Genomic DNA, 69,882 nt, shown 5'->3' on the forward strand with positions numbered 1-69,882 from the left:
TGGGCGGTTGCTGCCATGTCCCGGGCTGCCAGCGGTGACAGCAGGAGGCCCTGGAGCACGCTGCTCGTTCCCGAGCAATCTGGTAGTTAGAAACCTTAATTAATGAGCGGACATGCGGCAAACGACGGCTGTGATTCCTCACCTCAAGTATCAAACTGGGGCTGCGATAGCACTTTCTATCAAAAACCTCCCCGGGCAGCCTCAGTGCCGGGGTCACCTGAGGTGTGATGAATGTGTTCCCCTTCCTGCAGAAACAGAAAGGGCGATGCACTCTTGTACAAATATTTATTCATACACACAGCTTCCTGCTCCTCCCTCAGTGCCACACCTCCATGGTTCTGGAACACCTCCAGGGACGGTGACCCCACTTCCTCCCTGGGCAGCTGTGCCAGTGCAGCATCACTCTTTCAGAGAAGAACTTTTTCCTAATATCCAACCTGACCCTCCGCTGGCACAACCTGAGGCCATCACCTCTCGTCCTATCACTGTTACCTGGGAGCAGAGGCCGACCCCCACCTCCCCACCACCTCCTGTCAGGGAGCTGTAGAGAGCAATGAGGTCTCCCCTCAGCCTCTTCTCCAGACTGACCCATCCCAGTTCCCCCAGTGGCTCCTCATAAGACGTGTGCTCCGGAGCCTTCACAGCTTCGTTGCCCTTCTCTGGACACACTCCAGGCCCTCAATGTCCTCCCCGTAGTATGCAATTGACCCATCATAGTGCCAGGAATAATACTCGGGACGCCTAACACTAAGCCCTGGTTACATCCCATTAGAAGGCATTGCTTTACACTCTAAATTGTGCAGTGGGGAAAAAAAAAAAAAAAAAAAGTTGGGATGAAATTGCAAATTCAGAGCTTGCATGCAATTCTTAGGGAAGACAATGGAAACTGTGTGTAAAAAAATTGGCTCTGAATTGAAAGAAGCATTATTTTCCATTACTCCATTTTGAGATCAGTGGTGGTATTATTTAGATCATTCAGAAAGGGAGTTTCATGCCACAGTGTGAAAGCAGCTCTTCATTGCAGCTCCGCATTGTAGGGCCTGTGCTGTTGCCTCTGCATCTCAAGCCTGGGCCACTTTGTTTTTTTCTTTGGCATCATATAAATATTTGGGCTGGAAAGCACCTGTGATGTAACCTCCTGTTCAAAACAGGGCTAGCTCCGAACCTTGCCCTCTTGGGTTTTGAGTATCTCCAAAGACAGAGATTACGCAACACCTCTGGATATTCAGTCCTGTCCTTAAACACCGCCGCTCTGAATGCCACCATTATGCCTTGTGACTAGTCAGACTTTCCCTTGCTGTGGCTTGAGATTGGTTGTTGCTTGTCCTTTTGCCACGTGGCAAGCATCTGGCTGCTCTGTAACCCCCCCCGTGCATCGTGCCCCCCCCAGCCATAGGGGTGAGCTGCCTCCTCGGGGAGTCAAGATTGTCTTTCATGATTGTCTTTCAAAGGCCAAGCTGTCTGCCTGAGAGCAACAGACCACACTTAAAGGAGGTTTCTAATTCTGTACTACAGGCAATACCATATCATTCCGTACCTTCTGCTTTTACAGCAGCCAGGCAGAAGGTGGAAATCCAACACGTAGCGGAGGCATCCCTTCTTTATCTAACTACATAATGAAAGGATCCATTCTGTTTGTTTGTTTGTTTGTTTGTTTGTTTTATAAATACGAGATTAAAATGATGGACCGTGACATCAGTTTTAGCGAAGAAAATGCCCGCCTTTGATGATGGGCTGGAACAGTGAGACCCACGATAGGAAGCTTCAGCCGCAGCGTCGGCTCTCGCTGGGTTATGTCACTCAGCTTTTATATTCATGCTTCACTGTGCCCTGCGAACACGATGCACTCTGAAGAATTAGCTGAGCCACCCTGAAGCGAGATTTTAAAGGCTACCAGATGGTATGTTCAACGCACGTGGTAAGCTTTTATACGCCTTCCCCTATGGCCGATCACCAACTGATAATTTATTTCAAAGCCATCATAAAATAAATCACTTTGAAAACGACGCTGTCTCTGGTTAATAAGTGCTCTCTCTCAAGGCAGGAGCTTGTTGCCGCGAAGATAAAATCATAAAACTGGTTCAGAGTGCACGGGGATGGCAAATGCACCCTATTGAGAAGATGAGATAAACTGGATTGAACTGGAAATGAAGCACTGCTGCCTGCTTGTTGTGAAATTACGAGCAGGTGAGCTGTCATTAAAAGTGCTTTGGCAGCCACTTAGGTTCTAGTGCAGGCGTTCTGTGACCAGGAGTGAATTTTTGGGGGGTACATTTTCTTTGCGTAGAGCCTCGATCGTACATCAAGCCACTGCATGAGCTTGCTTTCAGATTTCAGAGCTACTGATTATAGCTGGCGGCAGTCGAGAGAGTTCTCTTTGCTTGGTCTTGTTCTTCAGTGAATAGGAATTAGAAAATTCCTCTCTGTGTGCCATCAATGAAACCCACCTGACTGCCTGTCCTGTCGGAGCAGCCCAAACCCTTTCCCTTCCCCATGGCTCCAGGCCTTTATCAATCCTCTTTCTGTCCTCCCTTCCTCCCCCTGCCCAACTGCTGACGTTGTTTTCTGGTCTGCTGTTGCAATCCTCGGTCCCTCCATGAGTTTTGTGACATTTGCTGCTTGGCTTACAGCCGCAGCTCCCAGTGACAGACGATCATATGAAATGATGGCCCTCCATTCTCTGAAGGGTCACAGTTTCAAGTGCTTGCTGCAGCGGAGACAAGCTGGAAAACTTTTTCTGGGGGGGCCAGCACTAAGCTGAAGGTGTTGCTCCTGCTATGGGATGTCTGCTGATCATCTCTGCAACCAGGTGAGCAGCTCCAAGCAGGAAGAGCGTGCCTGGATTGCTAAAGCTCCATCGCTCAGTTTTTCACCACCTCCCTGCCGTGCCATTTGTGGCCATATATTCATGCCTCGTTTTATCTTTCTGTGCAAAGCACTTGGGGCCTGCGTGTTCATCCAGAGATACTTCTGTGCTCAGGCACTTTTTCTGTCTGGCACTCTGCACTTCCTCTGCAAACCCTCTGGGGGCCTTTGAGATCTCCAGTTTTGCACAGCCACTTACCTACGCATTTCCATACGTGAAATTAATTGTTCGAGACCAAGTCGCTCGTGTCTCTACTTCAGATGTATATTGATGGCATGGCCATACTGCTAAGGTCAATCATCCACTGATTGGTGCCAAAGAACCCATTTACAATCCAATGGCTTGTAGTAATTCAGGGAATGATGCACGTAAGGATCATGTGGGCTTGTGAGGGATCAGTAAGTTACTGATATGACTAAGGTGCTGCTGAAGGGCATGTGATGAATCATTAGCACGAGTATTCAGTGTAAAATATCATGGAGGAAGGGCTCTATGCAAATCTGATCCAGGGATGCGTGGCAGTGGGGGCTAAGCTTCCTTTTTACACAGGGTTTGAAGGGGCTGGCTCCTGGGGCTCCTGCTCTGCTCGTGCACCTGGGAGTTCCTTTCTATTTCCTAGCAGCTCAGCAGAAGTCAACCACCTGAGCCAAACCCCTCCAAATGAAGACCAAGTTGATGTCCGCCTGCCAACTTCTCTAATCTCTCGGAGTGGGGGAATTTCCCCCAGTATTGCTATGATGTACCAAGATGGACATTTACCAGACACGTGGTGCAGCTGAGAGCGTGCAGTGCCTCCCCCCTCTCCATTAGAACTTCTTAGAGCACTGATACAGTGGGACCTGTGGCAGAGAATTGTCGTATTATGTATCATTTCCTCCATCATTGTATCACGGCTATCCAATAAGTTGCTCTGCTGAGAGTAGTTTTGCTCTGGTGTGGTGTTTTAGCTTTTTCCAACAGCAACATGAGTGTTTCATTAGCCGGATGTCCCACACAGTGACCTACTAGGGAAACCGAAATAAGAGATTGATCAAGAAAAATAGATCAGGTAGAGTTAGGAGGAAAAAAAAAAAAGCAGTGTCAAAGAGGACTGAGGTTCTGAATCTTGCCTTCCCCCTCCCTTGCTGAAGACAGGGATTTGATGGCTGAGCTTGCCTTGTCAGTTTTGGGCTACCCCATCAAAAGAGCACAAATCTCATCCACTGCAACTGCAGTAGGGTAAATTCTTGTCGCATCAGCTAATGGTCATTTAATGCTCTGAGAAAATCTGTGGGAATAACACCCATGCCATTCCTCCTCCTCCTCCTCTTGAGCTTTCAGCCCGATTCAGCAAATAGCTTAAGCGCTGTGCTGAACTGGTGCCTTTCAGTTGCTAATGCCACGCAAAAATGCCACGAGAATGAAACAGTTTGCATGACCACTGCTAAGAATCCACTTCCTTCTTTGGCTCTTGTTTTTTTTCCAGCAGTCTGCTGGAAGAGGGCAGTTGGAAAACAGCTCGGCCTGGGAAAGGCTTCTCAACTAATAAACACACCACCACCACATTTCTTTGGTGATATTTTAGGTCAAATGGATTTGTCAAGCCAATAGTCACCAAAGTATGAAGGATTCCTATAAATAAAAGGGACTTCAAATATCTTTAACGCTCCTTTAAGGTGCAAATGTGGCTGGAATTAATTGAAGCCGGGATCATTTCGAGCAAGAGTCACGAAAAAGAAAAGAAAGACAAACTTCTGAACTTTGTGACCTCGGAGTTCTTTCCAGTCACATCCTTAGCTGATCATAAATGCAGAAAATTCAGTGAAGAATCTCTATTCTTTGGGCTCTTGAGGCATTTAGCATAATTTCACAGTTCCTCTTTTCTCTTCTGAAAACAGGAAGAAATTATGCAGGGTCGTAGCTGATTAAATACTAGAAAGTCTCCCCGGGGAGAATTACAGACATCTGAGTGATAAATGGGAAGTGAGATAACGGAAGGTTTGGAATGAGCCCGATCCAAAGTTCATCTAAGTCAAAGTTTCCTCATTGATTTCAGGGCTTTTTATCTGAGTCTTGTTACGGGCAACGTGCCGGGCGATGCTTTTGTCATGGCGAAGGTTTCCCCGTGCAGTTCCCACCGAAGCAGGGCAAAGTGAGGAGAGGAAAAAAAAGGGGGGGGATGAGGGGGAGGAAAAAAGCCAGTTCATCCAGCACTGGATTTTGTCCATGGAAGTCACGCACCCAAAGTGCAGCGAGTCTTCCCCGCAGCCAGGCTGCTGCTCTCCCTGCCAGCCCTCTCCTTGTAGCTCCAGGCACTATGAGCCTTTGTGTTATCCCAGAATCTCCCTTTCCCAGCGGGCTGTACTTATCCCAGTTAATCGGCAGAAATGCATTTTGAAGGAAAGGCGCAGGCTGCTGGGATAAAGCTCATGGCAAAACACGCTGGGCTGCTTGAGCAGTGTCACGGCAGGCGGGGAGGAGGACGCGATGGCCGTGCTATTTCCTGCTCCCCAGGGCAGCGCTGGAGGCAGCTGAGCAGAACGGGTGCTTGCAGGCCGCCTCCAGCACAGCCTGCTGCCACAGCTGCCTTGCTGCCTTCCCAGCTCGGCTTGCCTTCGCCCAGCTTGGCAGACTTTCCTTCTCCTCCTCCTCCTCTGGGAAATTCCTGTCCTTTAATTCCACACCCCGTGACCGCTGCCCCACACTTGGTTCATGCCAGTACTGCAGAACCCCACCCCCCCTCCAGCTCTGCTATATTCGCGGGGTTTCCTATTTTAGGCTCGGACTTGACGTTCTTTGGGACGCGGAGCATCTCCTTGCTTTAGCTTTCAGCATCCCGAACGACGAGGCAACAGCATCGAGCCACTGTCGTGACGCAAATAATGAAGGCAAGCGACTCTTTCTCGGTAGTAGTTCAGCTCAGAGACCCAAGGGTCCAGGTTGGTTGGCAACCTGAGAAAACCAGTCTCATCCCGGACTGCTTCGCACCCCTCCCTCAGCCCTACTGCAGCTAAACACATTCGGAGAAAACAACAAAACGTGCTGCCAAAATAGCAGAAAGCAGCAACTCCCCAAACAGGAGTTCCCCCGGCCCCGCCGTGCGAACCGCAGGCTTCAGGAAGGGATGGGCAGCAAAAACAAGGAGCACGCTGCTGTTAAAACCTGTGAACACAAAACTGATCACACAAAGCGCTCCTAAGGGACAAGCAGGCAGCGAGCACTGCAGGGTCAGGCTCCAAAACGACTGCGCTGAAGCGCAGGAAAAATGAATGGGCTCTCCCTCTGCGCAAAGAACTTAACAGCCAGCGTTGCAGTTAGGTCTGGGACTGCTCAAAATCGCTCCTCTTGTAGATGAAATACATATGGCATGCCTGCTAGAATGTGTTTTCGTGATTAAAAATAAACTGCAATTGGCAAATGAATTAAGTAGACATTTGCGGCGGTGCGCTCTCATTCATTCACTGGGTTGCAGTCAGTTCTTTGCAATGAATGTCCCCGCTGCTGGACATTCAGAACTCCTGTCACATTGAGGTAGTAAAACCACCAGCATTTAGTGCCTCTTTCAAAATAGTTTAAGAACACTGTTACTGCTAATGCTGATGTTAATATAGAGACAAGTACGTTCTGCTGGCCATTATCTGTGCGACCGTCCCTCAGGCATCTACCAGTGGCCACTGGTACTTGGCTGGATGGATGCTTGGCCCATGTTCTGCTTTTATATCGAAATAGAGAAGACATTATTAAGGCACTGTATCAGAATATGGATAGGATGAAGCTGAAGGATCAGTTTTCCGGCATCTACCGGGCGATGAAATGGAAGAGCTCTGGTTGTGTGTGGCGGTACTGTAGCCAACGTGAAGTGGAAAGAGGCATGGACCTTTTTGCTTGACTTCTTAGTGCTGTGCTTCTCAGGGTAAGGGGGTTAGACTACACCCAGCTGTGATTTCAGCTGCTACAACACTGTTTTATTTGCTAGTGCCATGTGTTATCTGTGTGAGAACGAACGTTCCTTTCCCTTCCCCGCCTGGAATCACAATAAAGGAATGTATCCACTAAAGTGAGGAATGAATTACTTGGGCTTTTGCTACGAAACAAAGAGCAATACCCACCTTCGAGTCTGTCTTCTCCAATACAATATTCTCCTATTTTCCCTTCACATTTGCCCTCCATTTGGGCACGGGACCAAGATGACTTGTGTACAAGGGCACCCGAGCCAGCACTATTACACCAAGATGCAATTTGGCTCTGAGCATGTAAAAATGACAGGATGAAAATGACAGGATGTCCCACGCGCCAACCTGATGCTACCCTGGCGGCAGCCAGATCTCAGGCATCTCCTGGTCGAGTGCCAGCATCTTTTTACTGTAAAGATACAGTGAAGAAAACCCTCCAGCTTGTCCTCAGCCTGCAGCTTGCCAGGTCAAAGGCGTCCTGGGGAGCGAGGAATTTCGGGGTAAGCTGAAGTTCAGGCAGTGATGCTCCTCGCCAAAAACACAAGGGTGGTGGTGTCCCATTTTTGCTGATGAGAGGTCGTGCCCATGCACACAGAGGGGTGTTTCTGCTGTACTCTGGCACGGGTTCCATCCCCCTGTTCAGCTCACACCCCAAATTCCCCTTCCTTGCTGCAGTTTCCCACTCAAGTTACCCTTTGTGCTCCCCAGGCTGGAGGTACCCTTTGCTCACTTGAATTATTAGATGCCTCACGAATAACAATAGGGTATAAGAAATTAAGTTCTGGGGGCTGTCCTATTATAACCAGACCAACATCCACAAACCTGAAATCCTCTCTTTAATTTTGGAGCTCTGCTGGTGGAGACAAACTCCACGTCAAACGTAGCAGGGCTATTCCCTTTCCCCAACCGTCATCGACCCTCCGATATTTTCAAGAGACCTTTCCTCCTTCCCTAAGGGAGAGGAGATGAAGCTTTGGGTGGCTCTGGCCGAGTTGTATAGCCACACAGCCCAGGCTGCTTTATCTTGACTGAATTGGCTTGATTCAAGCTTTGGATATCAATTAAAAGAGCACTACTCTTTTGTCTCGTGTGTTGCCCCCCTAAAAAATAATGAACTGTTTAATACACTAGAGGCAATTTCAAATTATCTCGCTTAACGAGGAAGGTTGTGACAGAAGATTTATTACCCTTTCTGATCCGCTAATGTATTTCCCTAACCGTTCCAGCAGAACCACTGGCTGTATTTTTATGATACGCTCTATTTTCGGGGGTTCATTAGTAGTAGGCTAAAAATAACACCAAAGGTCTCGGTCTGAGAGCTAATCCAATTCTTTTAATTGGAAATCAAATTTGATAAGACAACATTCTAATCACAACAGCAGCAAACATCAAGACCCTCACTGGGCGTTCTGTCCAAATTGAAACTTCATGCGGCTGCATAGAAAGACCTGACCTAGAAACACAATTGCATTGCTGCTACGCAGGACAAAACCCAGCCTCTTCATTAAAAAAAAAACCCAGCAAAACAACACACTTGAGCACAAGCAGCGAACGGTAGACTACTCCAATCGATGTACTTAGAAAAAAGGGGTTGGCAAGGAACCTGTTCAACTGAAACAAACTCAGGGATGCTCTCAGCTAGCGGCTGATAATGAGAGCGGGGAAATGACTAGGGTTTCTTTTTCCCCAGAAACAAAGAGAAAAGAAGGGAAGTAAGATGGAATGGCTGTCAGTGAGCCAGCAGGGCGTCCTACCTCTGTGCTGGATTCAAACCTTGCTGAAGCCGGTGCAGCCCAGCGATGGCGTTGTGCCGGGGCATGACGGCGCACAACACGAGCCCAGGGCTATTCCTGCTGCATCATTCCGACAGCCACGAGCCTAACAGGGAGACAAATGCTTTGGGTGCTACAGGGCGTGCTCCCGGCAGAAAGGGAGAGAAATCCTCGCTTCACAGCTCCCAGGGAAATCATGGGAATTCGTGTTCCTAAACCTGCAGGGATCCCTGCGGGACAGAGACGTCACAGGTAGCCAGGGGGTTGGTAAAACGGATGCAGGGAACAGGGAAGTCGTTGCGACGCGCTTCAGCCTCGCCCTATCGATTTTATAGGCATCAATTCTATATTTACATCTCCAACTCTATTATTCATAGAGTTGAGTAAACAGGCATTGATTTTTACGCTGCGGCACAGACGCGTGCATTTCTGGGGGTGGTGTTCTCGGTAACCCTGACCTCATCCGCGCTTCCCGAGAGCGGGATTTCACGTGGCTGATCAAGCTGAAAAAAAAAAAAAGATCCGCAAGCCGTCACAGCGCGAATGGAAATCAATGGGCTTTCCGCGCCGAACCGCCTTCTCCACCCGCACCACGTCACCGGCCCGGCTGCAAAGCCGCCTCCTGGACCTGGGAGCAGGCAGAGCTGGATGGAATGGGTGCCCCAGCAAACGTAGGATGCTTCCACGTGCGTGGAAGGGCGGCACGGAGAAACCCTGACCTGCATCTCCGAGCCCTGCCTCATTCCAGAGGTGAAGACAAACGGCCGGCTTCATGGCTAACTTTGCCGTATCGAATCAATGTACAAGTTCCTTATTGGATTTTTATTGCAGATAAAACTGACAGAGAAAATGGCTAGGATATGCTTAAAAATGGGAAGGAAATGTACGTTTACAATAAAAAGGTCTCTGAAGGTCTCTTGTTGCATAGGAAGGAAGCTGTCTTTATATTCCATGAACTATAAAAAATGATTAAAACCGAAGAGAGACAGGAAGCTGATAATTTGATTTATCATCTTAATGGCTATGATTCATGAATAAATAATATAATGGTTTATGTCTCTCTTGTAAAAGAAGTAGAGAAGGGCAATTTGTCTAATAAATGACTTCAAAAATTACAGCTGAGCCTTGTTTGCCACATTTGTTCTATTTAAAAAGAACGAGCGAGTCTCTTATTCCTTATTACTTACCAGGACATTTGTTGTATTATTTATAAGAGTCAAAAACCTTAACTAAAAGCCACTCATCTCTGACCACAGCCTCCCATTAGCTTTAAATCCAGGAAAGAGAAAGGGATTGATCACCAGATCAATAAATCTAGCCTTCGAGCTGACTAAAAGCTTCCTTTCACCTCCTTCCTACAGCATCCTTTTTCAAAATTAAAGCATCCCCCTTTTTAATTATTGAAGAGCATGGCAATGTTACAGTAAGGCCACGCATGCCCGCGTCGTACAAGGATTTCTTTTTCGCATCAGAAACGGCAGCATCCTTAAAGAAAAGCATTTAATTGACGATCGCTGGGTTTCTTTTCTTAAATATCTACTAAAGATACACATACCCTGGTCCAAACGTGCCTCAGATTTAAGCGTGACAAGTGCTGAGAATAGGAAATCCGGAAGAAACACGTGCTCCAAACCCTGGACGTGCTCCAAATGGCCGCACAGACAAACTGCCCCGCATCCATCAGCGACCCCGGGCACAGAATGAATGCAGCATTTCACGTTTGTGAACCACCCTGTCAAAATAGCTCGTAAATGCCGTTCGCTCAGCGTGCGGCAGCAAGAACCCGGCCCCCCTTATCAAAATCATTGATCAGAACCGGATCCCTCTTTCTTATCAGAAGTGGTGACACTGACGTAAGACGCCGCGCTCCTACAGAACCACAGAACAACGCGGGTGAGCCCTCGAAGCAACAGGAACCGCTTGAGGTTGAGCTGGCTGGGTGCCCCCAAGCATGGGGGGCTGCTACCGGGGCACGTCTCCATCAGCTGCACGCCTGCTGGCACCCCAAGCACTTGTACTTCCCCACGCCTTCCCTTGGTCCGCGTTCAATCGTTATCCCAAAGAACCCGGCATCTTTATCCAACAAGAACACGGGCTGAGAAAGCAGAAGTCCTTACCCTGTTTCTGAGGCTTTCTGAGAAATGCGGAGGGCTTCGATGCCGATCTTCAAGACTTGGTTATCTTTGGAACATCCTTCAGATAGATAATGCAAGGCGTTATAAAGGATTCTCTGAGCAAACAGCATCAGTGAGGCTGACAATAACAGCAGCAGGAAGAAACTGTAGGGTGACCACGCTCTGCACATTGTAAAATCAGTGAATTTCTACAAAGCTTATTGAAAAGAAACAAAGAGAAAGGACATGGATTTAAGCAAAACAGACAGTTACAAAAGGAAAAAAAAAAACTAGGGCGAGCTTCTACACCCTGTTCATCAGGACTTTCTACGTGCAATTTGTCCAAATGGGTGTCATTCACTGCCCCGTAGTGAGAAGGCACTGCTTTTACATGCAGCACCTTCATGCAGCACCACAGCATCCCCAGCTGCTGTATTATACAGGTCTCCTAAAATTGGGGAGCTCAAGGCATCTTTGGGGTAAGTGATGCATCAACACCATGCGGCTGCCAAAGCAGCGTAGGCTGCTCAAGGAATGGCACTGAAATGAGAGCAAGTTGCAGCCCTACACCCCGAAAGGTTTTCTCGTGGCCTTCCATTCTGGAGGGACAAAATCTCACCTGGCTTTGAAAGAGCTGGTGGCCTTTGCTGTGTTCCAAAATGGATGAGACTCTTGGCTGAAATCTGCACTCTGTGGATTGTGAGAAATGTAATAATGGGAACTCCCATCTAAAACTGAGCCAAAGTAGCAGTTTCTGAAAGACTGCAAGTAGTCTAAAATGACTAAAATCAAGCCAGATTTCAAGCCAGTTACTACTATTATCTATTGCAGCAGCGCTTTGTATTGACAGGCACAGTATGAAAACCAGCAAATTTGTCTCCTGCCATTCATTCATTTTGTATAAGGAAAATGGCAGGGGTAGATAAAGAAGAAATAGATTTGCTAATATGAAGCTGTTATTGACAAAACACAGCTTATGCAAGAATTAGCATCAGTTGGATGGAAGCAGCACAGGGAAAACATTACCAGAAAAAAATAAAGTAATTTTTCTGACATCAGTCTTACAATTATCATTTGCATATGGAAGAGGGAGACTCTCAGCTGGTATAAACTGTTCTAAGTGCATCAATAAAGCCGTGCTGATTTATAGCAGCTGAGAGCTTGTCCTGCAGCGCATTCATCCGTGTGCAATGTGATAGATTGATGTGTTTGCATTTTCTCCCTGGAGACTTTGGTTCGAAACCTGTTTAAAACACAGTGAAAACAAACTGGCTGGTCTCTAAGCAGATGTCCCTGGAAATCTATTTACATCACAGTGGCAGCAGTTCAGGGGAAAGGGTATGCTTGTGCAGGGGCAGCGTGGGCAGGAAAGCAGGTCCCCAGTGGAGCCGTGTTGCTTCCTTGGTAACTCCTCAGCAGCCAGCTTCCAGGATGGATGTAATGCCCACAGATTCACAGGGTGCTGCACGAGGTGAAATGGAAACATTCAAAGAGAAATATTGCTCGTGCTCCTGCAGCCCTTAGTCTGCAGCCCAGGAGCAAGACTGCGCTGCAGGCTCCCGCTTGTAGCCTGCGCATGTATTTTATGAGCAGTTGCCCATTTTTGATGAGATCTTTTCCACACATTAAACCAATAACACAGCAGCAGATCTGACTATCCGTCCCGACCTCAGGACCAACTATATGAGATCAAATAGTTTAATACCCATAAACTCTGCAAGGTCTTTAAGGAAATATCTTCCTTCCCCGCCTCCCACCCTGTGCTTTATCACTTCAGAAGCAGCAGCTCCTATAGCAAAGGAGTTTACACGTTTGTTCCTGTACTGAGTGCTGTCCTTAGCTTGAATTGTTTTCCCCCCTCCCCGGTGTACAGGCCCCTGATGTATCTACAGAAGGTTCACATCCTCCTTCAAGCTCCATTTTGCTAGGAATAGTCATGTTAGAAATAGATCGATGAAATTACTGCATTAAATACGGCCATACACACACAGACTAGAGACTTGTTTGAAAAGAAATGCAGAAAATACAGATGAGTCAGTCTTTAGTGAACAGTGCATTATTTCAAACATGTCGGCAACAGATGGAAATCACAATAGAAAAGACAGAGCAAGTTCAAAACCAATTGGTAATGTTTCTCAATCTAAAGACTATCCATCGATAGAAATACCAGAAAGCCTACCTGAAATTCCATAAAACTAGTCTGGGAACAGTACCAAAAGCCCACAAGGGATATCATTTCTAAAAGAGAGCTGGGAAGACTCAAAGTACATTCGGATAAAAAAGCCTTAGGCAGAGGCTAGTTTGGGTTGTCAATGATCTGCAGAAAAAGGAAGAAAAACGTCCGACTGCCATTAGAAAGAAACTGAAAGGGAGGAAAGACTGAACGCACAACTCATCTGTTTAGAGACAATTTCGTTCTGTCACAAAAATATTTTCTAGCTTTGCTGCTCCGGCACATCGATCCTGAGTACTCTAACTTTCGATTTGTAATGATATTCCTTCAGATACAGCTTCACTGACGGAGGAATAGGAAGTGCATCGATACCATCGTAAGTCGTACAGTTGCAAATAACTGTTCTACATATATGCTGAAGGGAAAAGGGAAAAGTCCTGTTCAACGGAGTGGACAAAAGCGGTTCGAAGAACATACAGGAGCTTGGATCTTTATAGTGCTCTAGGAGTCCCGTGATGTCAGGAGAGTGGAAGACACAAGGATCGTGGGCATCAAAGCTGAAGTTATGATTCCACTGCTCTATCCGCGCGTGGAGAGAACGGCTGTAGCGCCTGAAGCTCACAGAGAACAAATAGTCTTCCTGGGCAGAATCTCGTAACAAAAACGTTCCCTCTGGCTTTCCTTCTAGCAGGGCTTCAGCTGCATACTTATCCATGACTCCCCAGTAGCAGGGGTTGTTGTTGATCTGAAGGAGGTCTGGGACCAGGCAGTGCACGTAATCGATCTGCGTATGGTATTTGGGAGGCGTTTCCATCCGCAGCAGCTCATCGTCGGTTTCCCATTTGGGCTTGTTTCTTTTTCTAGAGCTCGTGCACAGCGTTATAACTTCATCGTCGGAGTCCATGTCGCTGTCATCTTTACTGCTCCTTACCACCTTCCCTGCCGCCAGCTCAGACCTCGAGTCCCGCCTGGAGGAAACGCCATCGCTAAGGTCAGAGGCCGGGGAGGGAGCCGACGGGGGATCGGACTCTATCTCGTTGTCTCGCAGGTCCTCCTCCTTTTCCTCATTCTGGGATAAGTCAGCAATCGTCCAGTCTTCTGCTTTTTGGTTTATAGGGGCTGTGTGCCTTTTAATCAAGTGCCAGCGAAAAGCAAGCTCCGAGCGTGGAGGAAAAGGACACTTATCTAGCATTAATTCGCTGATATGAATTTTTCTTTTGGACTGAAGTCCTGAGGCGTGCCGACTGGTGCAATTTTTTATGGGAAAGCACTGCCCCACAGCATCTTGCAACTTTTGTTTGAGAGAGCGGCCTAAAAACCTGTGTCCACACGAACGATCTAGATCCAGCTCGATAGAGGAGCAGCTATGCTTTCTCTCTTGGCTCCTTAAATTAGGCCCTGACCTTCCCGCAGCGTTTGCTGTCTCGGCATCAGAACAGTGCTCAGTCTTTTTAGACCAGGAGAGTTTCTTTCCGCTCCAGACGTAACCATCCTTTCTGTCCGCGCTCCTGCTCCGGCTGCTCTTAGGTCTCACATCTGCATTTTTAATATTATTGTCCTTATTTTCTGCCATTTCGATTGCTTTGCTCCCCAAGCTTCCAGAAAGTGCCGTTTTTTTCTTGCGGGGTTTCCTCCCCAAGGAAGCTCCTTTGCGGTGCTTTCTGAAAGTATCTGAGGACAAAGAGAAGACAGCTAAGTTAATAGCTTTGCATGCACACAACACAAGATGAACGCCTGTGTATGCACGACAACAGCGACAATTAATTGTTAAGACACCTAGAAAAAACCATCAAGCTGTATTCTTGAGAGCCCTCCACAAATCCTGGCCTGATCCCAGACAAGGATCTTAATTCCTCCTCGTAGAAAGCATCCTCCAGAATAAACAGTCTGATGAGTTTTTTAGAGTTCCTATTCCCACTACGCAGCAGAGCAGAAAGTTCGAGGTGCTGGCAATCCTCTTTTGCTAGGGTCCACTTCAAGATGAAGCACTTCACATGGCAGGTGACACTGCTTGTTGTTTTTCAAGCTAATTCTGCATCTCTTCCAAATAACCTTTCAAGAGGAAACAAGCCAGAGCAGAAACAAGTAGGTCAGAGTACAAAGAGCTACTGTACCTAGACGATATGCCTGTTTGCTACTAATCCACAGAGTGGGATGCCAGAGAGCTTCTTCTTAACTGACACTTTTGGGTCACTTTCTGGATTAAAAAAATAAATTATATCAGTCACAGATTCCGTCAATTTCTGAAAGCTGTTCTCCTTTGCCTTTGCAAACGGAGCTAGAAAATACCGAGCCCCTAAGGGATTGAAATATCTGGGGCTTTACATACTGAAAAGGATTAAAACAAATCCAGTCCCTTACTAAAAGCAATTTTAAAAGGCCATGAAAGATGGAACTGCTTATTACTCATTAGAGAAGAAAGTTTACGTTATTAAAATCGCTGCTGCTTTGAGACCCACGGTTGCTGGTTTCATTCTCTTTTGTTTTCAAAAGCGCAGTGAATTCTCAACTAGATAAGAGATTTCCTTTTGAATGTTGCGCTTTGAAGAACGAAAATTCCTCTTTTGATTGCCCAGTTGCAAGTAGAGCAGAGATTTTTTTTTTTTTTTTAAAGGTACATAGACAGCAATATGCTATGGATGGCGAACACTCCTGAGGCACGGCAGGGTGCAGAAATGCTTTCCATCATGCACCATGATGCCTGTGCACCAAAACGAGATTCAGCGCCTGCAGTCCTCTGTTGGCTTTTTAAACTAATTGACGTGGTAAATATTAAGCAGGAAAAAGAAAAGGGCATCCACTTCCTCTCTCCATTCAATTCGTTCTCATCATCAGGATTAGCCAGCATGACACAACCTCCCTGCAGTCCCCCAGGGGCTGAGCAGGCTGAGGTCTTGCCTCTGCTTTCAGTAAAGAGAAAGCCTGCTGTGCCAGAGGCTCGCATGCAATCTGTGGAGCAAATGCAACCCAGATGTAACTTTCGCTGAGAATTTCTGACATTGTGTTCATTGTTTACGATCCACAAAGCTGGGGGGGATGCAGAGGGAAGGGGAGGGAAAGGTGGAGCAACGTGAGGAGATGAAGAAACGTGGAATGAGGGTAAGAGAGAGAAAACACTGAAAGTGTGTGGAAAAAAACCCTGGTGTTAGAGCCAGCTAGATGAACAATACCTCACTGGTAGTGGAAGCAGAGAACGTGTCCATATTTCAGCAATTACAAATCATCAAATATTAAAGGCTGTTTTCTTCTCTCAAGATTTTACATACCCCTTTTCCGTGAAAACACTGCGGATGTAACGCTGACAGAAGAAAGGCTGCATTTACATGGGACTTAAACTGCTTGTATTTAGACCAAGGCTCTGTGACTGCTTTTGTAATATCTCTATTTTTCGTCCAGAGCGGAGCATTGAGTTTTCTCCACAATGACTAAAAAAACCACAAACCTATTCTAAATTCAGCCTGTGGTAATTTGCACTAACTATATATATGGGATTTTTAATTGGAAAGGGAGATCTCATTTAGGGTGCAAAGTCAAGTACTTAAAAATTAGGATATGACAGCTTGTAATTGACTTTGAAACCTTTAATTACCTCACCCTGCACATCCAGCCCATATAAGGAATAGGAAGATGCAGAATACAGGATTTTAATTAAAAACTTGGAAATATACAAAACCCAAAAGTGCCTGAAGAGGCCTGAAGAGTGAAGAGGCCTGATACCCCCCAACGTGACAGCACGGCCTTACCACTGAAATAATTTTGGCGTGTTGTGTCATCTCTACCTAGGTTGTTCTTGTGTCTAACTGCAAAGCCATGTTCCACTTGCCACCTTTCTTCTATCACGTCTCAGTGGCATCTGAACCCTGCAGCTCCAACTGGAGCGATAGCACATGATGTTGTAAGACATGCACCATTAGCCAGCTGCACACAAAGCTGCTCCCAGGGCTCTGACGGCTGCTGGGAGCGAGGCACGATCCCACCACGTCAGAGAAGTAATCATTCATCAGACACCCACAGAACGAGTGCAGAGTGGATGAAGAACAAGGGACACCGTCCTGCTAAAGCCAAGCTTGAATGTGACCTTGTGAAAGAAGAGTAAAGGGTAGCTCAGCATGCACCCCAGCATGCACATGGCATGTAGGTGCCCAAATCCCTCTGTTTCATGTTCCAACCAGGAGCCATGCCTTCGTACTTCTCCCGATCCACAATCCAGAGCCCTGCCTGTAAAATGGGGATCAAAAATATTTTGGGTGTACAGACATAAAGGACGGTGATGCGCTCAGTGCTATATTGCTGCTTAAGGCTAGCTACCTAAACCAACCATCCTTTACACTGCACACTTGTGAGGAAAATACGATGCTGTACCCCACATCCATTAATGGCTGAATGCAACTGAAAGAGCAGGAGAGGAAAGGGAGAATAAAAACCAGGGAACACAGAGTGTACTTTTCCCTACAGGCAAAGCCAAATGGAGAAGTCGTGCACCGCACAGCTTACATACGTCAGCTCTGAGCTCTTCCCTTCTGAAAAAAGTGAAGAGACAAGTGCTGGTAGAGAATGACACAGATACGATCAGTCCTCTGCCTACAAAAGCTTTCTTTGAAGTGGGGATACCTTAGGCATCTCAGAAGCAGATGTGTTTGACAAAAAACCCTGACGCTCCAAACTCGAAACAAACAGCAGAGCAAAAGCAACGTGCAGGCATAAACAGGGTTCACATCGGGCCACGGGATCCGGCTTGCAGTTCAAGGTTATCCAACAGTGCTGTGGCTTGCAGTCGCCGAGGACAGGCAGTGGGGTGGGTTCTGTTGTTGTTTTCAGCAGGGCACAGCTCCCTGAACAAGAAGAGCCTCTTTGGCTCTGTCCGCAGGCCCTGGAGTGGATGGGGCAGCAGACTGCTCCAGGTGCTTTTTCCTTCCAGCGCCGATGCCTTGACACCAAAACTTCAGGCCTCCCAGCCAGCTGTAAAATGCCATCTCAATGCTTATCTGCAATAAGGCAGTTTCAGCCTCACCATATGCCTGTTGAAATCAGTTGCAAAACACCCAGAAACTCCAACAGCAGAATCAGAACTCTTAAGTGTAGACAAATTCTGTGCCCCTCCCAGTAAATACCAAATTGCTTTAACTAGATATTTATGTCCTGCACCACTGGACCCTTGCCTCTAGCACAGAGCCTCCAAGTCCTTTCTGTGAAGCTGCTTCAGTCTCTGTATAAAGAAGAAAGAGAATGTCATAACGTCCCCTGGGTGCTGGTTGAAAAGCTGCCTGCAGCCCAGCCTCCAGCCCACTGGAGCTGGGGGACTCTGTCCTGGACATCCCCAAGGGTGGAGGTCCCACCGCCTCTGTGTGCAACCTGCTCCCATGCCCTATGACCCTCACACAGAAGGCTCACTGTATGATGCCTCTTATTAAAGGAAAAAAAAAAAAAAAAGATTCACACACAAAATTAGATTGATTTTCATATTTTTCTATTTTTTCTTTCTGATAAAAGCCTGAGAAAGAAGCTGAAAGGAAAAAAGGAAAAGTGCTCCGATTTTTTTTTTTTTTTTTTTTAACAACTCACATAGAAGTCATTTCAAAAAAAACTCTCACTGGTCACATGCTGTTTTCATTACTTTCACCCAATTAAATTTTGGCTGCGAGACCGCATTTTAAAACCTGACCTTCCACTGAAGTTGAGCTGTTATTGACTTTTTTTGGAAAAAAGCCCAACCTTTTAAGGGTAACAGTGAGTTTCAATTCCTCTGTCTCAACTTATTTTTCTCTGTTTCGAATGCGTTTATTTTGATTTACCACAGGGCATCCGAAATTCCTAACTCTGGAGTTGAGCTCAACTCCAACTTCCAACAAACCAAAGAAATTATCACACAAACAGAACGGAAAATTACAGTCTGAAGATGCAAATGGCAATCCAGAATGACAGAAGCCATCGCCTGGAACTACGCCTGATCCTCACCGAGGATGTGTATTCCCAGAACTACAGGGCACGCAGCAACCCCTCCCTCAACCCAAAAGCGGGGCTCTTTTATTCATACCTGAGATGCAGAAGAGGCTTGGAACGCTCGTACTGGCTGCTTTCAAGGCACCCTGCGTATGGGTGAGCTGGGCAGAGCACTCAGCAGCCTCTCAAGCACTAAATCAGGAACAGTTTTATGGCCCATGACCAACACCTCGCTTGCGCTCCACCCAGAAACCCTGCAGGTGAGCAGCACGCTACCGCCCTGCTGCTGCCTGCCCTCCCAGCCAGCTACACCTCCTCATAAAGCCAGCTGCTCTAATTTCCAACCGGATTTAAAGGCTAACCTTGATGCCTCGCCACTTCCGATGGGACAGAGCCAGGGTGCCACATTCCCTTGGCCAAATGACCTTCAAACCCACGGGCCCCAAAAGCTTTCCCGGGAATTACAGAGTTTCTCCAGCAGGCAGCATCTCAGGACCACGAATTGGCACGGCTGCACGAAGCTGAGCTTGTGGCAGCAGCTTTCATACCGTAAAATGTTTCAGGTGCAGCCTGCACGAGACTTTCTGCAAACTAAAATAAATAATTAGAGGCATAATAATACAGCTGGCACACGCTTGTCTCAGCCCCAGGAGCTTGCTGTAAGAATAGCTTGGTCTTCCCACTCATCCGGTAAGTGGTTCAGCGAGAATCACGGCGCTAGCACACATTATCCTCTCCAGAAATCACGCTTTACTGAAATATGTCAGGGTACACCCATGGAAAACATGTCTTCACACAGCTTCCACGGGGTTTAATAATGAAATCTGGGCATATTCATTAAAAAAAAAAAAAAAAGAAAAAAAAAAAAAGGAAAAAAGAAGCATGCCTACTTGGTAACGCTGCCTTACTCATTCATGAAAGTAGCAACGCAGTGTTATGAAGAGCCCGATCGCGTTTCCAGCGCAGATAAATCCCTCTGCTCACCCAGCACTGATCACTCCCCTGCAGAGTAAAACTGAGGATAAAAGGGCTCTGCCTAGAAGCGATTTTTCTTAGACGCAGGAATAAATTGGGCCAGAACATTAAAGTTACATAAAGGAAAGGCAGAGGACCGTGTTTCAGGGCTTTTTTTTCCCCCCCTTATTTCAGGTACGCCAAGCTCTCACGCATCTCATCCTTCAAGAAATAAAAAAGGATAAGACGCTTCGCTCCTGTTTTCCAGCCTATGAGCGCACCTAATGACATATCGCTACCTGCTCACAGCGCACGCACCGTGACAGCTTTAATTACAGAACCGTGGCACAACAATCCGCACACGGGTCTGACCCCGCGGGGATGCCAGGAACCCTCTGTCAACGCTTTGCCTCCACAGGGATTGACCTCGGCGGGGAACCACGAGCCCTGCCCTCGATGAGGAGCGCTCCTACACCTCCTGAGGGGCGAGGACTGAGCGCGCATACCCCGGCCGAACGCACCTGATGTGTGAAGATGCATCTATTCGGCACACGCACTGAGGCAAACCGCTATCACCCACAGCCCCACATCAACGCCCGTCGGGCAGATGGGCACCCACCCGGCCCAGCCTGCCTGCCGTGAACCCGGACAGGGCTTTCTGGGGCAGAAATCTCCTCACAAGGAGGAGGTGAAAGGAGAAGAAGAGGAGGAGGAAGGCCGCCCGCGCTCGGCCCCGCACCCCCGAGCTCCCCCCGTCCCCTGTTAGCGCTCACCTGCTGCTGCCGCCCGGCAGCCGTGAGGAGGCAGCCCCGGCCCGGCCCGTCACCTGCCGGAGCTCAACCACCACCGAGCGGCCCGAGCCGCGCCCGCCGCCGCCATCCTACTGTCTGCCGGGCGGGCCCGGCCCCCGCCGCTCGNGGGGGGGGGGGAGGGTTCTAGTGGGGTTGAGGTGAGGGGGGGAGGGAGGTTAACAATGAAAGCAATCGTCATAATTCAAAATAATCAGAATAATAATAAGAATAATAATAAAAGCAAACCTAAAAGGCAGCGAGTGAGAAAAAATAAAATTGCAAAACAAATGAAATCCCAATACCTTCCCGTCTCATGCCAACTTTGAGGCATTTTTTGAGGCGGCAGTACTGACACTGATTGCGGTGGTGCTGGTCAATGGGACAGTTCCTGTTGGCACGACAAGTGTAGCTGAGATTCCTCCTTACACTCCGCTTGAAGAAACTCTTGCAACCCTCGCAGGTAAACTGGCCGTAGTGTTTGCCACTAGACTTGTCCCCACAAACCACGCACTCAATGTGCTGCTGCTGCTGCTGCTTGTCCCCTTGGCTCTGCTGGCTCGCCGCGTTGCTCTGCGCTGGCGTGCTGGGGGGGCCGCCGGGCCCCGGGGTCTGCGGGGTGTGCGGGGTCCCGGCCGGGGGGCCCTGCACCGGCGGGGCGGGCGCTGGCTGCGTTCCCTGAGCTCCGGGCACATCGTCCTGGGGGTCTCGCCACGCACCGACTACCATTGCCATATCTATTGGACACCGTTGCCAAACTTCCTGTTCCCCCTTTATTTTCAAAGTTTGTTTGCTTTGCTCTGCAGCTCAGCTTTGCAGCAGTTTGCTTTTTTTCTCCTCCTCCTTTCTTTCTCTTTCCCTCTCTCTCCCTTTTGTTGCTTTAAAAAAAAAAAAAAAAAAAAAAAAAGAAGATATATCTTTAAAATTTTTATTTTTTTTCCCCCTCTCCGGAGCTCCCCGGCGCCGAGCACGGGGGAGAGCGAAGGGAGAAAGGGAGGGGGGGAGAGGGAGAGAGAAAGAGAGAGAGGAAAAAAAAAAAAAAAAAAAAATCCCTTCGCCGCTGTGCCCGCTGCTCTCAGCGCCGATCCGCAGCGGAGTTGCCGGCGGAGAGGCGGGTGGTGCCGGGGGGCCAGCTCCAGGGCAGCTCGCCGTCAGCCATTCAGGAAAGCCATCAAGGCGCGGACGAACAGCCGGGGAACGCCGCGGCCGCGGGCGGCGCGGGGCGGCGGGCGGCGGGGCCGTGAGGTGAGCGCGGCTTGGGCCTAGCGCCCGGCATGGGGTGGGGGGAGCGCCTTGCCCACCTCTTGAGGGGCTGTGTGGGCTCTGGGGCTGCTGTTGCGGCGGCAGACCCCTGAGCCCCTCTGTTTTCCCCCCCTTTTTTCCACTCTGGCTTGTTTTCCTCCCCGTTTTGGGGTATTGAGTGTCTGCTGGGTAACAGTCTTATTGGGACACGTGGGAGGGAGCGGGGCTCTGCGCTTTTCCAGCCTCTGTGGGTGGGATTCCCCATCCGGGGCTCTTTCTAAAGTCTTACTTAAAAATTGATGTTATTTCCCGCCCTTGTTTTACAGGGAAGAACAAAAATGCCATCAGCGCAAAAGCCGATGCGGTACGGACACACAGAGGGACACACGGATGTCTGCTTCGATGACAGCGGCAGGTAACTGCCCCGTTCCTAGAGAGACAGGGAAAATATCATCATAAAAACGGCCCAAGGGATGGACAGGCTGAGACAGCTGAGGCTGTGCAGCCTGGAGAAGGCCCGGGGGAGAGCTGAGAGCAGCCTTTGGGTATCTAAAGGAGGGCTGTAAGAATGGGGACAGACTCTTTAGCAGTGGTTATTGTGACAGGACGAGGGGAAACGGTTTCCAACTAAAAGAGAGGAGGTTTAGATTGGTTGTAGGGAAGATTTCTTTTTGCAGTAAAGGCAGTGAAGCCCTGGCGCAGGTTGCTCAGAGAGATGGTGGATGGTCCTGCAGGCACCCAAGGTCAGGCTGAGCAGGACTCTGAGCACCTGGTGGAGCTGTGGGTGTCCCTGTTCATGTGGGGGAGTGGGACCAGATGGCCTTGAAGGGTCCCTTCCAACTCAAATGATTCCGTGGTCATCTGGGGTCACATTCCTGTCTGTTGCTTTCTGAGGAGTATCTGTTCCAGCTGCTGTTGGTTAAGATGCTGGACAGGTGGACCTATGACCTGGCTTGGTCTGGCACATCCTTTATTTGCCTTTATTGAGAACAGTGTGTGTGTAGGACATATAGAATCATAAAGATTGAAAAAGACCTCTAGGATCCAACCATCCACCCGCACCCAGTATTGCCCACTAAGCCCAGTTCCTTTGTACCACATCTCCATGTTTCTTAAACACCTCTAGGGATGGTGACCCCACCGCTCCCTGGGCAGCCTGTGCCAGTGCCTCACCACTCTTTTGGAGAAGAAACGTTTCCTAATATCCAACCTGACCCTCCGCTGGTGCAACTTAAGGCCATTACTTCTCATCCTATTGCTAGTTACCTGGGAAAAGAGGCCTACCCCTACACACGCATGTATAAGATCCTCTATATATTCACTTTTTCAAGAGTGATTTCATAGACTCTAAATGTTGCTTGGAAGAAAATATGTTTGCATATGCCATAAGAAATCAAAACTATAGCTGGCTCCAGCAAACTTGACAGTTGAACACCATATTAATATTTTTATGGGTTCTGTAGGTCTGAAACATGTTAAGCTTGTTAAACTTCAGTCAAGTGTGTGTTAATGCTCTTAGTTTTGCCCTCAGCTGTAAGGTAAATTTTCAAAGGCTTAAGAAGCAATTAAATGCTCAGCTGGCAGTGAAATCAGTCCTCTGAAAAATTCCATCTAGATCCTGGTGAGAATGGATTGATAATATGTAAAGTTCAGCTCAATGAGTGCGAGGCCTAGAGAGTTATCAGAGACACCAGAGCAGTGTTGTGCTACCAGATTTGTTTTTTTTTTTCCGTGTTTATTAAATATGGTATTCAGTGAATTATATCATATGTATTGTGTTTCCCTAAAAAAAACCACAACACTTCATTTGGTTCAAATCCTGTGTCTTTAAACAGCTGCATCGTAACGTGTGGCAGTGATGGAGATGTTAGGATTTGGGAAAACCTGGATGATGATGATCCCAAGTCCATTAATGTTGGAGAGAAGGCTTATTCATGTGCTCTGAAGGTATGGTATTTAATAGAACTGTTAAGTGGCATCATGCTGATGTTGATAGATAACATGTCTGTTGCTGGTGTACTGAAGTAACGTGAACACATATATTGAGATAATACTTGGAAAAAGGCAGGAGTAATATTGTGTGCAGCACATTTCAGTCTATTTGTCTTCATATCAATGTATGGAAAACAACACTGAATGGGAGTTAATCGGTAGCAGGTTTTGTTTAAATTTCAGAATACAACCACGTAGTATCCTTGTGTCCAAATGAAAATAGTTACACAATATTGAAAGCAAACGCTTTTTAAAAAGCCTCTAGAATTGTTGAACATCTTAGCTAAATTAAATACTTTATGTGAACAAGAGTACTTGTAACAATTCATTTTACACCACGTAGGCTTGTAGAGGAATTATTCATTATACCAAATTTCTCTAATGTTATTTTTCCCCCTCTCCCCTCGCAGTCAGTTATAATTATTCCTGACTTTGATCTCCTCTTTGAAAAACAAACCAAGCAGATTAAACTAATTATTCAGTGAACTTTGTGGACTGTTTCAGTATTTTCTCACAGTGTCAGCCACAAAAAGTTTCCCAGCAGTATATGGTGCAGCTGGTTCCTGCTCTTCTGCCCATCCCATCTGAGAGGCTCCGAACTGGTGTTGACTCGTGGAGGAAGGTTATATGAAAATAGAAAGACAAGAGGTTGTTTTGTGTGGCTCTGTTTTAAGGTCCAAGGAATTGTAATGTATGTTAATCAAAAAATTACTTCCGTGAGTCAGTGTCTGGTAATGCTTTGATAATACTTTTTTTTTTTTTTTAATAATTAGTTGATATTTAGCTCTCAAAATTGATGCTAGACCAAAATACTTTTCTGACATTTTGTTCCCCTCTGTCCCTTCCCCTCTCTTCCGAGTCAGAGGAGAACAAGATTTTTCTTTAATAGTAACTAATAATAATTTATGAGAATACAGATGGAGACATTTCTGTCGTGTGACTGACTTGTTCTGCTGTTTGAGTATGACCTGCTCTGTTTATTTTAATATTAAGGCAGTTCCTTGTAGTGTATATATAGAAACAGTGATGGTAAATAAGAAGGTAAATAAGTTACCTATATAAACTTGTATAATAGGAAGTAATTCTTTTTAATGTACTTGTTCATGTATTTAGCTTGGGAATTCTCACGGAAATTCCTTTGGGTGCAATTATATTGCATTAGAAGATCCAAAATGTTACCTTTATGACAACTGTAGAAGAAGAGAGGAATTCTAGAAGTCTCCATCTGTTCTTCAGATACCATGAAATAAACTTTGCAGGGATCAAGGAGAATGTAAAAATTGTTTTTCAACTCTTTGTGATTTTGAAGGGGAGTGTAACAGATGAAACAAGTGAGAATTCATACAAATGTATTCTTTTAAAACGAATCATTTGGAAACGTATTCAGAATGACTGCCATAAAACATCTTTCTTCTTTTTCTTATATTCCTTTTATCTTCTTTTAAACGTATCTTCTGCATATTCCTCAGTACCCATGGCCTTTTAGTGCGTTGTGCTGTTGATTTTAATCACATTTCTTATGGTTTCGCACACAGTGAGGGGATTTCGAGTGAGTTCTCTGAGCAAATCAGAAATTGTGCAAATTATTAATGAATACAGGAGGGAAACATCTTGGTTTTAATTTTTGGGCATCAGTGGGAACAGTCATGTGTTCTTAGTTTTTTAGAGAGGACTTATTAGAAAGGGCTTTTAGTTCTGATCTCGTTTTTCTTGCTTCCTCAGGTTATTTAGCACTGGCTACTGCTTTCTTTTTCTTCAGGATTTTTGCTATAACTTTAGGCTACTTTAAAAATAGAGATACATCGTTTCAAAATGCAAAAACTTATTGCTGCAAAAACTTATTGCTGCGTGCAAGTGAGGAATAATATTGTCACTTCAAGAAGACATACTACTGTTCCATGCATAGGATAATTATTTCTTTGTTTTGCAATCAATTTTAATCTGGAATGATTTTTTTTTAGTAGACCTCTGCCTTCTGTTTCTAAAAAGGACAAAGCTCATGAACTTCTCTTTCCTTAGTGAGGTTTAACTGTCAAGTTTGGTCCAAGTGTGCCCTCTCCTGATGATGTAGCATATTGCATCCTGATTAGATCAATATTCTTCCTGTTCTTAGAGCTCTCTTTCCTATTTGAAAGGATATATTTTTTTCTATCCAACTGAAGAAGAGCAGACAGTTCTTTGAAATTCATGAGCGACTTTTCAGAGTATTCATTGTTTTAGTAAATACGTAAGTTGGGAAGGTCTCGGTGAAGTAAATTGCCATATAGTTAACATCATGAATTTTAAGCGTACTGAAACAACTGGAGTGCATTTCTACAGCACTGAAACAAAGAGAATCATTGTATTAAATCACTGTATTAGTTTTTAAGTAGCTGGGTTAAAGTGATAAAGTGTTAAGGTTATTGTGCTTCTTTGTATTTTTAGTGGAAGAAATACAAGGTAAAAGAGTATTTCACCCACTACCCTTGCTGTCAGATGTCTTTTGGAGCTACTAAAGTTAACCTGCCCAAATATTGGGAACATCAGCTCGCTTCTTTGGCTCCTTGGGCATAAATGTGGTTTCAACAGTACATTTTATTTTATTTTATTTTAGAATGGCAGATTGATCACAGCGGTATCAAACAACGCTGTTCAGATCCATACATTTCCTGAAGGAGCTCCAGATGGCATCCTTACTCGTTTTACCATGAATGCAAACCACGTTGTCTTTAACAGTGACGGTACCAAAATTGCTGCTGGATCTAGGTAATGTGTGCATCATAAGGGAAGGCATTGCTATCATTCAAAATGTGGCAACTTCCTCACAATGGGATTATTAATCCTCATACCTCTGTGGGTTTTAAAGTAATGCAAAGTGCCTTCCAGGGACAGTGGCAGTGGGGGGAAGGAATGAAAAGAACTGCTAAGCAACAATTCTCTGGGAGGCATTTGAGCACTAAATAGTTTTAAGAAGAAGTGTGGTGTTATGAAATAATTCCTCCTCTTGCGGAGCCTTGAGTGTTTTCAGCTTTCAGTCCTGTAATGCAAAAGCACGAGTGTTTCCCCATATGGATCTCACTGCAGCATCAGGGATTTTGTTACTGTGTGCTAAAGATAATGTCCCGACTCTCGAGCATCGTAATGTGGCAAATGTATACGCACATGCAAAAGTTGGCTGAGTTCTGATCTGATGAGCTTTTTAGGTACTGTAGCTAACCCAGACTGCCTGCTTGCTTCTCTGTTGGAATTTGTCCTCCATCCCTGCGGCAGAGATGGCTGAACGTTACATCTGCTGCCTGCCTCCTCTAAGTGTGAATCAAACTAGAAAGCAGTTTGGATCGATACGCTGGGCTGTAAAGTCTGACAGCTGCAGAGCAGACACGCCAGCTCCACCAAAAGTGGGAGACTGGACAGCTGGGGACAGTAACCACTCTAATGTCTACATCTGACAGAGATCATGAATTTGGGCTCTTTGCCAGTGCTTGTTTCTGAGGGAACAGCTCTGCCCCAGGATATGACTTTAATTAGAGAGATAAAGCAGACAGCAAATTCTTTCTGCTTCTAAAAACTTCTACCCAAAAATCAGCAGCCTGATCAGGGCCCTCACGTTAGGGAAATGAGGTGGTAAAACTGAGCTCACCCCTTGATGAGATCTTCTGTAGCACACTGAAAGAGGTTGACAGCTGTGATATCGGGGAGTACAGCTAAGAAGAATGGCTTTTGCTTATCACAGATTTCTCCGTTTTCACATGAAGCCTGTAAATTTCAGTTTTGTGTGAGGTTAATGTAGTTAAGGGAATGGCTAATCCTATAAAATGAGTGCCTAAAATTAAATTCTAATTTGAAAATGTAGCAGGGAAGTAGGACAGGAGCTTGGAAGTTATTAGCACGGATACTTTGAATTAAACTACAGTAATGTTCGTAATTTTGGAGGAGGAAATAAAGTTGAAAAAGAAAAAAAATTGTATCTGATACACTAACTGGTCTTAATAATCTTGTTAACAACTTCACAAAATGAAGCATTTGCTCTACTTTTTTTGACTGAGCACAAATTTTCCCTAGGGTTCATCAAATACTATATTTTACAGCTGTATGTTGTGTGTGTATGCCATATCTTCTTCAACCATGCTTTATGAGCTTTGATTTGAACAAAAATTAGTTTCTGATGATCTGTCCTTGCACTTATTATAATAAACCTTGAGATTCTTCTCCTTTGGGTCATACTTCCCAGCAGACAACTAGCATCCAATTTAATTTTTATTACTGTAAACAAATACTCTGTCACCATTGATACCAATGTGAATGCTTTAGCTCTGTGCCATTGTCATATACAGTGACTTCATGGTCAAAGTAGTGGAGGTGGCTGATAGCAGCAAGCAGAAAACGTTCCGAGGACATGATGCTCCTGTTTTAAGCCTGGCTTTTGACCCCATGGATATTTACCTGGTAAAAATACTTTCTTGTTTACTTTCTACTGTGAATTTCCTCTTCTCTATGAGAAAAAAAAAAAAAAAGTATTTTTGAGTAAAATGAGCAAACAAACAAAGCCATCAGTGAGTGGGCACGTAAATCTACTTCATTTCAGTTAACTACTGAAACTACTTGGAATTACCAAGATCATTTGACAGAAAGTTTTAAGTCTTAAAACAGTTTAAACTGGGAGACTTTGTTTTTAAAAGGGCTTATGCATTCTATGTCTGTATAGTTGGTTATAGGATTTTTAAATGTTATTGCATTGATTTCTCAATGTCTTTAATTCGTTTGAAAAAACTCTCTTCCACAGGCATCAGCAAGCTGTGATGGTTCTGTCAGAGTATGGAAAGTGGAAGATCAGGTAAAAGGCCTGCCTTTCTGAGTTGAGTTTTTCATAGGAAAACTGGGATTTCACAGACAGCAAAAAGAACTGGACTGGAAAAACTGCTGGAATAAATGCTTCTTGTCTTTTTATGTGTTATCAGTAACAGCTGATAGTATTTACAAAAACTGTTTATATAGAAAATGTATGTTGAAGTCCATTTTTTTCAGGAAGAATTTTGACTGTACTTTATAGAATGCTTTTATCTATTTCTGGGAGAAATTCCAAGCCAGAGTGTGAAATGCTGCCTGGGCAGCTCTGGGCTCTTATTCCTGCCTGTGGAATCCCTGATTTCTTCTGTCCATCTTTGTTTGTTGGTCACCATTGTGTATTTTGTCCTCAGCACATTCAAAAATTTCCCTCTGTGTGAAGGTAACAGTTAAAATCAGATTCCTATTTTTTTTTTAGAATTATGGAATCACAGGGTGCTTTGGGTTAGAAGGGACCTGAAATATCACCTAGTCCCAACTCCCCTGCCATGGGCAGAGAGACAAGGGTTTCAGAATATCACCTGTTGCTTCCAGGGTTAAGGAGTAAACTTTATGCTAATAAGCTGTTGTCTAGGTGTGTTTCGTTTTCATTTATTTTTCCTGAGCTTTCTGTGAATTATTGACTAATTTTCAGGCTGACTAGTGGCTTCTTTGACTTGGGTTTAGGAAGGGGTTTGCATTTCACATGCCATGGTCTCTTCTCACTGGTGACAGGTGACAGGACAAGGGGAAATGGCCTCAAGTTGCACCAGGGGAGGTTTAGGTTGGATATCAGGAACAACTTCTTTACAGAAAGGGTTGTTAAGCACTGGAACAGGCTCCCCAGGGAGGTGGTGGAGTCACCATCCCTGAATGTGTTTAAAAACCACTTGGATGTGGTGCTCAGGGACAGGATTTAGCGGTGGGTTGTTAGAGTTAGGGTAGTCTGGTTAGGCTGAGGTTGGACTTGATGATCTTGAAGGTCTTTTCCAACCTGAGCAATTCTGTGATTCTATGATCAGTGAGATGAAGCCCATTTTTCTTTGGTAGGGGTCTTTGTGCACAGTGGTGCTTTCATCTCTCTTGCTCTCTCCCTATGGCACACAAACTTAGTTTGCCAAGGACTCAAGGTTCAACTTACTGCATTTCAGTCTTTTTTATTTGTAGAGATGGGGCCATGTTATGGTGAGTACAAGGCTGTTGAGAAGGGACATGGTATGCCATTCTTTAAAAACAAACAAAAAACTACAGCAGCAACAAAAAACCACTGCAAACTTCACAGCAGTTTCTCACCAGAGGGATGTAAAGCACAGATTGAAGAACGTAATTTTTTAGAAATACAGTCATTGGGCTCAGCTTAGCAATATTTGTGTCAAATAGTTCAGGGCACCTAAGAAATAAGATTTGGTGAGCCAACTGTCTCTGCTGGCCTTGCACTCTAAGGAGCTTGAGAAGAAGGTTTCAGGTGATCACTGTAATAAAGCAGTTCTGTGTATGTATATGGGATTATTTTTGCTCAATGCCATTACTGACTGGACCAAGCATCCATGCAGAATTATTCCTGTGGGTACACTTGGGAATGTATTTTACTATTGTAATTGCTACTTTTTCAAACAAAGACATACAATGTAAATTTCAGACTGGCAGTGGGTGCCTTTTGGGGCACTTAGGCTGTGTCCTGGGGCTGTGGCAGTAACCTGTGTCATCTGTGCTGCAGTATGAGAACGTAGCAATTCATTCATCTTTACATTGCTGTGGTAAGATTCAGGCTGATGTGTGGCACCTTGCTACAGTCAATCTGGATTTGACAAAAGCAGTTTGGCCAGATTTCTCTCCTTGTAACCTAAATATGTGAGCTCTTTTGTTCTGTACTTCATTAAAAATACTTTTGCTGTAATCTTACTTATAAGCAGTTGCTTTGTAATTAAATATTTTCAGGCCTACATTGGCAAAGAATTTTACAGTGTTTTTGGATATATAAAAATATATGTATTCTTTTGAAGAAGTAGGTACTTGGATGAAAGAGATTATTTTGGTTCCAAAAATTATATACCTTTTTTTCCTTTCAGCTATTTCCACGCTTCTTCTTTAAAAGTTTTTAAAATACAACAGATTTTCATAGAACTGGAGAACTCAATTTTGAATATTTTGTTTTCAGACATGTGTGACAAGCTGGCTGCTGCTGCAGAAATGTAATGATGTGATAAATGCTAAATCAATATGCAGGCTTGCCTGGCAACCTGGCAGCGGCAAGGTGAGTGACAGATTGTTTTAGCCACATCTTAATCCTTCATTTCTCTTTGGGAGTACAGTAGAACTCAATCCAGGCAAGTCCAAATTCCAGCTCCAGAGAGTAAGGAAAATATTTGGGGTGAAGTTCACTTTTAGGAAAAACAAAAACTTGGAAATGTTTTCTCGCTTCAGTGCCAGACTGTGTTTGGCAGTAGGCCATCTGTCAGCCCCAAACAATGTTCAGCAGTCACGTTGTGCTGAATAGGAAGGAACATTGTGCATGAGGGAAATGACCTAATTGTTCACAGCAGAGCATCAAAGGAGTTCAGTCTTTCTCTAAGTAAATTTTGTCAGTCAGTAATCTTGCCCTGCTAATGTCACCTAAGTAGTAAACTGCTCCTGACTTGTGGAAGGTATCCCTGCCCAAGGTAGGAAGGTTGAAACTGGATGATCTTTAAGATCCTTTCCAAACCAAACTGTTCTGTGATTCTTTCCAGCTGAAGAACAGAGTTAGTGCTGCTGTGGGTAAAGGTAGTGCTGACAATAATACATACTATGTATCCAGTGCATTGTACATGTACTGATGCAAAAGCACTATGTACCAATCACTTACCACAAAGAGCTGGAGGAGCGAAGTTTGCATAGCTGTGTAGATGTCTCTGTGTCATGTAACCTAGAGCACCCCTGCAGCAGCTGGTAACACAAAGGAGAGAGGAGCAGATAGATTCAAACCTGGATGAAATGAGGCATGCCACATCATACTTCAAGTAAAGGACAGCGAATTGAGCAACAGGTGGTCATTTGGGAACAATTGCTTGGTGCCTTCTGTTCTTGCCTGCTGTCTGAAAGCATGAAGAATAGGTTCTGCCAAACTATTGACATTCTAGTATGCAGGGTCTAAAGTGTGTTTTCCAGGGTTTTCTCACAGTTCTGACTTGAATAACCTTCTGTTTCCCCAACTCAGCCTTCTGTGAGCTCTGTCTGTGCCTGTCTGCTCTCTGAAATACCTAGCTATTACGATAGCATGATGGATAGCTCTTCTATGGAAGACAGAATGTCACTTAAAATGCAGGTTACTTTGTAGGCATATTGCATAAAAGCACACACTTGAATTTTTACACGAACTCTTCACACAGACACACCAACTGTAGTCAGCTGCCTCGCTTCTATTATAAAGCAGATTATTAGAAATCTCTAAAAAAAACCAGACAAAACCAACTAACACAAATCCTACAAAGTAAACAGGCAGCAACAGCTATGTAGGTTTGCAAAATACAAAATGAACTATTTCAGGAATTAGCTATTCAAATAAGATTTACGGAGAAATTGTAATCTGATAAAAAGAGGTTTGGGGAGGAAAGAAGAGGGAGAACATAAGACTTGTGCTCAGAACACTGAAATTTATTTATGCACGTTTGTTAGCTGTTACATAAATAAGAACTTAGAACCTTATGTTGCGGCTGTCATCAGATTTCTGCCAGAAATAAATGAAGATTAAAATAAAAACAGCCATTCTTTGCTGTGTTGCATATAGAAAGCATGGAAGAACCTTGTAATTCAAGATTATTTCAGCATTCTTTTCTCAGCTGGCATTGCTAGGATGCCAAGAGAACTGCTGGGTATGTAGGCAGACACTGCTGTAATACTTTTGAATGAAGAAGCTATGCTATTTGTTTGAATGTTTTCTTGGAAGATAACTTGTTTTAAATTGCCTAATTCTTGGTTCCTTTCAACAGTTGCTGGCAATTCCTGTAGATAAAGTTGTTAAACTGTACAGAAGGGAAACCTGGGATAATCAAGTTGATCTATCAGACACTTCCATCACACAGGTAGGTATATAAAGCAGCTGCTTGCTAAATCTTCCATACGCTTAAGTGTTCTTCTGCTAGAAATTTGTCTCCTGCACAGTGTTTTTTTCCCCTCCCGCTTTCATTTCTGATCCTATTACTTTACATTGGAAACCAAGGCAAGAGAGATGAGTGTCAAACTTGTCTATGCGGCTCTGGTTCTCCTGTTTCCCTTATAGTGACCCTAAAGATTTCTGAAGTCAACCCATGAGTCACTGAGTGAAGCTGAAGAATATCTGTTCTCACAAATCGTTCTGAATATACCATTTGGGGGACAATGTTGGGTATTTCTTAACAAATATTTCTATTACGTACTCCTTATTTTATTAATCTTAAATTTAACTTAGTGTTAGCCTTAACTGAGGCATGTGACTTTTGACTTCATTATATATTTGGAAACCTGTGGGTAAAAGAGAATTACTTTTGTAGTGTAATTGTTAGGTGTATGGAGGCTGTGTGTTAATTCTTTTCACTGACTTGAAAATATACCCCAGCTGGGATGTTATTAAGATACAGAATGCAGTCTTTGATTTTAATTTATGAAGATGTATTAATTAAGCTATTAAGAAAAGTATGTTCAGCGCTGAGTTTGCAAAAAATGCTCTGTTTCTGTCTAAGTCCTGGTTTGTTTGACATGGTTTGTCGTGCCAGCATTTAGTGACAGAAGTTAAATATTCTGGAGGAGAGTAAGTGTGCTGTCTTCAAAGAATGGTTTTGCTGGGGACTTCCTGAAGGCAGTTCTAGTTTGGGAGGCTGGATGAGGTTTGCTAAAGATTATTATTTTTTTATTCTAGAATGTCCATTTTATGCTTCAGAATATGAATGCTGGGTGTACTTTGGTAATACTTTTTCTCCCTGTAATTTTTCCTTTTCCCTAGCCCTTGAATGTTGTGGTGTGGTCTCCTTGTGGTCAGTACCTGGCGGCTGCAACAGTGAATGGGAGTATAGTGGTGTGGAAGGTGAAAAGCCAGGAGTGCATAGAGAGGTATGTAGTGCTGTTCCATAATCCCCTAAATACATGCTTTTTGTTAAAAGAGATCTGTGTCGTATCTCCTCCGTAAAAATTATTTGTGCCAATTGAGAACTCTGCCTATTGAAAAGTCTATCACTATTATCACTATTGAAATGGAGATTTAGGGGGTAAAACAGTCAACTTTCTGCTAAAGTTCCACTGCAAACCATAGAATCACAGAATATCCCATGTTGGAAGGGACCCATGGGGATCATCAAGTCCCAGCCCTTGGCTCCACGCAGTACCACCCAAAATCACCCTGTGTCTGAGTGCATTGTCCAAATGCTCCTTGAGCTCCAGGAGCTTGGAGCCTTGCCTTGCTCTTGTGTTCAAGAAACGTTTGGATATAGCGTTGGGAGACATAGTTTAGTGGGGTTGTTGGTGGTAGGTGGATGGTTGGACTAGGTGATCTTGTAGGTCTTTTCCAACCTAGCTCATTCTATGATTCTATGATTCTATGCCCACTGCCCTGGGCAGCCTGTTCCATGCCCACCACGCTCTGGTGCAGAACCTTTCCCTAACCTCTACGTGACCCTCCCCTGATGCAGCTCCACGCTGTTCCCTCGGGTCCTGTCGCTGTCACCAGAAAGCAGAGATCCCAGTCCACAATTCCTCCTAAGTTAGTATCATTCACAAACTTTGCTGCTGTGCATTTGAATATGCGTCCAGATCATTTATAAAAACGTTGAAGAGATTTACTATAACCCTTTGAGCCTGAGCCCATCAGCAAGTTCTTCCCCCTTTGTATTTTGTACTTGTCTGGCTATATGCTGGACGTTTTGTCCAGTAGGATACCATGAGAAACAGCATCAAAAACTTTGCTAAATCCAGAAAGATCACATCTACTGGCTTCCCTTTGTCAGCTAGGTGGACAACCTTTTCATGAAGGGAAATTAAGTTTACTAAGCAGTGCTTTCTCCTTGCAAGCCCATGTTGGCTGTGACCAGTGACTACATTGTCTTTCAAGGGTTTTTTGATAGCTCCCAGAATAATCTGCTCCATGATTTAAGCAGGCAGTGAAGTGAAGCTGATAGTCCTGTAATTACCAAGGTCTCCTTTCTTGTGCTGCTTTGAAGCCGGGACATCTGCCAGCTTCCAGCTGACTGGGGCCTCTCCAGATTCCCAAGACAGTTGAAAAGGAATTGAGAGATGTCTTGGGGTGACATCAGCCATCTCTTGGAGTACCTGGGATGAGTCCCATTGGGCCCCGTAGGCTTCTTTGCATTCTGTAGAGCGGCAAATCCTGCACAAATTTGGGTTTGGTGGGAGTTTGATGTTCCTGCAGGTCACAGTCATCCAGCTCGGGGCTCTGAGGGTCCCAGAACCCAAAATGCAAATTGCGTTGGCCGGGAATCGAACCCGGGTCAACTGCTTGGAAGGCAGCTATGCTCACCACTATACCACCAACGCTGTGCTGCTAGGAGCTCCAGGAGACAGCAAAATAAAGGCTTAAGCGAAAAAATTCCATCTGTCTGATCTTAGAGATGGTCTCTGCAAGCACATCAGGAGAGGGGGAGAACACGAGCAAGCACAGGTTGGAAGAGTGATGTCAGGTCTGGGTGATGCTGTAATGCAGGGCCACTGTTCGAGCTAGACTTGAGCAAGCAAGCAGGAGGAGGGCTCTTCCCTTGTGCAATTTGGATGAGGCATACTAATACCTCATTTCATGTGCTGATGGGAATTCAAGGGCTGCCACATCATTCCTGTGTTCTGCGAGGAAGCAGCTTCCACTGGTGTCTAACTGTTGGGGTAGGAAAGTGGCATTGCTTTGCCTTCCCCCACCATATGCAGCGTGCATAGCTAGAAGAATCTGGAAGCATTCCAAAGGCAATATTTTCTTTATTACATTTTAATCTTCTAATTGATTAAAGAATAGTTTTGCTGGAAACAAATCTTCGTCAGGTTACAAACCCCAAGACTGCTGGCAGTAAGATGCAGCTAAAGGAGAAATACTGACATGTCAGTAAGTCAGCCATCCTCAACGTGTAGGCAGAGAAAGGACAAATAGAACTTTATCTCAGTTAGTTACAGTGAGGAACAGAAGGGAGGCTTTATCTGTCTGAATATCTTGAGTCAGAAACATGATTGTTACTCTAGCACGTATGTAAGGCCTTAAAGACATCATGTAAATAATTCATGGGTGCATTGTTTTGTGAGGATAAAGGGAGGAGAAGATAAAGGACTAAATCATCAGTTTGGTACAAGAGAAACAGCTGAATGTTCTTTTTATAACTGGATGGTTCTGGAACGTATTGTCTGCTGGGGAATTACTTTGTATTCTGCATGCATCAGGAAGCTGTTGTTTTAGGAATATGATTCTGATTGATTTTAAAGCTTAAATAATTTCCTCCGTAGAAAAGGAAGATCTGCTGTGGTTTTTTAGGGTAGCTATTTATTCCAAAGGGAACTTATTAATTATTTCATTATCTGTGTATATATATTTATGTTATTCTCACCAGTATTATCGCTGCTTATAATAACTTGGGGGTGTTTCTGCCCGGAGAGGCTTAATAGAAATAGCGAATTTTCATGTTCTTTTTAGGATGAAGCATGAGAAAAATTACTCAATTTGTGGACTGGCGTGGCATCCCAAATATGAGCAAATAGCTTATACAGATACTGAAGGAAATCTGGGATTGTGGGAAGATATCGGTGATGGAAAGAAACCAAGCGACAAGGTGATCAGCACCAATTATTTCTTAAAGTGGTAGTTTAAGTCATCAAATTGCGTGAGACGTTCTCTGCTGAGTGTTGAAAGCTCCCTCTTGTGCATTAGTTCATTCCTTGAATTCCGTATTCAAAAGAAGATTTAATCATAGAATCACAGAATGGTTTGGGTTGGAAGGGACCAGACCGTCTGGTTCCAACCCCTGCCATGGGTGGGGACACCTCCCTTCAGCTCAGGCTGCCCAGGTCCCCATCCAGCACAGCTTTGAGCACCTCCAGGGATGGGGCACTCCCAGCTCTGGGCAGCCTGTGCAGGGGCCTCGTCACCCCTCATAATAAAGAATTTTTTCCTAATGTCTAATCTAAATCTACCTTCTTTTAGTTTAAAACCATTACCCCTTGTCCTGTCACTACGCTCTGTTAAGAGTCCCTCTCCAGATTTTCCATAGGCCTCCTTTAGATACTGGAAGGAATTAGAATTGCTTATAATAATAAAAATAGTTAATAATAATCAATTGGTAATTAATTAGAATTGATGACGTGGTTTTAGGTTGCCAACACTGTTACAAAAGACTATGAAGATCTCTTTGATGGAGATGACGACGACTATTTAAATGGAGATATGATTGAACCGCAGTCTTCCCCACGCGCCGGAGCTAATGAAGATCATGGTGATGACGATGACCTTATGCCAACGTCAGGCCATCCAAGACGGGCAATAATTGATGATGATGATAACTCATTAGGTACAGAATAAACTAATTTTCCAGAGCTCTGTAGTGCTGTTACTGAGACAGTTTCTTAGCATTCTTTCTTGGCATCACCTGTTTACGTACTCTCTGGCTTATTTTTCCAGACAAGTTTTCACTGTTTCAATATTTTCATCTATTTTCTGCTGCTATAATAATACTTGGAAGACATCAGTATATATGTATGTGTTTTAAACTTTTAGATATTGGAATGATAAAGGCTAATTCCAATCTACTTGAAAAGGAGGAGGAGGAGGATGATGATCAGATTGGTGGTTTTCCAGCTTTGCCAACATCATCTACGCAACAGCCTTTCTATGATGGGCCAAGGCCAACCCCCAGGCAAAAGCCATTCCAGTCTGGCTCCACTCCTGTACATCTCATGCATCGGTTCATGGTAAATCTCACTTCTGTGTGGTTATGTAGATGTAGTCGCTTTGTTAATATTGTCCTGGTTTTGCTTCGTCTTAATCTAATCTTTCCCAAATCCTCATTTGTGTGTTGTGGGTTTTTTTTTTTGTTTTTTTTTTTAATGCTTCACAGTGTGAAGCTGACCAGTAAAAAGTAGGCTTTGCGTTCATGCAGACTGCAGAATTTTATGCCTTGTGTTTTGGTTGCTTTTGATGTAGAAGTAAATATTTGGCTTTAAGACAGCAATACAGTTTGTACCTGTGCTATGGAAGTCAAACAAATCTGTTTTTGAACTTCCTTTTTAGTCAGAACTTACGGATATTTTTGTACTTTTAAGACTTGTACATTCATCATTCGTTATTTCTTTTATAACTGCAAGTTGTTAACGTTTTATTTTGTAAGGAGTAATATGGCTAAGCGATGAGAACAAAACTATCTTTTGACCTAGTTGAGCTGTTCTAGAAACTCCAAGTCCTGACTATGTAACTCAGTTTTCCTGCAGTCTCCCACCCACTACCGGTTCAGATGGTTACGCTACAGGAGGCTGTTTGAGGGCAGTCAATATGATGGGTGATTTTATTATTTCTTTTTAATAGGTTTGGAATTCCGTTGGTATCATTCGTTGTTACAACGATGAACAAGACAACGCTATTGATATAGAATTTCATGATACCTCCATACATCATGCCACACACCTGCCTAACTCCCTGAATCACACAATGGCTGACCTCTCTACTGAAGCTATTTTACTAGCCTGTGAGAGTACAGAGGAACTCGCAAGGTAAGCCATGGCTTTGCTCTATCAAACTCGTAGTATGGAATTACGCTTAGCATGTTTCATATATCTCAGCTTTTATCACCTTACTTGAGACTTTTGGCTTTTGATCTTGTTCTTTTATTTATGGGACTGCTGTTGTGGAGGATTTTTCACATCCACCCACGTGTAATCTTCAAGATATTTGAAGATGTATTTTGTTTCCTGTGGATTTTCTTTAAATCCTTTTTTTTCCTTTTTTCCCAAATATATACGCTAGGAAGTGCATGCATTGCTAGCTCAAAGGAAATTGTAAATGTGAACAATAGTCTTTCAGTCTGCTCAGATCAATGATAAATTGTGAGGTCTGTGCTATTTCTTTTCATACCGTTGCTAAGGAGAGATGTTTGGAGATACCCAGTCTTATAAGAAGAATTATGACATGAAGAATTTCAGAACGTTTAATAGCAGTATAGTAATACTATTGCTGGGTTTTTTTTTTTTTGGTAGAAATATCTTGAAGGAAGAACTTTTTGCTTAATCTGGCATGTACAGCATTGTGACAAGCTGAAAAGCAATCTTTGTCTTTGAGAGTATTATTTGTATGTATTGATTATCTGACTTTGAAAATTTCTATTTTTTTTTCCAAAGTGAGGTGAACTTGTGGGTTATCTACCAAAACCAGTGGTGTCTGTGAGTTGGTTACAGACCATTTTCAATTATTAAGATGGCAGAACCAAAGTTCCTGGTTTTTTTTCTCCTGAAAGACAGCATAATTACAACTGTGTAATAAAGGCTTGTAGACCAGAGTACTGAACACCTTCAGGTACTGTTAATGCTAATTAAGCAAAACACTTGTCTATTTCCATCTAAAAATCTCCTCTCAGACCTCTAAAGTGTCTGTGCTTCATGCTTCGAGGCTCTAAACCTGCAGTGCTGGAGTTCAAGTTGGCTCTTCAGTTTCTGAATAATAAGAGCAGGGCTTCCTAAATGCCACTTGTAATCTGTAGCATGATGATGTTCCTTTCCATGGCAGTCACCCATTCCAGGTCTCTGACAGAAACATATTATGTTGGTGTAGTTGAAGTGCGTGGTATATTTTGAGATATTTTTTTTTTCTTGTTGACTTACTTACCTGTTGTTCTTTGTCTCTCTTTCAGCAAGCTCCACTGCATTTATTTTAGCTCGTGGGATGCAAACAAGGAGTGGACAGTAGATATGCCAAAGGATGAAGATATTGAAGCTATCTGTCTAGGTCAGGGCTGGGCTGCTTGTGCCACTAGTGCCTTGCTGGTTCGACTCTTTACAGTTGGAGGAGTTCAGAAAGAGATATTCTGTCTCCCAGGTCCAGTGGTGTCTATGGCAGGACGTGGAGAGCAGCTGATGATTATTTACCACAGAGGTATTTCTCCCCTCTGTCCTTTTTTTTTTTTTTCTGAACTGAGTTTGTTTTCATTCCTTGTCTCATACTGACTTCAAATGCGGTATTTGTGTATAGTCATCAGAAGTATTTTACTTTTCCCTCTTGTCTTCCTGATGACAGTTATACTGTCACAACCTGTAAGTCCTCGGCATCTGACAGTAAAGCATATGTTTTATATTGGGATGCCTGGATTAACTTGTGGGGAACGGGAGAATTTTATAACAGTAGCACAAACAGATTAAACTTAGGTTTCGGTCATGCCATGATTAATTACTGGAGGAAATTAAGGAACTAGTTGTTATGCATACTTTGTATGTCCAAAGTGACAAGTAGTCTCTTGTCTGGTAGTTTATTTGTGAATAACACTGCCTTAGACTTAGCTTTTGTTTCAGAAGTTACCTAAATTTAACGAAGAGACAAGACCATTTGCTTTCTAACATAGTCTTTGAACAACTTCTTCCTAGGTACTGGATTTGATGGAGACCAGTGCCTCGGAGTGCAGCTGATGGAGCTAGGAAAAAAGAAGAGACAAGTTTTGCATGGAGACCCTCTTTCTCTTACAAAGAAGTCCTATTTGGTGTGGGCTGGATTCTCAGCGGAAGGTATGGAATTAAATTAAATACAAATGAAATTAATAAAATAAAATTAAAGTCCTGAACTGGAATAAGTTCCCTGGCAGTAGCGCTGGCTGTCAGAAGGTGGCGCTTCCTTCTAAGGAAAGCTGTCTCCCAGCTGGGTTGTACTGTTCGGGTGAGAGGATATTGAATTTGAGTTATGTAAAACGTCATTTCCCAGCAGTATCCACCAGTTCAGACTCAGCCACGTCATAATTAGTTGCCTGTCAGAATAATGGTCTGCACTTGTATCCAACAGGTACCCCGTGTTACGTGGATTCTGAGGGAATCGTGCGGATGTTGAACCGAGGGCTTGGGAACACTTGGATTCCAGTGTGTAACACACGAGAGCATTGCAAAGGCAAATCTGATCATTACTGGGTCGTTGGCATCCATGAAAACCCCCAGCAGCTCAGGTCAGATATGTCACAAGGGAAATGCTCTGTTTGTCTTGCTCTTAATTTATAGAACAGTAAGAGAAACTGGAAATAAGTTTTACTAAAGCAGGTAATGGTACACAGTAATGGATGTGGTTCATGAATGTAATTTGCCATGGATGTTTCATTACTAAGTTCGTTTTGAATGAACTCTTAGTTTTATAATGTGTAACAAACTAATATTAACTTCTTGCCTGGGCTGACAGGCACGTGCACTTTGTTATGAGATCACAAGTCTCTGATGCAGGCACATTTGTAAGGCTGCACTTTGCTTATGGTTGCTCTTAGGATTCTGCTTCTGCAGTTGATACATTTTTTTAAATTTTCAGATTTTTTAGTTACGTTTTTCCCTTTTGTCCATTTGAAAAGTCTCAAATCCTGTAACTAATCTACGTCACTAGGCACAGATAAATAAGAACAATCTGGTATGATGTTAATATTTAAACTGTGGCCACGAAGCAAGATTTTGGAAAAGTGCTGATGTGCTCAAATAATTACTTAGCTAAGAGTGAGCCATTACTTTAAAATGTGAGTGGTGATTTCTAAATAACTTTATTCCTCTTAATTGTAACAAGCATCAGGGACACTTAGTTGCTAAGCTTTGTGTGCAGCCTTACTCAGTGATATGTGTCCTTTTCCCACTGGATCAGAATCTATCAACTCACATTTTATTGAAATTTAGGCTGTCTCACTTTGCTGGTCATGCAGTTCACCAAAAATGTACAGGACATTTTGTATTGGTGGGATGGCCAGCTGCAAGTCAGTCATCTTGAGTTTTTTTTCCTTCTGCTCCAAGAAGGACAGTGCTGACCTCTGAATTGCAAAGGGCATTTTATTCAAAGCCACCAGCATATTGAAGATAAGGAGGGGGGGAGGGTTATTGTAGGAGCAACATAATCAACATGGATAGCCAGAACACTAATGCTTCCTGTTCTTTTTTCCCCTAGTGTTTGAAACACTAGCTCAGAGCTATGAAACCAGACATTTTTGCCAATGCTTGTCGGTGCTGCTGGAAACACAGCTCTTCTCCAATTAATGTTTTGCTTAAGTGATTGTTACCAGAGTACTTGTTTAATGAAACATTAAGACTACATTGTTAGTATATGTGTGTCTGCATCCTCTCCCTTTTTCTTTTCCCCCCCGTGTGCCTAAATACATCACTGTTAAGTCTAAAACCTCCATCAGAATAAGTGGTTGACGTGAGTGCTGTTTTTCCAGCGGCCTTTTGTTGTTTGGTAGTTTCTGCTTTTAATGAACTGCATTTACGTTTTGTAACTGCTGTCAAATTGTGTGTTGTGTGAGATAGAGATCTGTGCCTGTTCTGTGCCATACTTGGAGTTTCTGGTGTGAACAAGAGCAGCATGCGCCTTGCTGCTTCCAAAATCTTTTATTGGTTGCAATGAAAAAGTAACCCTTTATAATGGAATCTCACATCTTGCTATATTTAAGTCAGTAATTTAATGACTCCTTTTTAAAGAACAAATCCTCTTAAAGTATCTTGCTTCTTAGGAGATGTGGTTTAGATGATGAGGATTGCATCTGCCTTTTGTTTCCCATGCTCAGGTGTATTCCTTGCAAAGGAGCCCGATTCCCTCCGACGCTTCCACGTCCTGCAGTGGCAATATTACCTTTTACACTCCCTTACTGCCAGGTTACAACAGAAAAGGGACAGATGGAGGTATGGAATGATGTTGAGACCGCAGTGATAGTCTTAGACATCCCTGCAGTAGGGATTATACAAGCTTTCTATTAATCATCTCTGCGAGGAAGAGGGTGGTACAAACTCTGCATAAGGCACCTGGCTAAGGAGGTTATCTGGGTTCAGGCTTTTGTGTGGCTTTTTCCATTTGTTTTGCTTTACAACTGGTTCTAGAAGAATCCATAATGAAGCTGTTGGAGTTGACACAAGGTTTATCTTTACAAATAACCTCATTCTGACCAATGAAGGAGAGCACCTAGAAAAGTATATCGGTTATCCGATTTTTAATTAAAGTATTATAATGCTGTGGGGTTCGGCTGTCGTAGGCAAAATAGAAATGAACATAAAATTCTAGCCTCAAACTTAGAGACTGTAGTGCTGTTGGCAAGTTATTCTCATTGATGTAAGAGTTTCAATAAGAAGTACTTTGCTTTTATGAACTTGTTTTCATTCATTTCGAAGATTTATTAATTTATTAATTTATTCTTTATTTGATGGATCATGGTGGTTTGCTTATTTTTTTTTTTTCCCTGTCCTTTCCAAATAATAAAAGGGAAACTTCAGAAACTGTCAATTTAGCCTGAGGGAACATGTACTTCAGTGTACATTGTGCTTATAAAGAAACAGATGATTGTTAATAGATCTGATGAGAACTTAGTGGCTTTGAATGAGTTATTTTTCCACTGAGCTGGGCTGGTAGAATAACCATAGCATTATTTCACTGGAAAACATCAGTTATGTTTTCTTTTCAGCTGTCTCACAAATGAGTATTACTCCTACAGTTCCAGTGTTACTGTGGAATACTTCCAGTTTGCTGTGGGACGGAAATTGTAAGATAAAATAATCAATTTGTTCCAGAATTGCCTATGCTGGTAGCAAAGTGATGAATGTGTAGGAATCGTCCTACTCAAAGCCTGTGGTGCAAATGGAATTCAGAATACCTGGAGACTGTTCAGATCGGTTTGTAGATGGATGTAGTGTGGTGTGTTTATCCTCACTAGGCACTGGCATTTAAGGAGAGTTGTCTACCTCTGACCATTGTTATTAAAATGAAAAGAAGATTTATGAATGAATGATAAAATCCTTTGCACTTTGTTAGGCATTGAGCTAAGAGCTTCCTTATTTACCCCCCCACCTGACCTCCAGCATGCCTCTCTCTCCCATTTTCAGGAACAATACTGGCGCTCAGTTGTATTTCACAACTATGTGGATTACTTATCAAAAAATGGCTACGAGCTTGATGAAAATGCTAAAAGTCAGTCCGTGAAGGAACAGCAAGAACTTCTGATGAAACTGTTTGCCGTAAGTACAAGTAAATCCAAAAGTAAAAATAATCCCTGAAACCTTCTTATGAGTAGGTGCCATTAGATGTAAATTCTGATGTGATTTCTCTGAATGGATTACGGCTTATCCAGCAAGCTCACCAAATGAAATAAGAGGTGGATGGCAGTTCACGTTCTTATTGCTTATCAAAGGGAAGAAAGAAGGAAGGGTTCTTAACCAAAAAATTAAAAAAAAAAAAAAAACCCCTCTAAAAGAAGATTCATAATTTTTGTCCGTTTGTCTTCATGAGGTTTTGTCTACCTAATGGATAATGTTCTGGTCCTGTAGTCTTCAGGGGGCTGTGTAGCTCTCAAGGCTTTTCTCCTTTCAGCTTTCTTGTAAACTGGAGCGTGAATTCCGCTGCGTGGAACTTGCTGACCTCATGACACAGAACGTTGTGAATTTAGCCATCAAGTATGCGTCCCGCTCTCGAAGACTAAATTTAGCTCAGCGACTTAGCGAGATGGCTGTAGAGAAAGCGAGCGAATTGGCAACAGCACTGGAAGATGAAGAGGAGGAAGAGGATTTCCGAACTCGCTTGAATGCTGGGTAATGCATATTTCTGGGATTAAGTCCTCTCGATTCACTTTTGCTGTTCTGGGCCTTAACTTGCAATGTATTTGTTGTGAAGTGCCAGTTTGTACCGCCCATAAACTGTATATATAAAATGGTATGCTCTTGCTGACATCTTTTGAGGACTCTAATTAGAAACTAGCCCCAGAATGCTAACATACAGCAGAACATCTCCACTGCTTGCTTGCTGCGTGTGTACAGTGGCTTCGGAGGTAAAGTGGACCTGATTCTAAGTCGCTCTGATTATTTTTTATTCTTTTTTTTTTCTAAGCTTTTGTTGTTTTGATTGTTTGACTCCAACCTGTTCTTTTGCCCTTTGCCTCTTTACCTCTCTTCCATCCACACTCATCTTAAAGCCCCTTTACTTCCCTCCAGCCCATTCTTCTTTCAGTACGCTACCTCAGTGTATCCCAGTTTGTCTTATTCCCTCACCTCTAATCCCAGCTCTTCAAAATGAATGAAATATTACAGGCTTGCTGTGCATTCTTTTCTTTATACCAGTGCTGTCTGCCTTTCCTCCTGTACCTATGTCTGTTTCCTCTGTAGGCAGAAGGTGTTTATTTTCTTCTCTCTGTTTATCGTTGCTGTTTTGAATTTGTTTTAAACTGTGGAAACATACAGAAGAGCTGTGTGTGCTTGCTTGGCATCTGGATGGCGCAGCTGTAAGGAAGCAAGTAGCTAACCACCAGTCTGATAATGCAGAAAAATGTCTTAATGTTTTATCAGAAGCAGTGTCCTCCCATAGCAGTTTTCTGTATGAAGTTTGTAACTTCTTTAAGCAAGAGGAAGCGATAAGCAGAGGGACTTATCTATAGCCTTTCCCTCTTCTCCTGTGTGAAACTGCATGTTTAAAACTCCTTGCCAATGGTCTGCCCTCTTCTTCTGGATTATGAATGGGAGTTGCTATCCCATGCCTGCAACTTGAGCCACTCCGAGGGCTGAAATACATCACAAACACTGGGTTGTCCGTCGTGCCTGATCAATTTAATACTGACATTCTAATTAAGAGAGATTAACCTTTTGTTTACCTGTGCATGCATTTTAGTAATCAGTAAAGAGGGAAATGCAAGAAATGTACATACTGTAATTTAGGAATTTAGAAAATAACCAGATCAAACATGAAAACCTGCTGCCTAAACTTCAGACTGAACATGAGTCCCCGTTGTCACCTGTGCGTTTGTTACTGCAGAAAAGTAGCCTGGTATTACACACGATGGCGGAGGTATTTATATTGAAATTGAGATTACAGAAGGTGTCATCTGTTTGCATTTACCTTTGTGGCAAAGTGTCCTTAGCAGCGTTGTTGTGAGCTCTGAAGAAGGTGGCAAAAGCTTGCTCTTTCTGCTTGAGTGTTTGCTTTTGTGTGCTAGGGCTGGTTGAAGGATGGCGCGTGCCCTTGTCCCTGGCTGTGAGTCTCAGGCATTTTCGTAGCTGTGTGATTTGTCTTAGAACTACATGAGTGCCACTTCAGGTGCTTCGTGCTGAACTGAAGTGGTTAAGGAAACTTTATTTTTAGTAATCATGGCGTCATAATCAGTGGCGTTACACAAGTGCCAACTGTTATTCATCTGATTTCCTAAATTAGTTGAGTAAGTTAGCCTGCCTTCGTTTCAGTTTGCTGTCTGAATGTGGTGAGGTTCCAGGCACTGCTTCCTTTCTGATGAATTCCTTCCTTTTAGTTACAGCACATCTGCCCCAGAGTGGGGCCGGCTGCCAGGCAGAAGCGCTCAGCAGGACCAAGAGATGGAAGAGGCTGAAGAAACCGATGGGTCCGAGGAAGCAGGAGGAATGCCTGAAGTGCCTAAACAGAGTAAGAAAAATACGTTCTGTGAGTAGCATGGGAGTTACAGAGTTGTTTGAGTTGGAGTGGACCCTTAAAGGCCATCTGGTCCAGCCCCCCTGCGATGAGCAGAACACCTCAATCAGAGCCCTGTCCAGCCTGAGCCTGGATATCTCCAGGGATCAGGCATCAACCACGTCTTTGGGCTACCTGTGCCAGTGCTTCGCTACTCTTATCGTAAAAAAACTTCTTCCTTATATCCAGTCTAAATCTCCCCTCTTTTAGCTGGAAACCATTTCCTCTTGTCCTATCAAGACATCTTATCTAGATGTGTTTTTCACAGACTTGATAAGGAATTCTGGAAATTCCCTGGTAACTTTTAGTTTGGATAACTCATCGGTATATAGCACTAAGCAAACAATGGTGTTTTCTCTGTGTTTTTGATTGTTTTGACATAAAATTTAAGAAAGGCACACCACCTGACAAAGGGGTGAGATTCAATTTAGAAGCCATTTACATAAGTAGAAATTAATTGCGTTTCTTTCACTGAGTTTGAAAGTTGGCAACTGTAGCAGGGACTGTGTTTTCTGCTGGCTAGTTAGAACAGGCCTGGTGGTTTCTAATCTATCTTGGCTTTGACACATGAGAAAAATATGCAGCAGTTCTAACAGGGTGACACAGAAACTTCTGCCTATGAGCTTCCTGCAGCCAGGACTCCCTGATCAGGGTCTGTAGTCCAGCATGTGCCTGCAGTCGGTGCAGAGAAACAAAATGAGCATATGTCTTCTGCTCTTCCACAGCACACTTGTGCATTGTCCTTAACTGTTTAAAGGGATCCCTGGGGAGGCTTTTTGTTGTCTGACACTGTTTCTAATGTACTAGGTCTCTTTGTGAAGCTATTATTTGATTTCAGTTCAAGTCTTGCAGGAGATGAACTGATGGACAGGCAGTTCACTGGGTATTCCCTCTTCAGCGCCTGGGCTTTTACTTGCAGAAGAGCTGTCAGGCAGTCTGCAGTGTTCTGATGTTCCTGTCATTACCATAGGCAGACTATTTTTTTTCCCCTTTGCTTTGTCTCCATTCACCTCCTCATCTTTCCCATCCTTCTGTGTGTTTCTGTGTACTGAAAATGTTCATTTGGGGGTTTTTAAGTGGTGATCTGGAGAAGAACAAAATGAGTTTAGTGATGATTCTCATTTTATTTGGCCTGTAAGGTATGTTAGCTTCCTACCTCCAAAAAAGGTGGAAAACAGAACTATTGCTATTGAACTGTTGCTTTCTGTATTACTGTATTTATTTATATTTACTTTTTACAGCATCGGCGTATTTTACAGCTGTCCATCTCTTATTGTTAGATATTTATTTAAAAATCATGCTTCTCTCTTTCAGACATGACTAGTTTTTCTAATTTAAAAATTAGGTTTAAGAAATAAGTATACAACTCTTAAGATAAATCCAGGTAAAGAGGATGGATGGCTTTGTAAAAGTGCGTGCACGATTTGGAAATGAACAGACATACTTTAGGATGTGGATTGGTTTCCTATGACTTGCTTGTGTGTTTAGGGTTTTGCTTTGAACTAGTTAGGTTACTACATTTTACTGTACCTTCTTGTTCCAAAGGGCCAAATCCTTTCTCCAAAGCAGTCTCTTCAGCAGAGGTGATCACTCCTAAGTCTGGTGAGTGAATCTCCATGTATTCCAGTGTAAGGACTTTGCTATACTTCACCACATCTGATCCTGTTTTTATTTTCTGATCTCCCACTGCTACTAAAATACAGTGCCTGACAGTGCTGTCAGGGAGTAACTTATGCTGATTGTTATTTGCACATTTTTAAGAGGATCCTTATTCCTGTTGATGTCATCTTTACCTAATGATACTCTTTAATACTATGCTGATAACCTTGCTTGTGCCTAGAGCTGAATCAGTTGTCTGCCTGGCTGTGTCCTGAAGGGGCTCTTTGGGACCCTAACGAGATCAATAATCAGTTGATTTGGCTCCATAATCACAGATATGTTCATTGGTTGCACTTACAGGGCAGAGTTAGTAACCCTGCCATAGGACTGTGAGTCTGGTTTAACAGGCAGGACAGAATGCAGTCTCTTATTCTTTCTTGCTTCTTCCCTCCTGCCATCCTCCAGCAAGATCAATAGGAAACAGATTTGGAAATGGAGGAAATAATGGGTGTTCCTATGGATTTGTAGTTGTAAGTCCAGAGTGGCTTTTCTGATGACTAATAATAGCTGAGGATGTATAGTATAACCTTCATGCAGTTAACAGAGTGCTTTTCTTTTTATCCAAAAGGCTTTCAAGCCTAAAGGGAACTTCTTTTCTTTGGTGTGGGATAGTGGATGCCTCTGATCTAGCTGTCATCTTTAATTTTCAACTAACAGAGGCTGAAACATGAAAAATAAGTGTTAGCCAAGTTTTTTGCAAATGAGGCTAATGATCTTTCATCTATTTATCTACAACATGTGTGTTGCATACACACGTATTTTTACATTCTTTTTTTTCTTTCCCATTAAATAGCGATAATTGCATCAAGCAGCCAAGGACGAGTGAATCCCTTCAAGGTAAGAATTTTGAAGCCGGTTTGATTGCGGTGTTCTGAACATCACAGCAGATAATTACGTCTGAAATTACAGTACAGCTACGACAGAAATCTTGGAGGGACAGAGGATAAAGAAATTGTCTGTTTATTTGTTTTGCTAGGTGTCATCTAACAAAAAGGACCCACTAGTCCCCTCAGCAAATGTTCTGGACACTATGAGCAAATACTCAAAGAAAATTTCTAGCGGTCGAGCTGTAAATAAGCAGAGCCCTCCAGTTATAAAGCCTCTGGTTCCCAAACCAAAGTCCAAGCAGGTAACGCTTCTGGTCTTTTCATGTTGTTTCAGTGAGCAAAAAAACAGTCAATTGAGTTTCACCTGCTTTTATCAAGTGTGAAACCTGTTGATTTAGTAAATCGTTGTCGATAGCAGAATTCTTTTCAGCATACTGCAGAAATTTATGCAAACGCAGAACAGCAAAAAAAACCACCTGCTTCATTTGTAGAAATTACATTCTGCAGTGAGTCTTGTGCTTCTATTTTAAATAATGTTAAGTAGATGTCTGCTATGCTGCAGATGAGTGGTTCATGTTAAATTTTTGGATTACTTGTTTCATTCATGCACATGATTCCTACATCTTTAGGAAAGGCTTGCTTTTTGCTACGCTCTATGGTATGTGTTGTTTGAGGGTGATCCTGCTGCATTTTTTCATTCGCTTTTTTTATCTTTTTCATTCACCAACTTCTACAGGCTTCAGCAGCATCCTTCTTCCAGGTTCGTACACCTAGCTCCAGTGAAAGAAGAGAGGGAGAAAGAGAAGAAAAAGCAGGAAATGAGCCCCCTGAGGTCCAAGCTGCTGCACAGGACAACACCGAAAACAAAAGGTGAGTGAACACTTGCTGCTCAGTGCCGTAGTCCAACTTCTGATAGAACAGCAAGTCCAAAAACTATTTGTTTCTGAAGACATTGGGCTAGCCAAGGTGGCTTAGTATCGGGATTGAAGCGTTAGCTCACAGCTTGTCACATTGGTGAGTTTTCTTTAGAAGAACAGCAAACTGGTATTTATATTGTGGCAATTGGAGAACATGCTTATTACATTCACAGTGGAAGAGCAGAGGAAAGTTTCTGTTTATTAGATCTTTCCAGCTATATGTAGCAGCGTTACTCAATGTGAAAGTTTTGCGTCAGCCTGTCACAAATTCATAGAATGTGTGGATGAATAATAAACAAACAATGTGTAATGCACGGTGCGTGATTTTGAGGCTACGAGCAACAGTTTTTGCCTTAATAATTATCAGTGTGATAATGACCTTTCAATGATAAGCCATGCTGCTGCACTATTTCCAAACATAGGGAAAGCTTCAAGTTACAACACGTCTAGGCGGTCTCGAAGATGTGAAAGCTAAATGTTATATGTGGAAGTATAAACGGTTAATTTGAATATGGGTGCTACTGGTTTGCTTTGTTCTTGTGTTTTTTTTTTGTTTCACAATTTTATTTATGTACTTTTTAAGGAAAAAAAATAAAGCAAAAAAGTGACAGCACTTGAGCAACATCTCTCTTTCAAGCTAACACTCTTAATGCGTGTTATTCCTCTGGAGCGGATGTATATTCCACAATCCCAATCCTCATGAAACTTGCATTATTATAATGACTTTTCATTTAGACTTCATTTAACTGAGGAAGTCGAATGTAATTATTATTCATTTGGGCTAGTATTCTTTTCATTAGCCTTAACAGATAAGGTTCTAAAGCACGTGACAAAGAGAACTGTGAAAAGGATTAGCTGAAACGTGCTAATATGTGCTCTATTTTTAGGTTGATGAGACCTTGTCAGAAAGGAGGAGAACCATTATGCTTTATCATTCTGAACCTGAAATGTTAATCTCCACATATATCACAGAATTAATAAAAAAGCTTGGATTGGTCTTGCCTTGTCAGCATGTTCTGTTAGCATACTGCAGGAGGAGAAAGTGAACTGCGGACTATGTATGCTTTTTCTTTTGAGATCAAAAAACCTTCTCAAGTGTTGTTTAGAAACGTTATTTTGGGGCATATGGTTTTCTTGTAACCTTCATTAACTGACATTTTTTCTGTGCTTGTTTTAGACCAAAGACAGGTTTCCAGATGTGGCTAGAAGAGAACAGAGCAAACATTTTAGCAGATAATCCTGGTCTGAATGAAGCAGAAGTAATAAAAGAAGGCATGAGTCGGTTTAGGATTCTGTCATCTGAAGAAAGAATGGTAAGAAACGTTCATTAATTTATTTTTAGTTTAGATTTCTTTTTTTCCCCACCAAATTCTTTGATTATTTCCAGTTAGTGCTTTTTTTCCTTTAAATTCTGCTCAGGAACTGAAGTTTTGAATTGGACCACATACACTTTGTGAAAATATTGACTGTGTTGATGTCTAAATAATAAATAAAAGCAGAAAGCTGCTTTCCCAAAATGGAGCATTTGGGAGACATGTAATCAATGAAGAAATAACAAATGAGAAGGGAAGGAGTTAAAAGAGATATAGTGAAACTTAATTCATTGGGGCTTCATTCTGAAGCCTTTTGGCTTTCTTATTTGTCCAGAAAGCCCATTAAAGCCTTCAGTTTCATATATAGGCTCAAAGGAATTATGGTTTTGAAGATGAACTCTGTTATAAAAAAAAGAAAAGTGAGGACATTTTACTTAACTTGATTAGCAGTCTCTCTTAGCTCTTAACGGGAATTACTCCAGTGCTTCCTTATAATCAGAGAAAGAGGGCACGTAAAATAAAGCAGTGAATTTTGTGGCCCACTCTGTAGTTTTCTATTTAACGAGGAACTTTCTTCAAAGGTGTGGACTGAGAAAGCAAAAGGAGGAACAGTAAATGATTCAGCAGAAGATAAAAAACGGAAGCGTCCCACAGCTGCTGAAGATGAGGCGACAAAGAACGAGGAGCAAAAATCAGAGGACTCAAATCTATCCAAAAAAAAGAAGCCTTTAGATCAATCTACCAATGTCAGATTGTCATCCTTTGCGTTCAAGCAGAGCTAAGTAACGTGGTACCTTCTCAGCATCTGCTTTCTCAGTGCAGAGTTATCCAGTGTTATCAGAGATTTGCCACTGTACTCCAAGAGCACTAGCAAAAAGAGAGTGCCTTGCTCCAAATGTTTTTAGAAAGTATTTTATTATCAGCTCTGTAGGGAAATGTTGAATCCATTCATCAGGTCTCTTTGCAAGTTGCTAGTGTAAAGGCTGACAGAAAAACGAATGCTGATGGACCTGTTACCTAGAAGTACAGTTCCACAGTTTTGTGTAGCCATGTGTCTCTCCCTTAATATTTGGTGCTCAATCTAGGTGAGTCATTTTGGGGAGTGTATGCTACGTACAAAAATTGTCCTATGGTTTTAGAGTAATGGCTTCTGTACCATTCCTTCTGCCTGCTGCAAACACTTGTAAGAGAAGGACAGTCTGAGGAATGAGAAGGAGGGGAGGGCGACCACTTCACATCCTCCTGATGGTCAGCTGCAGTTTCAGCATCTGAGGCAGTCACTGAGAAGCCTGACACAGGCTGGGTCAGAACACCAGAGCAGGTAGGATGGAAGCTGAATTAGGAATGTTAGGTGTGCAAAAACGAGCCGTGCCAGACTATGCAAATGTGCATTCCCAGTCTGTACTTCAGTGCTCAGAACTTGAAATTGCGTGCATTGTTTTACGTGTTTGTTTGAAATGTGATTGTTCCTTTCCTTTGCAGTTTTTGTAATTAAACAGACTTTAAACAGGCAGTCATATTTACCCTTCTTTGGGGAAGAGGCAGTAATGTCTAATAGATATATTTGAAACAAATTCAAATTTCAAAACTTATTTTTTAAGATAAATTAAACCAATTTAACATAGCAGCCAGTTTTTTTTTCTGGCTTTGCACATCCTTTCTTTTTGTTTTTATTCTTCATTTCTCTTCATTTTATTACTGAAAAGGTAAATGACTCTCCACTGGGGAGACATTTTTAACATTGAAATCTGTAGGTTGAAGATCCAGAGAGATGTTTGTACATTGCAGAGGTGTTCTGCTGAACTCTTTTAGCAATTGTTATAGGTAATTCTTGAGGAAAAAAAAAAAAACTCCTGTTTTCCCTGTGCTTATAAAATGGAAAGGTCATGATGTCAGCTGGGATGATAAGCACAAATAGAGAAAAGTCTGAAGGCCTGTTAATTTAAATGCTTTTTTTAGATCCACTGTTATGATTGTTTTGCATGTTATTGTTCAGTGTTGACAGTAGGCTGCAAGTAATAATTAATGTAAGTGTACGTAGGGGGACTGTATTGACACAGTGCAGAAAATCCAGGAGAGTAGTGGAATATTCCACCAGTTGTCTGCATTCTTTGGGAAGAAATGATGGTATCAGTGACTGTACAGGATGAATATTCTGGGCAGCGAGGCATATTTCAGCATTTGGGTTTACTGAAGAAAAACAGGATTGCAGTGGTAAGAAAAACATCCTGATAGAAAATCAGTGTGAGCTCAGTGAACTGTGTAATGTTGTTTTTCTGCTGAACTGGGTCGTTGTGATGACGGCTTAGAGTCCTCATCATGGTCCTGGGAGATGGGGTGAGTGGGAATGGATGACAGTTCTTTTTTTCTTAATATTCAAGCTGAGCTACCTGCCCAGTGTCCTTTCATACAGGCTGAAATACAAGAAGAAATTAAGTCCCCTTCTGGAGTGGTTAAGCTGAGTGACTCCTCAGGGCTCCCTCACGAAGGCTGCATCAAATACTTGAGCAAGGGATTTGTACCTCAAGCTCGGGACATTGAAGTCCTTTGTAGGCTCAAAAGGTGAACTGAAAAATCAGGTAGGTAAGAAAAGAGGCTGGAACTGGCTCAGAAATATACTCAGAGTGTCCCAAATTAGAAGGAAAGAAAATCATTCGAATAACTTTGATAGAAATCCCTCTTCGAAAAGCAGAATATTCTGATTGGATGACTTTGGGAATGTCTGGGCATGTATCATTAAGTGAAATATTTTGATCTTACTCCTCCTGAGCAGGATGCTGACTGGTAGCTTCTGATGCAGTGGCACTGTTTTGGGGGAAAAAGAGTGAAAGAGAAACAGAACCAAGCTGGTCTGTAGATCCAGCTGTTGAGACCCTGTCTGTCCACTATCTCACACCTTCAAATTACACAAATCCAGCACAGTTCCTGCTCTACAACGGAAGCAGGTAGGTACAGCTGGTCCCACAAAGCATCCAAAGTCCTTTTGGCTCCTATAAGAGGGAGGAAACATCCAAAGTAAACTTGCAGAAAAGTTTTCTGGCTGGTTTCGGAGAGCTGGATCTTTGCAATCACATGGCTCTTCTGAACAAACATGCCAAAGGTCTGTTTTGAAGGGGACTCCTGGATTTAGTGGATGAATTCATGGAAATAACTGAGAGGACGTCAGGTTCCATTTGCAAGTCCCCAGTTCCTGTTCGCTTTTCTCCTGGCTTAATTTTTGCTTTATGCTGTTTGTGGGTTTCATCAGATGCAATGTCCACAGCCTGGAGGCTGCAGTCTGGATCTCACTGCTGTGCAGGGGGCTGGAAAGAGGCAGCAGAGCTGCTTCCCACATCACAGCTGGGATCTCGGAGCGAGGGGGCTGGAGGTGGCGGTGTGCCCTTCTTACAGACCTCCTCCACTTTGCAAAATGATGGAGAGGTGCAAAGAGGAGCAGCTTTTTAACCCTGACATTTAATTACTAAGCACTGGTGTTGGCCACAGCGCCAAAACTAGCAGCCAGCAGCAGCACCTCCCTTGCTTCCAGGCCCCAGCTCTTCCACCAGAGCTGCACTCCGCTCCATTGCCCGGCTGCAGGCAGAGCTGTGAGTAACCTCCCAGTGCTGGGAGCCTTCCACCTGGCTGGGCAGTGCCAAGCGGAGCCGGGTGTTCACAGAACCGTGAACCCAAACCCACCAGAAAACGCGGAATGGATCTTTAAGGAAAACTTAAAGCTCAACTAGCTGATTTTCTTACAAAACAGGATTTCATTCCCAGCTGGGGGGCTCTGTGCTGACCCCAAGCCCGTGGTGTGGTGGTGGGAAGTGCTGCTGCAACTCAGCCCACTCCCCTAGCACCGTTACAGCTCCTTTCTGCATCCCAGGAGCGCAGAGCATCTCCTCTCTGCTTCTGGCTCTGCCGCGTTCTTCCGTTTCATCGCATTATTTGACCTTACGTAAAATCCCCATTCCGAAACCTGCTGTCTTATTTTGCACGTGGGGTATTCTGTTATACTTCAGCCGACTCGTGCGACGCATCCAGCCTTGCAGGAAAGATACAACTGCTAAAAACCAGCAGAAAAGACTCAAAGCAGTGTGTGCAGCCTGCTGCCCTTTCAAAGCAGCGAGCATCCACCCCCCATGCTCTGGCTCTGGAGGGCATGGCAAGCCCTTTATCTCTGGAAAAGATCTATAAATGGACGACTTGGCGTGCTGGAGCATTGCAGACCTGTTTGATTTCAGAGGGAGTGCCAGGCTCACAGGAAGCCAGACATTTATTCTGAGAAAAGAACACTTGTACCGTAAAGCAATAAAACGTGTGTTCACCTCCCAAAGAATATTTTCTTTGGCTTTCCAAGCTCTGTAATATAATTCTCCTACGAAGGAAAACAACAGCCTCACTCATTCGTTTACTTAAAGGCGGGCACGACGCTAATCTCGACCTGGGCTGTGAAAAAGCCACTTGATGCAGGACTCAACTGGACGTGAATGGCCAGGAAATGTGGGCGAACGATTTCAAGTGCCCGCCCTGTGAATGGCTTTATCGATCCTGGGGTAATAACGCCTGGAAGCAATGGAGTGGAGAGATGCACGGGCACAGCGAGCTCCACTTGTGAAGCAGAAGCCATCCACGGCTCAGGATTGGGATGGGGAGCTCAGCAGGGCTGTTGTGCGAGGCCTGTGCTGGGGCCGTGCTCCGGCTCGATGCTAACGGTGCTATCGATCCGCGTTGCTCTCCTGCCTGAGCTCTTAGCGAGACGTCGGGCTGACACAAATCGCCGCGGATGGGTTGAGGAGGAGGAATTTGTCAGCTCAAACTTCAAGTGCTGAGCTCGGTGCTCCCACTTTAATCAATGGGGGGAAAAATGCGGCGTGTGATTTATTTCCGCCGTGTAACAGCTGTCAGTGCAGAAATCCCATTTAAGAAAGGATAAAAAGAAGGCTTCGCTTGACCCAGAGGAGACTGCCCAGCTCCTTCCCCAGCCGTTCTGCCACAGCGGTGCTTCCCTTAAGGAGTTCTTCATGGGCTTCATTGCCCACGGGGCATTAATGGGGATTGGGATTAATTAATGGAGAACTGTTGATAAAATCTTGGCCCAAGGAATGCCGAGGAACATAGGTACCTTTGGAAACCCCTTTGGTGCTAATGACCAAAGCCAGCAGCGCGTTCCCATTGAATGCAGGGCTGCAGGTGTGAGCGCATTAACGCCAGCACGCAGAATTTTCCCATATGATGGGAACATAATGATGAATATACATCATTGCGTGGTGAATGAATGACATATTTCCATCATGGAAAAACACCGTTTGACATATCCCCAGGCCCTCCCGAAGGCAGCAGACCCATAACCCAGCCACACCCCGTTTCCCCTTTCCCCCATCCCTCCTTCTGCAGAGCCGCGCTCCCCACGGGCGGTTTGCGGGCGGCGGGAGGGACCGCCCGCGCCTCGAACCCGGATCCCGGCGGCGGGTTGAGCGGTGACGTAAGAGCGGCGCCAGCCAATGGGAGAGGCGCGGGCGGTATAAAGCTGACCGCTGCTCTCAGGCGGGAGGGAGTGTGGTGGGGCTGCGGGCCAGGTGTGAGGGAGCCGGTTCCGCGTAGCGCGCTCGGCCGGGCCGGCGCCTATGGCGGCGGCACGGAGCTGCAACGGGTACGCACGGCGGGAGGGGCCGCCCTCCCCCCCGCTGGGAGCCGAGAAGCCGCGCGTGCCCGCCGGTAGCGGCGGCAGCGGGGACGGGTGGCGGGGCGAGCGGCCCCGCAGCGAGGAGGACAACGAGCTGAGCCTGCCCAGCCTGGCGGCCGCCTACACCACCATCCTGAGGGCGCTGGGCGAGGACCCCGAGCGGCAGGGGCTGCTGAAGACGCCCTGGAGAGCGGCCACCGCCATGCAGTTCTTCACCAAGGGCTACCAGGAGACCATCGCGGGTAGGCGGCCGCGCTGAGCCCGGAGGGGTGCATGGGGCGGGGGTCACCTCGCCTTTCTTCCTCCTGGCCGTGCCTGTAAGGGCCGCGGTTGGTACGCGCTGTAAAAAAAAAAAGGGCTTGGGAAACGAGGGAGTTCCCCTGCAGTTTCCCTTCCGCTCCTCGTTACGGTCACAGGCGAGTTTGGGTGGGAGGATGAGGGACGCGAGGGCTGAGCGCGCCGGGCGCTGCGCTGCAGCCGGCCAGGGCCGAGCCCCTCCCGCCCGCCGCTTCAGCCCGGAGCCTGCCCTCCTGCTTCGCTTTCCCTTTTCGTTTCCCCGAAACCCTTCTGCCTGGAACTTCCAGCGCTAACTCGCCGAGCAGTTCTTCCTGTTGCCGTGTCACGTCCGAGCTCACCCTGGGAGCGGCGGCTCTGTCTCTCTTCTAGGAGCAAGCCTGCTGTTCAGGTTCGCATCCGGACATCGGTGCTGTGCTCTCCTCTCCTTCCCTCTCACCGCACGTGGCGTTTGGGATGGAGTTTCTTCGAGCTCTGACAGAGCGGCTCTCTGTCTGCTGGGAATAGCTTCCCTCACTCGAGGGCTGCGCTTTATTGCTCTATAATACAGGAGGTCTGACGCTCAGCCTGCCTGTCTCTAGCAGGGTTTTCTTCAGCTGAACGCGCTTCCATGCTGAGAGGTTGCTGTCTGTCCCAGCTCCAATCTTAATGTTGCTGCAGCTAAACCAGACAGATTCATGTTATTTTTCCCCAAACTTCTGGGTTCTGAGGGATGCTGGTTAATCTGTCCCAATCTCACGTGTGTTTCTTGGAGCAGAGTGGTTCTGGGTACCCCCTCCTGCATGTCCATCTTGGGTGACAGCTATATTACACACTGCTTCTATCCTTCTGTTATTGTTGCTGCTAGGTACTGTCTTCCTGGGCTGCTTTTCTTTGCTACTTTTCTGGGAAACGAAAGGAAGCTGTGGTGCAGGCGTCCTTTCCTGTGTTGGGTGGGCAGTCCTGCTTCCCAGCTCTTCATCTCTTGTGCTTCTGGTCTTCCTGCTCTTAATAGTGAAACGGGAGGGGAAAAGCTGTAGTTGAAGAACAACTCCAGAACAGCTAGCAAAATGCCTGGCGGTTGAAGGGTTGGCTGTGAGTTGGTGTGGAGTTATGTTCTGCATAGGAAGTCTTAAGTGCGTTGTGAAACACAGGGCCAAAAACTGCAAAGACTGAAGCAGGGAATGCAGTACAGCTCCAGGTCTTCGAGTCAGCCTTCTGCTTGGGTATCTACCTTGGGTAGGTAGAGGAAGAAGCAACTTTAATTTTACTTTTCCATGTGGTACAGGAACACAAAGTGGTGTAATAAATGTATTCCCAAGCTGTGAAATCTAATGAAGGCTGGACAGGGTGCAGTGGAAAAAGTACACCAGGGGAGATCTGCAGTGTTTCTGACTCAGGCTTCTCCTACAGTAAGCAAGAACTCAGAGTAATGTGGTTGGTCACAACTAAGCTGCTTGCTGCTTACAGATGAATGGTGTCTCACCCTCGTTTGCCACTGAATGTTTGAGTGCAGTCGGGGTGCTGGAAGCTGTCATGCTGCTTTATCCTTCCATTCAAGGTTTCTGTGAGCAGCAGAGAACCTGATCTAGCTTCTGTTGCAGGTGTATTTTCTCGCTTGACGGTGCGGAGTAACAATGCTCCTGCTTTACATGTATTCGTCTTTATCTGTGTTCTGCAGCTGGTCAATATTGCATTTCGGTGCCATTGGTAGAGTTGATTTGTTAAATATCTAAATCTGGCTTTCAGTGTTCTTTCTAGGTGTGTTCTCCCATTAATCCTGGCTGTTTCTAAAGGCCCCAATCCTTAGCTCTCACCTTGACAAAATATATTCACACGAATGCATTGATCTCATTTTATGGTAGAGATAATCGAACTTTTATTGGAGGAGCAAGAATGCCCCTGGGGGTTTCAGGTAAAATCCATCTGGGGAGCAGATCTAAAAATGCTAGTGGTTTACACTGGAGCGTGTGTATATTAGCAGCCTTTGCAGAATGCCAGAAGTTTTACTTCTTCATTTCACGTGGTGCTTCTGCATGACCACATAAGAATGTATTTTCTTTCCCTGAGCCAGGGTCAGATTTATCGGCTTCTTCATTCTGGGAGCAGATGACAACAAAATAGAAACGTGTCCTCTTGATTAATCAAGGTAATCTGGGCTGTTAATAGCTGGCTGACTGCCTTCAGCATCCTTATAGTTTTTCAGGCAATCGTCTGCCAAAGATGAAGGCAGAACCTTGGGAGATCTGTCCCTCCTTCAATAAATGCTTAATGTTATGCTTGGAAGTGCTGTCCTTTGGACTATGAATGCTACATAGCATAAATGTGTCCATATGCAGTAAATAAGTGAATGTATGGAAATCAAAACTGCAGACTAACTCGTAACTGAGGCTGAAGACTTCAGGATCAATCTGGTGAGTTCTGGAAACAGCAGATGTCAAAGATACTAGCCTCAAAACAACACGTTGTACAACAGATCCAACTCCTTTACAATCCTGCAGGAAACATCAGACAAAGCTGAACAGGCTCCCTGCATCTGCAGTGGGAAGCTAACTTGTTTTCATTGTCTGTAAGCACTTCAAGCTTAGAGGCATGCTTACTAAATAGTTGCTGGTAATTATGGTTAGTGTATAAATAAAAGTTGAAAGACCTCTCCAGTTGGTGTCCAGCTTTCAATCAAGTTAGGGGGTTCAACTGTCCTTTCAGCGTGTTTAGCCTTGTTACTATCATAGAGTCATGGATTGGTTTGAGTTGGAGGAGACCCCGAAACCTCCCCAGCCCCACCCCTGCTATGGGCTGGGTGCCTCCTCCCCCCCCCACCAGCTCAGTTTGTTGAACCTCATTAGATTCATATGGGCCCACTTTACAAGCTTGTCCAGGTCCCTCTGGATGGTGTCCCTTCCTTCTTTTGTATCTGCACCACTCAGCTTGGTGGCATCAGTAAACTTGCTGAGCATGCCATCGATCCCATCATCTATGTCACTGATAAAGGTGTTGTGGTAGCATGTCAATCCCAAGACAAATCCCTGGGGTACACCACTTAAGATCAGCCTCCACCTGAACATAGAGCCCCTGGCCACAGCCTTCTGGCTGCAATGATCCAGTCAAGTCCTTACCCACCATATAGCCCACCCTTCAAATCCATCTCTCCAGCTTAGAGATGAGGCTGTGATGTGGGACTGTGTCAAAGGCCTTGCAGCAGTCCAGGTAGCTGACATCGGTTGTCCTTCCTTTGTCCACTGGAGCCATCGCTCCATCGTAGAGCACCACTGGTTGGGACAGGCAAGGTCTAATACCAGCAGATTAACACCTGCTGAGTTGTGTGTGTTGCTCCCTCTCATTAATTTGTGCTTTCTTACAGTGGAGTGAGAATAAATGCAACCTTAATACTCTCTTCTTCACCTTCATCCTGCTGTGGTTTTGTTGTTTCCATAGATGCAGCAATGGAGTAAGCTTGTATTTTCTAAGCCTACTCAGTTTGCTGAGGTGCTAAGCGTTTCTTCATGGAGATAGGCAGTGCCTTAAACAAACAAGGCTGTTTGAGCAGCAGCACTGCCCTTTGCTGAGAGCTGATGAGTTGCTGCAGTCGTTTGTTGCTGGAAGCGAGGCGTTGCTAGTTCTCTTGCTTCTCACAGGTACAGCAGCCCAATGTATTAACTTAAATATCAGCAGTATTGACAGTATGGCCATGGTTTGTTTCTTCAAACTGAAGGGTGGGAGGGAGAGGATGGTTCAGGGTAAGATGCTGGGGTGCTTCTCAACACCCAGTCCTTTGTGGGGGGTTCAGCCTACCATGCTGAAACTGGTGCTGAAGGCAGCGAGCTTCTGTGATCTAGCACTAGGCCTGCTCGGGATGATCTCCCCAACCATTTATAGTCAAGCAACACCAAATTTGATACACTTATTTCCCCCCACCTCCCGGAGTTTCTTAACTATCTTAACCTCTTGGATCTTACACTGTTAAAGACTTCTGATCTCTTCATGTTGCTTTTCCAAAATGTTGTCTTTGTTACGTCTTCGGTGATCTTCATTGGCTTCAGTCTCAGAAAGAAGTGTGGATGGGAACTTCCAGCACCTTCTGGGACATGAGGTGCTGAAATCCTGATACATGTTAATGAGCCTCTCCGTAGCCCCGATTTCCCTCTTATTAATAAATATATTGGCAAAAAAACAACTTCCAGACCTTATCTTAGCTTTGTCTGAGAGTCTGCGATGGCTGATCTCATATGAACAGGCTTGAATCTCTCACTGTGACGTGGAGAGTGTCTTTATAAGAAACTAAATGAATCCGTCAAGGTGATGGCTAGAATTAGCTGAACAGCACTGCTGCTTTTCCTCCGTATTTAATTCTTCAGTGTGAGCTGTAAAAGAGCTGGACCAGATGTATAATTTCTAGTAGCTGAAGAATTAGGTTTTGCTTCCGAAAAGAATGTTCCTTTCTGAAGCAGAACGTCTGTTTCCAGTCCTCTGGTGTGGCAGTGATGAAATCGGAAATGTTAGTCATAAAGTTGTAAATCCTTTTTTCTGATGCTTTTCTTCCTTCCTGTTGGGAAGGTGTACGATGGCAAGGAAGCCACGTGGTGCTAATGCCTATTTAATTAGTCTCTGCAGCTTTGGAGCTCTTATTGCCTGCTAAAATAGCCTCTTTACAGCTTAGGTTGGGTCTCTTTCTAGAGCTCTTCAAGACTTCTTAAAGCAGATGGTCATTCTGCTGGGACTTGGCATACCCAGTCCACTCTCTGTCTTAGCAACCTGAAGTCATTAACTTTCTGCAGGAGTACAAACTCTCTTTATATGAATGAGTTTTCTGGCCTGATTTTCCTCCTTTTGTGCATAATAAATTCCTGGTGCCTTTCAGGACTGGAAAGCTGCAATAATTCTCTTGTGTTGCTCGTCTGGAATATTTTCTCTACCTGCAATTCTTGTAGTATTGATGCACGAATAAATACAAACAGTCAGTCTTGACTCTCTATCTTACTTCTTAGCAACAACTGAAAGATTTTGTAGCAGTTTTCTTCTTGGCTTCCCTACCATGCCTTCATGTCTTAGCTCAGGCCTTCTGCTCTGTCAATTCCATCTCTTCTCAGATTGAGAGGAACGTCCTGAGAAAGCCAGCCAAATGAAACTGCCATTGTGTGTTGGCTGATTCCATCTCAACGAACAGTTTGTCTGTGGTCTCTGGGCTCTTTGGAGCATCCTCCACCTCCACCTCTGAGCTGTTAGTGAGGGCAGCCTGGAGCCTTGTGAAGGCAGAACCTTGTGCTTGTGGCTACCAGGATGGCTGAGCTCAAGGAGCCAGGTTGGCAAATCTGAGGCTGACTTCATCCTGCTTACAGCGAACAATCCTTAGTCTGGCTTCCTCCTTGGAGCAATGCAACTCAGCTCGTAGTGAGAACATCCTACAACCATTGCGGGCTTCTGTCTGAAAGACCTGGCCAAGACCAGGAGTCTGAAATGCTGCGGTGCTGCTCTGCAGAGGGCTGTCATCCTCCATTCCCCTCACCTACGGAGCCAGCTGCTGGGTGGGCTCCCTCTTCTTTGGTTGCCAGAGGTGCGTTTGCTTTCCCGTGTCACATTAAAGCTATGCAAATAGTTTCTATAGCAACAGGTCTTTTTGCTTAGCTCTGACGCAAAGTCCCGAAAGGTCTTTCTCATTCTGTCTTCATCCGGTTCTGGTTTTTTTGTTTTGTTTTGTTTTTTATCGGCTCTTGAGGAAGATAAAGGGGGAAATTAATTCTGAGCTGTTTCAAGAGTTAACTTGCAGCAGAAGCGACTGCTTAGTCTTAAGGACCCCAGTGAAGTTTCTATATCAGGACTCGAAATCGGGGCTGGAGGACATATCAGCTGGAATAGTTGTCTATATCTCTATGTTTGTTCTCATTCGCTTCCTTACAGCCATGTATTTTTATCCAAATCTTTGCATTTCCTTGATGTGATGCACCTGGGCTTAAGCAACAAGTTCCCTCAGCTTTTCTTGGGTGGCAGAGAATGAAAGCAGTGATGTTTGCAGGCTCCTTTGGTGCATAGACAGGGCTTGGTGGCAGCACTCGAGCACAGCTGCGACTAATAAAAGCAGGGTGGGTTGAGGGAAAGTATCACCCCAAGGGGTCAAGAGACTGTGGATGAACATGCCAGTCCCCTTGCAAGCAGAGGATGTACGAGTCTTGTCCTTTTCTTGACATGGAGGATTGCACAGATGACATTTGAAGGGAGTAAAAGAAGGAAGAGTTTTTCTTATTGAATTAAGGCACAGTGGGACACAGTCCAGCATCTTATCTCAGCTGCCTTTACCTGACCCATCTGTTGCCAGCTCAGGGCTTGGATTTGAAAGGGTATGTGTGTATGGGGGGTGCTGAGACAGACACAGGCTTTGAACTGTGCTTATTTTTCAGGAGAAGCAGCTTGTAAAGTGAGCAGGAAGGACCCGAGCGGGATAGGGCTGACTGGAGCTCTGTTCTTACAGCACAGCCATTAGCCAGGTACTGGCCTTCTGTCTCACCTCTTGTTTTCCCGTCTCCCCAGTATCACCTGGCAGTGGTGTAGGTGTAGTGGAGGGGCTAACACTAAGTTGTTTCTTCCTTTGTGGATTCTGGCCTTCCTTCTCAAGGTGTTCCAGTTGGCGCAGCTTGCTGTGGGCACAACTGCAGAAGTTTTGCAGCTGAGCAGCTCTCATCTGTCGCTTGGCTGCAGCTTGCTCGTAATATTCAGAAGATCTTGTGCAACACTGACAAGATCTGTGTAAATGAGAAGTTTGAAATACCCTCCAGCTCTGTGGTTTCATTCTTGACACAAAGATGTATGTGCTTATTTGCTTCTAAAACTTCCTTTGCTGCCCAAGCTGCTATAACTTGGCAGAGGATATGCACAAAGGATGGATGACCTTTGTGTACCCATTGAATTGCTTTGGCTGTGGGAGGGGATGTATTTCTTCTTCTGAACTTGCCTACGTGACCACTTCATGGGACTCTTGGCCTCCTTTTCCCCTGCCCTATGATATGATAACAGCTGTCTCCATAATACAACACAGCTCTACTGTGTTCTGGTGATTGATCTTGGTCCCTTGGACGAAGTCTCTAAGGACCCGCTTACATAAATATTCTATCGAGGAGTTTGTGCATGCCTACATTTATACGTGTGTGTATATTCATATGAGACATTTCCGTGTTGAATTCCCTTCTGCTGTGCCTCACAGTGCTGTCACACGTTACAGTGGCTCGCACTGGGGATGGGACCATCTCTGATTGTTCTGAACAGTCTGCTCCGCCAGCGTGCTGACGTAAATCCATATCTACCATCGGGCTCCGATGCGCTCCGGGCAGTGCTGGTGTGGGCCAAGCTGGTGGTCTAATAACAGCAGCAGTCGCTCTGGAGATGCTTCTCAGATCTGTTTGGATTTTGTTTTAACAGTGCCGGGCATTAGCAGCAGGTTTTGTGAAACCACTGTTTGCCTTTCTGCCGCGGCAATGGCACCTCTGCGGAGCGCGGCGTGAGCGCTGAGGATCTACATCAGTGCTCTGGCTCCTCTTCGTTGTCCTCCGAGCCTGCTCTCTTCCAAATTCTGCCTCTTTCTGGCTGCATTTGTAGTAATACAACAGCAAGGCGCTTCCCATATCATCAAAAATCTCTCCGGCAGCATCTGGTGTAAAATTTGCATTTGGGCTCTAAAATGTGAAGCACAAAATCGTGTGGCTTTATGGAGTTGTTTCCTGGCTTCTTTCCTGCCCTCTGTCCCTACTCTCCGACCGGATCAGAAACCCTCTGGGGTTCAGCCCTGCTCTCGTGCAGGTCGCCAGCCCTTCTCGGGGAAGGACGTGCGTCGCAGGCAGAACATCTTGCGCACAGTTTCCAGGGTTACCTGTGTAGTGCTGATAGCAAGCAGGAAATTAAAATGCTCCACGATGATGATACGTATCGACAACAGATGGTGGCCATTAGGTGTGCGTGCATGTCAGGGGAAGGCGTAAAAGCAAGCAGAGCAGAGACAGCTATTAGATTTGTATAATCGTCGCCGCAGGTGCCAAGCTGCACCTCGGATCAGTCAGGGTGGCCCCTTGTTCTCCCCTTGGTCTTACTCTGGTTCCTGGAAATGGCTCCAAGCAGTCGGTGTGGCTTCAAGCTAACTTCTTTGCAGAGTTCCCCGTGCTGATTGTCAGCCCTTCTGTCCCTCCTCTTGCTGTGTTTTTCTCTGTGTTTTCTCTTCTATACAGCTGTTGCCTCTTGTCTTCTAAAAGGCTCTCTTACCTTGGGGCTGTTCTACTTTTAACCTCTCCAAACACAGTCCACCTCACTGTAGCCTTTGTGAAGACTACAGTAATCTGCTGTAACCTGAACCGATGGATGGCTCGGGGACTGTAACATTTGGGGATTGCTAAATCTGGAAAACCAACTGAGGATCTGTTTTGCTGAGCTGTGGGACTAGCAAAGTCTCATGCCACATGTTCCTTTCCTTACTGAGCTGACTCTTCCTCTTTGTGGGTTTCTCTGTATTAATTCTCCATTAAATCTGAGATGCGGAATTCAGATGGAGTATACAACTGCATGCTAGCTCTCAGTGCAGAACAGCAAATATCTCCCTGGTCTTTGGCTACAGACCTTTCTGACTGCTGAGTATGCCTGAACAGCTGCTGGCTGGCGTGCTTCAGGATGGAATGCAAAGGTGTCTTCTTTGGGCACAGAGCATCCTGGAGGATAGTGTTGCTGGTGTTGAAGTGTTTGCAGAAACCACTGTGATGGCTTAGCTTTCCTCAAACCTTAGGCTCAGCTTTGCTCGTGATATGTGCAAGCACAATGGAAGCCCATGTAGAGATGTGCTCTGCTCCTCATTGCAGGCTTGATGAGCTGTGGTTTTTATTGCTATTAGATGCCAGTAGTTCCACAAAGGCTAGATTTGTTCTATCCTGGGCACAAATAAAACACTATAGACTGACTTTTGGCATAGCGTACGGGTAGTTGTGGTTGTATCCAAACCAAAGCATGCTTGTGGTGTTACTCCTTGCTTCCCATATCTTAGCCCTAAAATCTGTACTTCCAAGCCACAAACCTTCTTAGATGCTCCCTGGAAGAATCTCCCGTGCTTGTGCGTGTATGTTTTTTTTAATGCAAATGTTTAATTTCAGATGTTCTGAACGACGCCATCTTTGATGAAGATCATGATGAGATGGTAATTGTGAAGGACATAGACATGTTCTCATTGTGTGAGCATCACCTCGTTCCATTTGTTGGAAAGGTAACTCTTCCTCATCAAACAAACGTGGGAATACGTGATAAAAGACACATGTAAAAGACTTTGTAGCTGTAACTACAAAGCTTTTAAAGCTGTAAGTATTTACTGCTTACGGCTATGATTCTAAAAGTTAATCTCCAGAGAATACAAATAAGAAAGACCTCCTTAATGTGAGTTTTATTTGGATTTAAAGCTCTATGCTCAACCTTTCCTAGTCTAACTAATCTAATGGTTTCTGACATTTCACATTAAAGCTCTTCTTTGTGAAGCAGCAGCAAGCCTCGAGGGCAGACATCTTGATATTAAACCAGCTCACCCTGCACGCTGGCTCTGTCACGGATTTAGTTTCTGGCTCAGAGCTATCCAGTGCCTCTGTGAATGGCACAAACTTCTGATCAGCAGCCCTCTGTTAAACTGGCTAGCAGGAGGCTGCGCAGCGTGGGACTCCCGTGAGCAGAGCTGGTGTTTGAAATGCTGGTACCAACAACTTAACGCTCCCCCCTGATCCCCACCAGTAATAAAAAAAAACCTCAGCAAAACTCAACGTCTGTGAACTTGAATAGTTCAGTGTTGGTAATTCTGAAAACCTCAGCCTCTGCACTCTCGTAAGAACACAGAAGTGTGGAGCTTATTCTAATCCATCTCTTCTACCACTAAGTACTCGTGGGACAGAGGAGCAAGTGCTTTTGTTCTCTGTAAGATTTGATCAGTACCACGTATGTTCGAAGTAAACCGTCCCCCAGAAAATGAAATACCCAGACAGAAACCAGCTGTTGTATTGTCAACTCATTTTCTTCTGCTTTCTTCTTTTACTGTTAGCGTTTTCTACCAGGGGACAAAATAACTTCTGTTTCTGTGAAAGCTTTCTAATTCGCCTGTTATCCTTGGTGACTCAGTCTGTGTGTGTTCTCTTCATTTCTTCTGTGGCATCACATGCGTTCTTTTTTAACAGTTTAGCCTGTGTGGTTTGGAGAAATCTCACAAGCACAGAGTCGGTCCTGCTCATACAATGGTCTGCTAAATGCCTGGGTATGCCTCTAAGCCTTCTCAGCCTAACCATTCTCCTGCTGGGTACATCAAACAGGCTGCAGACACCCATCGGTAGACCTTGTATTTGCAGTCCTATCTTGAATAAAATCCAGAAATTCACAAAAAAAAAAAAAAAAAAAAAAAACTTTACTCCGTGGGGATCAAGGTTCAGCACTTATTTCTGAGTCATGTCTCTTGCTTTATCTAAAATGTTTCGTGTCTTTTCAGGTGTCAGTGGGTTGATTACCCAACAGAAGTGATAGGAATGAGCGAGTTAGCCAGGTAATCAGGTGTGCTGTGGTAGCTCTAACTGCAGGTACAGCAAAACAGGATTCTGAGGTGGGGCCTCTAGGCAAAGCACTAAGGCAGAATCCCACACTGATACTCCCCTACCGTATCTTGGCTAATTTTTCAAGTCTCTGAAACAGTGACATAGGTGCTGGTTTGTAATCTGTTACTAGTGTAAGCCCACGTTGCCTTCTGTGTGGCAGGAAGCTGAATGCCCTTCCTTCTCCCTTCAGATCCGAGCACTTTTCTACTCTGTAACTCATTTCAACCTAGTGCAGTTACACGTTCCTGATGAGGGTTCAGTAAATCCGTATTCAGGCAGGATAGAAGTTGACTGATTCATACAGTGATCTGTGGTACTACTGACAGCACGTGAGTTGGCATTAAAATAATAATAGAAAAACATCAGTAAGTGCAGCCTGAGTTTGGTGGCAAAGTACTTCTTGCCATCAGATCCTTTACTGGAAGTACAGTCCTTCACCCTTCCTTTCCCTTAATCCACTTCAGGGCTTGAAAGAAAAGCATGGCTATGTCAGATGGACAGTGCTGCTCTGAGTAAGAAGTAGTGCTTCTTGTCCCCAAGGGCAGTAGTGCTCTGTGGCATTCCTGAGACTTGGAACATAAGCCTTGACTCGTGAAGAACTGTGATTTTCCTCCCCTTTCTCAAAACACCTAACCTATTCTGCACCAGGACACTGACCTCACGAGGCATTTACAGCCTTTGGTGGCTCCACAGTTAATTTTTCAGGCTTGCACAGTGGCATGTTCTTCCCACATGCTAAGATTTCTGGGCTGTTCCGGAGATCACACTGCTGGGGTGTATGCACATCTCATTCTTTATGCATGAGTTTCATCCGCATTTGGAAGTTTGGTTTTGATTCTGCTAATGGCTTCTTCTCCTCTGTCTAGGTACATATTGGCTATCTGCCTAACAAACAAGTGCTTGGCCTCAGCAAGCTCGCTAGGTAAGTGTTAATGTAATGAAAGTGATGTTAATTTGTGAAAGGGATTCCAAGCTGTGCTAACTGTGTTAATCTTTCTAATCTTGTCCCCCTCTGAAGCTCAGCACGCTTTGTGTCCTGGATTTGGATTTAGACCAATCCTCAGCATTACACGTTTGTTTTTTTGTGTGTGTGTGTGTGGAGAGGACAGCTGAGTCTCAGAGCTCTGTGTTAATTAATATCACAGTTGACTGGAATAGAGTTGTAACACTTCCACACATCCATCCAAAACATTGGTGTCGAAAGAGAACACAGAAGAAAGAGCAAGTGGAGAGTCCTGGCTGTGTTCTAAGGCAGATCAGCAGACACAGTGGGGATCTCTAGCAGCTAGAGATCTGCGTGTATGTGGACTGATAAGAGCAGGAATCTCGAACTGCAAATGACCACACCGTCTGGATCTGAATGTAAAGCTTTCATCTGATAGATCTGACATTTCTTTCTTCCTCTCAAGGCCTGCTGAGAGAGCCGTGGGGTAGATTTTATTGCATTAAAAAGATTTTATCAGCTTTAAAAGAAAGTAATTAAGATACACTTGAGAAATCCACTTGTTATGTGAAATATTGTTTTCCTCAGCAAGTGCCCTTGGATCAGCTGCTGCTGAGTTGTGTTATAAGGTGACAATTTCGTGTCCTGGTGAGGAAGGGGATGGTAGATCCCTCACCTGGGCAGGTGTTGGGGCACCTGAGCTTCATGCAGCAGGTGAACCTGAAAACACTGGCTGTAGTTCAGAAAGACCACGTAGGACACGCTTGTACTTTCCCTGAGACATCTGTTAATCTTTCTGTGGTTCCAATCACACTAAGGAGAATTAGCCTTGTAAATCTGCGCGCCTGCGGGTTTTCTTAGTGGGTAAGAGATGCGCAGCGTGTGACTCCGAAGCGCTTTAAAATCAGTCATCTCTGTCCCGTGCTCTGCTTGCACAACGGTGAGTTTGGTGAGCAGGAGGGCCCTGGGAGGTCCCGTTTTGAGGGTGACCTCGTATTACAAGGAGACCAGCTTCACATCTTCTAGCAGCGCTTGCAGGGGTGGAATTTGCTCTGATTAAAAGACCTGAAGCAGATAAACGCTTAAATTTTCTTGGTAAACGTTTACTATGCCTGCACTTAACTGCCTCCTGACATTGTAGGACGGGATTCTGCAATTACCTCTAAATTGCTGGTTTAAAACTGTCTTGAATGGTCCTTAATGCAACGTGGTGCTAGAAGCATCCAATTTTCCCACTATTTATTCTCAGTATAGAAATACGTTTGGATATGTGCATGTCTTGTGCTTTAAAGGTTAAATATTGCCCTTTTTTTTTATAAGTTAGGATAAAACTTCCATATCCTACAATAATGAAAAGATTAGATTCTTGTATAAGAAAATCTTCTCTATCCTTGCTTGCTTTTGTGGGCTTACCGTGAAGAGATCGGTAGGCCAAATAGTGCTTGCCTTTCTTGCCCTGTATAATGCAACCAGTGTTCACACAAAGATTTGTGAGGCTGTTGGTACTGCAGACCTAATCTTTCTTAATAGGAT

General features: G+C 44.4%; 3 protein-coding genes and 1 non-coding gene across 13 annotated transcripts in view; 2 read left to right on the plus strand and 2 right to left on the minus strand.

Annotated features, from left to right (window-relative positions):
- On the minus strand, positions 10,057-20,662 carry SOCS4 (suppressor of cytokine signaling 4). 7 transcript variants are annotated; one of them, XR_002440360.1, is made up of 4 exons: positions 20,525-20,662; positions 19,688-19,799; positions 11,304-14,528; positions 10,057-10,901 (listed from the first exon to the last, which is right to left on the minus strand). XR_002440360.1 is itself a non-coding variant. In XM_021402389.1 (3 exons), the coding sequence occupies exons 2-3, from the start codon at positions 19,707-19,709 to the stop codon at positions 13,120-13,122; spliced, it is 1,413 nt and encodes a 470-aa protein (XP_021258064.1). In that variant the 5' UTR covers positions 19,710-19,799; positions 20,525-20,662; the 3' UTR covers positions 10,057-13,119. The 7 variants fall into 7 exon arrangements, 5 of the variants coding, with proteins under 5 accessions (XP_021258064.1, XP_021258063.1, XP_021258065.1 ...); XR_002440361.1 differs by having other exon boundaries at positions 10,057-10,302; positions 10,688-14,528; XM_021402389.1 differs by having other exon boundaries at positions 10,057-14,528; positions 19,706-19,799.
- Positions 21,574-55,211, plus strand: WDHD1 (WD repeat and HMG-box DNA binding protein 1). 4 transcript variants are annotated; one of them, XM_021402393.1, is made up of 26 exons: positions 21,574-21,784; positions 22,108-22,196; positions 23,617-23,728; positions 26,367-26,518; positions 28,087-28,198; positions 28,536-28,586; positions 30,735-30,830; positions 32,545-32,637; positions 33,534-33,640; positions 36,210-36,345; positions 36,885-37,080; positions 37,287-37,480; positions 38,091-38,275; positions 39,409-39,650; positions 40,136-40,273; positions 40,545-40,701; positions 42,286-42,400; positions 43,592-43,723; positions 44,076-44,293; positions 45,997-46,127; positions 47,718-47,774; positions 48,625-48,668; positions 48,808-48,960; positions 49,395-49,528; positions 50,753-50,888; positions 51,470-55,210. In XM_021402393.1, exons 2-26 carry the CDS (start codon positions 22,120-22,122, stop codon positions 51,668-51,670), a joined length of 3,369 nt encoding a protein of 1,122 aa, XP_021258068.1. In that variant the 5' UTR covers positions 21,574-21,784; positions 22,108-22,119; the 3' UTR covers positions 51,671-55,210. The 4 variants fall into 4 exon arrangements, with proteins under 4 accessions (XP_021258068.1, XP_021258071.1, XP_021258072.1 ...); XM_021402394.1 differs by lacking the exon at positions 21,574-21,784 and adding an exon at positions 21,807-21,970; XM_021402396.1 differs by lacking the exon at positions 47,718-47,774 and having other exon boundaries at positions 51,470-55,211.
- On the minus strand, positions 35,006-35,077 carry TRNAG-UCC. The gene has a single exon. It is a non-coding gene; the product is annotated as a tRNA-Gly (tRNA).
- The window catches only part of GCH1 (GTP cyclohydrolase 1), an 18,798-nt gene continuing 5,322 nt past the window's right edge, over positions 56,407-69,882 (plus strand). Inside the window, exons 1-3 of the mRNA XM_021402589.1 lie at positions 56,407-56,792; positions 65,940-66,049; positions 68,273-68,328. Of these exons, the coding sequence (XP_021258264.1) occupies positions 56,492-56,792; positions 65,940-66,049; positions 68,273-68,328 (467 nt within the window). The 5' untranslated portion in view covers positions 56,407-56,491. The remainder of the gene's footprint in view (positions 56,793-65,939; positions 66,050-68,272; positions 68,329-69,882) is intronic.

The sequence above is a fragment of the Numida meleagris genome, chromosome 6 (assembly GCF_002078875.1).
Source record: "Numida meleagris isolate 19003 breed g44 Domestic line chromosome 6, NumMel1.0, whole genome shotgun sequence".
NCBI lineage: Eukaryota > Metazoa > Chordata > Aves > Galliformes > Numididae > Numida > Numida meleagris.

What these genes read in the sequence shown, in the direction of transcription:
- WDHD1 (XM_021402393.1), top strand. Translation starts at nt 22,120, where the DNA reads ATGCCATCAGCGCAAAAGCCGATGCGGTACGGACACACAGAGGGACAC. An exon ending in ACCCCATGGATATTTACCTG is followed by an intron (nt 28,199 to 28,535) that starts GTAAAAATACTT and finishes TCTCTTCCACAG; the next exon opens with GCATCAGCAAGCTGTGATGG. An exon ending in GGCAACCTGGCAGCGGCAAG is followed by an intron (nt 30,831 to 32,544) that starts GTGAGTGACAGA and finishes TCCTTTCAACAG; the next exon opens with TTGCTGGCAATTCCTGTAGA.
- SOCS4 (XM_021402388.1), bottom strand. Translation starts at nt 19,709, where the DNA reads ATGAGTAAGGCAGCGTTACCAA. An exon ending in GAGTAAGGCAGCGTTACCAA is followed by an intron (nt 14,529 to 19,687) that starts GTAGGCATGCTT and finishes CTTTGTCCTCAG; the next exon opens with ATACTTTCAGAAAGCACCGC.